Here is a 60948-nt window from a genome sequence, read left to right as displayed (position 1 = left end):
AAATAATTGGAGAGAGATAAAAAAAATGTCTTGAAAAATGTTTCATATTTTCAAAAACTGTAAAATCGATCAAGGGAATGTTTGATTGCAGTTTTTGTTTTCTAAAAAAATAAAATAAATTACTAAAAAGAAAATATTTGTGGAACACAAATGAAATATTAAATAAATATTTTTCTTTATTTTAAATTCAGTCCTAAGAATTAATATTAATAAATTATGTTTCTACTAGAGCAATAACTTATTTTTTTATATATACTTATATGCTCTCTTTTTTCACAATATTCTTTCACTCAAAACTCCTGTACAATTGTACTTCTATCTCAGAATGTGATCTATACACACCTCCCCACCCTCACTAGTGAAGAGAAATAAGAAGAGAACTCCCAAGTTAGCATCGTTCTTTAAGAGGTGTAGGTTACCAGCTGACATAACTCTTGTTCATGACCAATTATACCACATTTAAAACAAAACTCTTGTAGTTTCACATGTTTTATCATCATAATTTATGCCTTGAGTAGATTCTTCTTGGGACCTAGAACCTAGTTGGTAAAGGCTTTATTGATATTAATATTGATCCTTACCCTCAAAAAAGGTATCATGAGCAGACCATCCACTTTAGGGTTTTCTATCATATTTGCTATTTTAATAACATTCTTTGTAGACATTTGATCAATAGGTAGTCCGTTAAATTGCCAAGAAAGCTAACAAATCCAAGTTAACTTCAAAAGTAGATACATATGGTGCTCAATTGTTAGCTCGTCAAGTGGCCCATTATTTGCCAAAACTCCCGGTTGTTTCCTCCTTTTTTTTTTTTTTTGGTCAAAGGTGTGTTTGAATTAAATACCCAAAGGATAACCCAACGACACTTCATCATGTAAGAATAAATCTCAAAGGAGGAAATGCAAATACATAAGGAAATAAAGAGTTTACCCAGAGCAATAATACTTTATATAGCATTCTTGTCCAGATCTATAGCATATTATCTAACCTATAATGGTTCTTTTAGCAATATCATTTTTATTTATCTTCCCCTGTTTGCAGGTGCAAAGGTCGAACCATCTAGTTCCTAGAATGTATGTCTACTTCCTCAGTTGGGTCTATATAGGCTATGAAAAGGGTTTCACTATCTACTGATACTGCACTATGTGTTTTTCATTTGACAGTTTCTTGCTAAAGAGTATTTCGAAATCCAATTCGCAAACTCTCAACCAAGCATGTAGTTAAGAGCATCTACATTTATCCATACGAATTTCACTCGACCATTATTGCTTCCCAGTGAAAATATGATCAAGCCATTGCATTGCAGGAGAATATATGATCTAAAGCAGAATCAAGATATTTTTGGTAACAAATGTGAATGCCCATACTGGGTTTATACTTTATACACATTACAATGTTCTACAGAATACCTACTTTTAATCAAATACATTACAGCACAAGAAGTTGGGGTTTGTAATGCTTGCTTGAGTGAAATTATCATATATAATTATTAAGATTTGAAAACCAAACAAGAAGCGATTATGTGGATACATAGCTAGCTAGGTCGAAAGGAAAACACGAAGCAACATAAGTAAAACAAAAAACCAGAGAATCAGAAGCGAAACCCATAAATCATGAACTATCGAGTAATGCAGAGCCCACCGCACGGTGTTCACCTTGTGCAGATCCGGTGGCACACAAGTCAACAGACAAGGACGAAGACAGCGACACCGCAGGTGAGACTAGTTTGTAAAACTGAAACCCTCAGTGTCTAAATTTAAAAGGAAAATATTCTTATCTTTTTTTTAAGAGAGAAAATATTTATCTTTTTTTAACATAGGTCATAAATAATAGGCTAAAAAACACTTTTGGCCCATGATGTTTCAAGTTTGTGCAAATTCTGCCCCTACTCTATTTTTTTCGATATTTCTATCCCTCATGTTTTCAAACAGTGCACCGTCTACCCCTCCGTCAGTCAGACGTTAAAAAACTAACGGAATGAGCTGATTTGGTTTTTTTTATTTATATTTTTTTGACCTGCCACGTGGAAATTACAAGTGAAATTGAAAAAAGAGGACATTGGAGAGTCAAACTCAAGACCTGTAAGGAGCAAAACATGCATTTAGCCAGTTCAGTTACATACATAATTGATATATACATTAAGCAAATTTAATTTATATAAATCCTTGCTCATCATTAACTTCATATACTCTTCTTCATCTCTCTAATCCACTCAGGAACCTCTCCTGAGAAAGCCTGACTGACGGAGGGGTAGACGGTGCACTGTTTGAAAACATGAGGGGTAGAAACGTCGACAAAAATAAAGTAGGGGCAGAATTTGCACAAACTTGAAACATCAGGGGCAAAAAATGCTTTTTAGCCTAAATAATAGTATTAATTCAAATCGGGCATAGAATTGTAATGAACTCGAAGGATTGGGTCCGGAGCCAGGCCAGAGGCAGCATGGCACGCTGTTCGTGGCAATTATTTGGGGGCTTTGGCGTTAGAGGAATATCACTATTCTAGGTGAGAATAATTGGAACGTGGATATTGCCCTTCGGTGGATCCACCAGGAGGCTTTGGATTATGATAAATTTTTTGCCTCGGGTTTGAGCTCATTGAGTGATGGAGCATCACCTACGTTGTGGAAAGCCCCTCCTCATGGTGTTTGCAAGCTGAATGTTGATGGTGCGTTCAGTAGTGAGAAAAAACGAATGGGAATGGGTGGTTTGGTTAGAGGTTTGTTGGGCAAGTGGCGCTTTGGATTCATGGCAGACAATCGTGATGGTGATCCCCTTTTGGCTGAGATTTGGGTTCTACAAGTGGGAATCAGGTTCATGTGGGATGCAAGTATTCGTGATGCAGTGTGTGAAGTGGACTGTCTGGAGATTGTGCATGTTCTTTGTCAAGGCAGGGAGAAGTTTCACGAGCTAGCTTGAGTTTTTGGAGGTTAAGAAGCTGTTGGAGAGGTCTTGGAGAATTCAGATTGTGCATGTTTCTAGGGATTCTAACATGGCTGTTGATTGTCTTGCGACCTTAGGCTCGGAGAATCTGTGTTTGGCTACTCGTTTGGAGGACCCTCCCCCTCAGCTTCAGCCTATCTTGGCTAGGGATATGTTAGGTTTGTAGTCTTTTTCTGCTTTTGTTTTAATTTTCTGATGTATCTTATGAGAAATGTAATCTTATGTGAGGAAATGAGAATAAATCACGACCGTTCGATATAACAATCAACGGTTAAGATTAAAAGAATTTAATGGTCATGTGATTGTCAGATGATCACTTAAAAAAGTCACATGACTTAATGTTTTAATCTTGACCGTTAATGGTTAGATCTAACGGTGGTGATTTATTCACATTTTCTCTCATAAGGTTACCTTTTTCATAAGATACATCCTTCTAATGAAAAATCCCAGTGGACCGCGTGGGCTTTAATTTTAGGATCCTTGCAAAAATGCTTTCTTACTTACAAACAGCAACAGCAAGTGACATGCATGAAAGTCAAAGCACAGCAAGGAAACCTGCATCTGCAACCCATAATAAATTCTGCAGCCTGCACCATTCTCCTTTGCTAGTAAAGGATTACATTCGAGTGCAGAGGATCTCAACATTTTAAGATGATTAAATTTATTTAGATCGATAACATATAAAAAGCACTTCTCCAACTTTAACCATGTCGATCAAAAAGTTGTACACGTGCATCAGGTCTTAATTTCACTCACCTCTCCATTGCTTTTATTGAGCTGGGCCTTGACTATGGGCATGTTTGTGTAGGGCATGCATGTGTATTTCTCCACCTTTGCATTGTTTTTACACGGTACCTTTAACATGAGATAATTGTTCGGGATCAAAAAGAACAATCAAACATATACTATTTTTTTATGACACATCGGAATGAGGAATTGTACCCGCCAGTAATCAATCCCTAAACCTCTCCCTACCCAACTCATATGTCTCCTAACTTCTACCACTTGAGTTATTCTACTGGGACAAACATATACTATTTGAATCAACATAAACGTGAAATCATCCATTTTTTATTTTAAAAAATTTATGGTAATGGAATAATATCTCAGTCCAAGACATAAAATTGTCAGGTTCAAAGAACACTTACAGAAAACTTAACTTACCTCACCACAATAAGACTAACAGAGTTTCAAACCTACGACATGTTAAGTACACGACTCGGTCATACTCCACTAAACCAACCTTAGGTAGTTAGGTTATTTCACCCATATTTTAATTGTGTTGAATATGACCAACAAATTAATGATGCGTAGCTACAACTAGCAAGCAGGTGGGTTAGGGTAATTATTGGGCTTTGTTGTATTGTAGTCCAAGCCTTTTGGGCTTTTGTGGATAAGTATACTTAATTTGGGTGTGTCCACTCCACATTGCAAATATCAAACCATGCCATAAAAAACAAACCCGGAAAAAAAGCTTTTAAAGAACCCCCACTTAATAAAATCTACAATAAAATACATAATCACTGTTTTGGTGAAATATTTTACATAAATAGATATCTAGAGTTCATATTTTATTTGAAAATATTGTCAAATGCTTGAACAATCTATGATAAAACAAGAAATTGAATCACGGGGTTTACTGGTGAAAGGGGTAATAATATTTCGTGTTCATTTCCTTGTTGCTCCTCACGTTACATTCCAAAAAGTACTGCGTCTCCACAAGATTTGAAACAATATTCTGTCACTTAATTAAGATACCATATCAAACTTTATTTGTACTCCCATACAAAAGTTTATTAGTGGGTCCATTTTGAAAATGATAATTCGAGGAAACGAAAAGCCAACTTTATTATTAATTTATTACTTATTTTATTACATTGCATGCAACAATCCCTTTTCACACAATTTTAATTTTTTCTACATATAAATATATACTGTTTGAAAAGTGGTAATCAAAAAAGAATCTCCCTTCTTTCTATGCTTTTGCATCCTCTGAAAAATTATCTCATTGCTAGGTACCTTTACACATAAGCTCATCTTTTTTCTTTTGTTAATCATTTCAAGGGGAACTTTTTGAACAAAAAAAAAAGGGAACTTGAAGTTCTAACCCTTGTTTCTCTAGCGACGACTAGCGGTCTAAGTCAATTTCATAGGGCTAATTCCTAAAGTATTGTTTGGTGTAGGAAAATAAGAGTGAAGAGAAAAAAAAACATGAGAAGAGAGAAATATAAATAAATTTTATAAGTTATTTAGTATGATAGAAAAAGAAGAGGAAATAAATTATGTTTAAAAATAATTACATTCAATATTTTTTTTCCTGGAGTTAAAGTAGTTAAATGCGCAAAACAAGAAAAAAAAACATGTACATATCTATTTCTCTCCAATTTGAGATGACCTAAAAGTAGTGGAGCCCACTCGCATTTTTCGTGACATTATTTCGCTAAGTGAAATCGACTATATAGAACACAAAATACTATTGAACTTAATTTAAAAACTAGATAATGAGGAATATTATTGAAAATAAGATCATTTTTAACAATATATTTTCAAGTTTTTCTTGTCTCCCTCTACACTTCTTCACATGACTAAAAATCATGTTATCAACTCACTAGTAACTCACAAGGCATTGTTTGTGGATATCTATGTACCATCTTAATCGACTTTCTGTCAGCTTCCTTATAATATGTGTTAGCCCAATATCTACTCTAGTATGCACATTAAGTATCTTATCATTTCTAGTGTGATCACTCTCCCATATTAACTCAAGACCGCCAACTCTTTTCGGTTTTCAAATCACATTCCAAATAACCCAATGAGTTTTCTTTCATCATTACTCATCCTCTCCCCAAACAAAAGAGCAACAAAACTTATCCATATATTATCATAAATCACTAAAGGTAGAGTGGAAGTTTACATGAAGTAAGACAAAATAGATTGTAAGACTTTGCTTTTCCACTTGCTTACTATCTACTTAGCTCTTTTAGTAACATAATTGTAGTTATCTCTCCTTGAACGATTATTACTAAGAGGAACCTAAAGTATTTTTCCAAGTCATCCGTTCGGAGGAAACCAAACTCATCACTAATTTGCTGACAAACCACATCATGAACGTTTTGGGGAAAAAAATTCATGTTTTATCTTTATTAACATTTTACCCAAAACTTGTGCAAAAGAGATCCAAGCAAGTGCTGATAACCTCAACTTGTTCTAGTTAGTTTCCACAAACAGAATCAAATCATCCGCAGAGGACAAGTGGGAGAGCTCAAGGCCATTACAACAAACCTTAATCGGTTTCCACAATCCAAAATCGATGGCAAATGAGGTCATCTGAGAGAACACTTCCATACAAGGCACAAAAAGGTAGAGGAAGATATGATTGCTTGTCTATGCCTCATTTTTTTAGCAATTGCATATTAATAGAAATATTATTATTTTTATCTACTCAACCAAACAAAATAATATAATACTAAGGCCCTCTTTTTTTTTTCACTTCTCTTTTTCTACTCTAGCAAAAATACATAAAATCTATTTATTTTTCCACGGCTTACTCCTTTTCTATCTTCTTTGCTCTCTCTTGAAATAAAAGACACATTAAGTACATTTTTTTTTGAAATGAAAAAAATATATAAAATATTAAAATTTTCGCAATAAACCTAATATGTAAGATACTTTTAATGAAAAATGATGATGTTCTTTTGATAATATTTTTTTCTATTTTTTATACATTTTTAAAAAAATCAAAACCAATACAATGATAAATTCACCTTTACTATTGATAAAGTCACTTTCCTTGTGCTTTTCCATCTCCATGAAAAATCAATAAATTGACAATAAAAGTAAAATTCCTTGAAAACCCCTTTTCTTTTCACATTGCATTCTCTTCTCCCTCTCCCTCTCCTTCGTCACCATCACCATTCACCACTACCATCTAACCCTGCAACTCACCTCTCATCTCTCTCTCCTCACACTCACATTCACATTGCTTCATTTCTTCACCCCATTTTCTCAAACACCCTTTTCCCCTTCTACCCTTTTTCCCACTTTAACCTTTCTTTCTGCTCCAAATCTATACCCTGAAAGCATCACAGTAGTAGCACCCTCAAGTCCACACCATTTTCACTTTCTTCCACTCACACCTTCCATTAACTCATACCCTTCATCTTCATGCCTTTCCCACTCATCCAAGCAGCATAGTAGCAGCATCCTTAAACCTGTGTTGTTAATTTCTATGTTTTCAAGTACCCTTTAGCCCATTACCCTTTGAGCTAAGTTGCTGGGTGCTAAGACAACAAGGGACAAAAAAAGGTACAAACTTTCCATCTGGGTCATGGGTTTTCATGCACTCAAGTTGAACATTTCCCTGTTCTGAGCTCTGGCTTTTTTTTCTATGCTTGATTTTCTCAGATCTCTCTTACCCTCTCTGAATCAGAAAATGCTAAGCTAACTCCTTTCAGCTACCAGCAATGTTATGCAAAATTGTCTCTTTTCATTCTGATTTTGTTGTTGGTCTCATCTTCTAGTTCTGTTTTTGAAATCAATCTGTGACATTCGAGGGTTCGTTTAGGGATTGCACTCTACAAAATGTGCTTCTTGTTGGTCTAATTTCGGTCCTGTCTGTACCTAAAGTTCCAATTTTTAGCACTAGAATTCATCTTTTGCTGCTATTTTATACACAATTAAGAAAGGGTTCCACTTTGGAGTTTCCTTTCTTCATTTTGCTGCTATTAGTCCTACATGAGTCTCAAAACTTCCAATTTCAAGTTGCTTTGTTAAATTGGTTGTGCTGTGGTGGAAAGTTTGTTGAAGGTTTCAGTAATGGTTATGGTAGCAGTGTGTGGTGGTGGCTTGTGGACTTCTGAGCTTTGGACTATTCCATAAGGTACCTAACTTGCACATTTCTTCTCTATTTTGTTTCATTTTGAAAATTGACCCTGAGCCCTTAAAGTTTGACTTCATTCTTTACCTAATATTCCTAGAAATTATGTTTTTTTAAGCTGTTATTATTGCATTGCTTAACAACTCTTGGGGCTTGACAAAAACCTCTAACTTACCTAATTTATTCACAGGTGTTTGGTATAATTAAATTGCCAAGGAGGGATTCAACATCTTTTGCTTGTAAAAGTGACTTGGTCAATAGAACTCATCATTATATATCTGTGAATTTGCCCCTCTGAGGATATATAGGTATGCTTGAACAGGAGTGTCTTCTTAGATCAGCATTGTTGCTATGTATTTTTGTTGGCTTCTTGGTACATCCTGTTGTGGCAGCTGTGATACCGTTGGGTTCGAAACTTTCTGTGATTGACAACAATTGTTGGGTTTCCTCCAATGGGGATTTTGCATTTGGGTTCTTCAACATTTCAGATGAACCTAACCAGTTTAGTGCTGGCATTCGTTTCAATTCAAAGTCTATGCCATATAGCAAACAACCAGTGGTTTGGGTTGCTGGTGCTCATGTCACAGTAAGCAACAGGTCATATTTCCAACTCACTCCTGAAGGGGAACTTGTCCTGTTTGATTCCTTACAAGGAGTCACTGCATGGACCAGCGGAACGCGCAACCGATCCGTTGTTTCAGCGTCTCTTCATGATAATGGCAACCTTGTTCTTCTAGACACCAAGCAAAACATCATTTGGCAAAGTTTTGATACTCCATCTGATACACTTCTCCCAGGGCAGAGTTTATCTGTTTATCAGACACTTCGGGCTTCAACCAAGAATCCCACAGCTAGTTACTACACTCTTTTCATGAATGCTTCTGGTCAGATGCAGCTTCGCTGGGAGAGTAATGTTATATACTGGACTAGTGAAAGCCCCTCCTCAGCTTCAAATCTCACTGCATTCCTTACAACTGGTGGAGCTCTGCAACTTCGAGACCAAAGTTTGAAACCTATTTGGACAGTGTATGGAGAGGACCATAATGATTCCGTGAACTACCGGTTTCTTAGGCTAGATTTGGATGGCAATCTCCGCTTATACTCGTGGACTGAAACTTCACAGTCATGGAGATCAGTCTGGCAAGCTGTTGAGAACCAGTGCAAGGTCTTTGCAACATGTGGTCAGCGCGGTGTCTGTGTCTTCACTGCTTCCGGTTCTGCTGATTGCAGGTGCCCTTTTGAGGTTACCGAGACTAACAAGTGTTTCGTCCCATATGAACAGGATTGTGAATCTGGCTCCAGTATGATGTCGTATAAGAACACTTATCTATATGGAATTTACCCTCCTGATGATCCAGTATTCATAAGTAATTTGCAGGAATGTGAGAAGTTGTGCTTGAATGACACACAGTGTACAGTTGCAACCTTTTCCAACAATGGTAGTCCCCAATGCTCCATTAAGAGAACTAAGTATATTACTGGCTATGCAGATCCATCTATAAGCTCAATTTCATTTGTTAAGAAGTGCTCAGGTCCATTTGCTGTGAATCCTAACATCATGAAGTCACCTCCACTAAAACTGCCTCGTAGGCTATGTGTTACTTGTCTAATGGAAGCATTCTCCGGAACACTTTTCATCTTTGCGATCCTCCAGCTGGGAATTGTTTTCTGCATCTGCCGAAGAAAGAAAAACTCTACTATGAGAAATGTCACTTTGGCTTTGACACGCCCGAATTCGAAGGCTTTAGTCGTGTTAACCTTCTCAGAAATCAAAAGCCTCACTCGGGATCTCCAGAATCAAATTGGGCCAAACATGTTCAAGGGCGTGCTACCAAGCAATCGCCCTATTGCAGTGAAAGACCTGGACGCATCCATAGAAGAAAGGAAGTTCAGGAGTGCGGTTTTAAAGCTAGGGAGCATCCACCACAAGAACCTTGTGAAGCTGGAGGGTTATTGCTGCGAGTTTAACCATAGGTTTTTGATGTATGAATATGCTGATAATGGTTCACTGGATAAGTACTTGGATGATTCCACTCTGTGCAAGAGGCTAACTTGGAGAAAGAGGGTTGAAATATGCTCAAGTGTGGCAAAGGCCATCTGTTATTTGCATTCTGGGTGCGTCGAGTTTGTAAGCCATGGAAATTTGCGATGTGAGAATGTGATATTGGATGAGGATGCAGTGGCCAAGGTGTCTGAATATGGGTTTGCAATAGTGGATGGTGTGGCCACATATTGTGGCTTTTCAGCTGAAAAAGATGTAGAGGATTTTGGCAAGCTAGTGTTAGCCTTGTTGACGGGACGCCTCCGAGATCGTCGACAACTTTGTGAGTGGGCATATGAAGAATGGATCGAAGGTAATGCAGCAACTAATGTGGTTGATAAAAGGATTGAAGGCGGTGCTGATTCAGAGGAACTGGAGCGTGCTTTAAGAATTGCATTCTGGTGCGTTCAAAGGGATGAGCGTAGAAGACCTTCTATGGAGGAGGTAGTGAGAGTGCTGGATGGTACTTTGAATGTTGATCCGCCACCGCCTCCATTTGCCTTTCAGGGGTCATCATTACATGAAGATGATGCACCAGAAAATGGTTCAGAATCAGTGCTTCAGTAGTGTTTATGCCAGCTCAAATTTTAAGAGCTTCTTTTCATTTACTTTTCATGTTTAGTTGTTACCTTCATTTGAAAAGTGTATAGTAGGACTAACATCTAGGTGAAAAGTAGCCATGCCTTTTATTTTGTCTCTCAAGCTAGCTATATGTGGCAGTGACTGTAAACTCTGAATTCTAAGTTGTTCATTTGAGTTTTGCGGTTTCTGCCTGAAATTAAGCGTTGTATTTTTATTTATTTTTTGGCTAGCTTGTTGTTGAAGGATAACAAACTTGGCTAAGATCAAAGTTCACTTTTTTTTGGTACATCGGAAAAATGATCAAAGTTCACTTTACCAACAACGAAAGGGCACAAATTCTAATCTAATCCCAAAAAAGTCATCTGTTAGGAGAAATTACCACAATAAAAATAAAAAAGAATTGAAGTTTAGTATCATTTTGTCTGGGGAGTTCCTGTGCCAGTTAGTGTTTATATTGAGTAATGAAACCTTAAAAACACCACAATTACATATTTAGTAGGTGAATACTGTTCACTATCGGGTGTCTTTGTTCACTAGATTGGTTTTGGTTGGGGAAACAAGGAATGACTAAAATAGGTAATTTAAGTAAAACTTTCAACTTGCCCGTCTAGCTCAGTTTGTAGAGCCCAAGGCTCTTAACCTTGTGGTCGTGGGTTCAAGCCCCACGGTGGGCGTTTCTATTTTAGGCGTTTTAATTTTATTTAACTTTCACATTTTTTAGTCTGGTTAGCATGAGCCTAAATTGAATTCAGTTACTAATTTACCAGTCCAACCCTCAATGAGAGGGATGAGAGACAGTGAGAGAGGCAGAGATAAAGATAGAGTGTAAATAAAATTTAATTTTTGAATTTGTTTATTGTAGAAATTTATATAAAGTAGAAAGTAGTGGAGAGTGGTTGGCACTAGGGCTAGCCTGTCCGATCATAATGAATGAATGAGTTGTGTTTGTTAGGGCTAAAAAATCTCTCACTTAAAAATGGATTGTAAGAGTGTGGGCAATGATAGGATGCTTGGGGCATGACCCTGGCCATGAGCCAATTTGACACCTCTAATTATGTTGGAGTCATTTTACTTACATAGCATTTAACTTTAATCAATGATTAGTGATTTTTTTTTCTTCACTCTGATTTCAGGTGGAAAAGAGTTGAAGCTATCTGACAATCATTTTACTATGATAACATTTAACTTTCATCAATGAGTTATGAAACAAAATTCTCTACACCTGATTTTAGGTGTAAGAGGTGTAGGACCGAGAGAGATTAAAAACAAGAACGGGAGTGGTAAAAGGAATAAAGATAAAAAGAGATAAGAAGGGAGGGAATGGAAACAAAAAATCATTAAAAAATGTAGTTATTGACATATGTATTATATAAGTATAGATATACTGTTACATTTTTATTTATATTACGGGGACTAAAGTTAATCAATTTATTACAATGTGTAGTGATGTTTGAATTATTAATATATCACTTATTGAAATTGATATTAATTACAACTCGAAGCCACTTGAGGAATATTGTAACTGGGCTTTTGTTATGGACTTGTAATGGATTGAGTCATTCACTTATAGCCCGTTAAGAGGTCTTTGTCCTTATCTGATCAGTTATAAAAATGCTTCCACATTGGGCAGTTTATTATACTGTATACTCTGAAAAGAGGATAGTTATTCTCAAACTAGCATTTCTCTAAATCTTTGTTTGTTTGTTTTTATAAGCTAGATCTTTGTTCGTGATTGCTCTTCAGGATTACTAACAAGTCTCCTTCTTCATCCTTAGCAAGAACAAGGTACGCACAATATTTATCTACAGTTTTCTATTACTTGTAATAAGACATGTATTGTGCATCTACATCCTTGATCTTGTACAAGATACTCTTATAATTTCAGCAATGTCGTATCAGAGTCAGAGTCTTGCAGATGCATACCATTGTTGATCTGTTGTTTTTATCATAATTTAGAATCTAAAATTTATGAACCCTAATTTATCAAAATAGGCCCTAATTTCAATTATGATTTGTATTCTCTTCCTTTAGGTACTTTTGATTCGATTGTTATTTTGAAAAAACTGTTGTGTTTTGGGGTTGCTTGTGTCTCATTGTGTTGAATCGGTGAATCCCGATATGGTTTTTGGTATATGCACGCCGAAATAGGAATTTGGAAATTGATAAAAGTCGTGATTTCCATGGAGAAATATCTTACCTGATAAACCATTGGCTTTTGATGAAGAAGGGTCCATTTTGAATTCCGACGTGTAGTCAAATAGGATAATAAACCTAACAACACAACATTGGTGGGGACGAGGCGGCTATCCACAGCTTGGCACAGGAAATGGAGGAGTGGTGGCCGCCTATAGTGTTGATCCTACTCTTGGTGTTGTCTTAGGTTTTGGTTTAGGTCTTCAATTTTCTTTTGGTTCTTTTAGTTTGCTCTTTTGTTTAGGGAGGCTCTTGTTATTTAAATCTTTTTAGAGTGGTTAAGTGGTTGTGTAAATATGTGGATGATTGAGGACTTTTGTTTTTATATCCTCATTGTTATATTCCTGAGCTTAGCCTCTTCCATTTTTATTATATTTAATATATATATTTGGATTTAAAAAAAAAATTAAACCTAACAACACAACATTGAAGATATTTCTTCTAAAAATCTATTTGTCTAAAATGTTACTCAAGACTCAAGAGGCGTCAATACACTGTATTTCTTTTTAGTTTTAGTTTAGATCCGAAATATTCAGTGACAAGTACACAATAGATAATTTCTTTAAAGAATGTTGTAATCCCAAAATAAAATTACAGGTCTTAATATGAAACAAAACATATATCTTTAGTTGAAGTTTATGGTGACTTTTGACATTGTATGTTTTTCTATGTGATGATTTGGGATTAAATTTTATTTAGCCTCATTGTAAAGTATAAATAATTATGATGTACTCATTTGTGAAAATATTATTAAACCATAATGTTGGAAAATCTTTAAGGTAAATATTTTTTTATCCGAGAGGACTAAAATTTACATGTCTTAAATTGATAGTATCACTTCTCTATCAAATTTGATTTCTTGCATTCTTAAGTTACTTCTAATCTTAGTTTATACCAGTTGTCATAAGTTCTTGCTCATTATTGATATTTTGTGTTATATTAATTTAAGATATTTTTTTTTATCTAAATAACTGTTCATTGTCAATGTTATTAAATTCTCGTTTCACATGAATTTATAGACAATCACTTGTTTATTTAATCTTAGATTAATTATGTGACAAACTTTATTGAGTAGTTTGTTTAGCCCACAAAGAATTATTTTTATTGGACTATTAAGTACACTTAGGCCTATATGAATCTTGTTTGTGGCTTTCATGTTAGTTAAAGCACTGTAAGACTCCTAGTGATATATTTTCTCTCAAAACAACATAATTTCTATGCATTCAAAACACTTGTTTACTAGAGAGAAAATTTTAAAAATCATGACTCAAATTAAATATATTATTAATGATCATATTTTCATTTACCAAACACTTTATTTTTGTGGCCTATCTAAATCATATGACTTCTATTGATATGATTAAAGTCTTTTGATATTTAGGATTAATGGGAGTTTGAAACCATAATTTTAAGAGATATGTTTGAGATGACACCATTTTTATCATATCTCTTATAGCATTTTAAAGATGTTTGAGTCATTCTTTAAAATTGTTTTTTTTTATCTTAAATCCTATTGTGCTTCCCCACATCTATCCTTCTTTATTTGTATGAAATATGAGCATGTTAACATATATGATATATCCCCATCGAATACTATCTTTTGCGGTGTAAAACTTATATCTTCTGATATGTCTTTTGCTTATTATTGATATTCTAGCTAGTTTTAATAATTCTCATATTTCTATTAATTGATTAATGGTATCCGAGTGGGAGATTGTTATATTTTTATTTATATTATGAGATTAACATTAATCAATTAATTAGAATGTGTGATGTTTGAATAATTAATATATCAGTTAATGAAAATGAATATTCTAGATTACTTGATGGATATTGTAATTGAGCTTTAGATAATGACTTGTGATGAGTTGAATCATTCATTGGTAACCTATTGAGAGATTTCTACCCTCATTTAATCAGTTATAAAAGTGATGTTTCATTAACATTTTGTTATTGTTATACTTTATACTAAATAAAAGTAGTTTCTCTATCTGGTTTCTTCACAATATCTTTGTTTGTGAGCGCTCTTTAGGATTAGTAAATAGTCATTCTTCATACGTTTCATATTTATTTATGGTTGTTTATTATTACTTGTGACAAGACATACTATGTTGTGTGTCGTCGATCCTTATATAATTTCAGCATATATCAGGAAAAAAATTCAATATAAACATTGATTTACGAATTTTTTTTCTCAAGAAATTTACGTAGCTTGATAAATATGTTTTTTCAACTAATAACAACCGATGGTGCTTCTTACAAAACACTTACAGTCATATAGTAATATTTGTAGTACATGGGTATGTTTTCATTTTCACAAAGTCTTATAATCATCGAACCTTTAACAGAATAAACAGATAAAGTCATGATCATTACACTATACCCACTTACAACTCGAGAGATTCCTGTAAAAATGTGTACTAATTCAACAAAGGTACACTTTATCATATCAATATTTGTTAGATAAAGTTGATTTTTTTCCCCAATGTATTCAACTTTTATGCATTCTGTTTACATAAAAATTTAAGTAAGTTAACCCTGCAATTTTTATATACAATTTTATGGGGGAAACATTAATTTCTTAACGTGAAAAAACCTTAGCTTTAATATACATGGTTTCCTGTGTTTTTCAAATATTAGGATATAGTTTTAAATTTTTCATGTTATCAAACTCTAGTGTGATCTACTAATAGATGGTTGGTTCAAATGTATATGTCTCGGTTTGAGTCTCTGATTTGAATCTTTTTTACCGCGGGAGAACTAGTTCCATCAGAATGTAGATGTTTTTTACTTGAACATGATTGACTTATGTGAAAGATAAATCTTTTTCTTGTATATTATGGCATGACAGGAACTTTTCAACCTCTCAAGTAGTTCTTTCTGCTTTGAAATTTCTTTGATGCTTCAGAATCAGAGGATGCATATGAGCATGCTACTAATTCTTTAAAATTTCTTTTTGGTTTCAGCAGTAACCAAACAAAGCAAGGGTGTTTTCAATGACAAGGCCCTGTGAGGATGCTGCTAGTACTTCAGGCCCCCAAGAACTGTGTATTAAGATTAATGTTGTTGAGGAGGGTGATGAGGAAGATATTTGTTCAAGTGGGTGCACTACACCAAAGGCTAAGGAGTTCAGAATTCCAGAGGTATTAACTTGTCCACCAGCTCCAAAAAAAAGAAGAGTAATGCTCAATTGGTCATCAAAGAAACCCCCAAGAGAATGTTTTACTTCACCAGAAATGGAGTTGGTCTTATCTGCTGCACTAAAAAATGTTCCAATTTGATGCTGCTTCAAGTTTAATTCACAGAGAACATGTATGAGGTTCAGTTTATTTACTTTCACTTGTTTAGAGGTGACTACTGATTTAGATCTGAATTTCTAATCCTTTGAAGAGATAGAGTTTATGACTATTTTGTAGTGCACAATTTAGTACTCTGATTGTTAGGCATGACTTTCCTTTTTATCTTGAAACTTTCTCTGGTTTTGGTTCTGGTTTTACTGGCTGATTAATCTAAATTTCTAAACCATGAAAAAACTATTTATATTTTGGAGTATGTAAATCAAGTCTCCAAGCACATGCATTGCAATTTGTATCATGTCTTGGACATCAATCTGGGAATATGCATTGCTTGCCCAAGAACTTTGATTGTATTTGGTTTCATGAATATTTCTTGGCCTTTGACCGGATGTCTCAATCCATTTGAAAAATTGTAGCTGCTTGGCCTGCTCCTCCCAATAAATGACTTTTTCGGGACTCAAATTTATGTCATCACCTTTACGGAGCTAACTTACACTAGAGTGTTGGGATATGAAATTTTGTCCTCACCATGTTGGTATTTGGCTTAATGATTACAATTTGCATTATTATCATAAGTTGAGTAGTTAGTTATATCTATTTTGCTTGCTTGATGAATATTGATATATATGTTTCAAAATCTCTCTACAATTGATTATAAAATTAGAACTGATTCTGGGGCATAGTCCATGTGTTTATAAATAAATCAGAATTAATTATGAGAAGAAGTTTTTGTTAGTCGGCCGTAATTGATTCTGAGGTATATATCACCTTTCAAAAGTTAAACTTGTCTCCCATTACTTTTCTTGTGCTAGCTCTCTTTGTTGAATGTAACCGGGATAGTGTTATCTCCTCACAACATTTGTAAAAAGGGAGGGAAATAAAAACAACTTTTGAATGTGGAAGTGAATGCTTTTGAATTATATTCCTAATTCTTCTGCTCCTTTTATCTCTTTTCCTCCTTCTTGTGACACTGATCAAATGCACTCCACACATAATGCAGCTATAATCTCTTTATCATACATTCTTTATGCCCTGCATGTACTCAGAAGTGTCCAGAGTACTTTATAGGATTAAAGTTGGTTCTATCACAAAGATCATGCCTCAGCGATAGATTAAAATGCTGGCTATCATTATCATTGTTACCCTTACCTTTGACAGTAACAAAAAAAGAATAGAAAATTGGAAATTAAAGTACAGCACAAAATGAGAATCCAAAGATAGGTAGCTTTGTGATGGAGTATCAAACAAAAAGTGATATAGTGCAAAAATGATGCTACTTTTGGATTTATTGTATGATGACTTGATGACCAAAGTGGTGTCCTACTCCTACCAGAGGAACCACACAAAGAGAGAGGGAGAAAGGGGTCGGTTTTTATTTATACTCTCAATGGTTTAACAAAGAAGTGTTACAGTTACTGTCAAAAAAAAGAAGTGTTACAGTTAATGCTGATTTTCTTCTTCTCTCAACTCAATTTAATTCTAACAAGTCGACGCATAATTTATGTACCAAAAAAAAAGTCGACTCATAATATAGGATATTGAGATTCTGGAATTGAACTATTTTTTACTCTACAAATTGAAATTCCTAACTACAAAATTACTTTTAAACGTAAATAGGGAAAAAAAAAACAAAATTTTATCATTACATAATTTCTTCTAGAATTATTGCTTTTTTATTTCACAATTGCAAAATGAGTTAGGGTATAAATAGAAGAAAAAAAATGTGTTGAGAAAAAAGGAAAGGCCAAACATATTTTCTTTTTTAGTTGAAGAAATATCAATCAATTATCAATTCAATATAGGGTGTGGAATGTCAATCCGATTCTCTGCCTGTTGTGGAGTTGGTGTTGTTCGTGTGCTTACTTGTTGACACGTGTATGCTTTTCTTATATGGAATATTAAATATTTGATGGGTTGGTCTTGGAGTGTGGAGTTTGTCCATACACTTCATGAAAGGAATGCTTGTGCAATTTTTTTTGGCCAAGCTTTGGGCTAATCAGGATGTGGAGTTGGTTTCAGTCGCGCTCCCATTGAGGGGTTGGGTAGCCTGCTTCGTTGCGGATGCGCTTGGTATCTCCTTCATGAGGCAATAGTGTCTGTGTCTGTTTGCTGTTTTCACTCTTTGTTTTTGCTTTCTTTACCTCTTGTACGAAAAAAAAGTTATCATTTAATAGTTATGGACTTCTGGTAGTCTTTATGGGCATCTCAAATAATCTGGGCGTTGGGGATTTGATATTGTTTTAGTTTGGTGGACATATATATGGGCTATTGGGCTAAAGGAAAGGGACAAATAGATTTTTTCCCATGTACACCAGTCGATAGTTGCAAAATATTCTTTTTATTATTCCAAAAAATAATTTTCCAAAGATATGTTAATTTCTATAATTTTAGAACTTGATTTCCGAATAAGTGAACACACATTTTTTTTGAAACTGGGCAATTGATTAATAAAATCAAGTTGCCATAGAGGCTAGTACATTTGCATGAACCAAAGATTTTAACTTCGACGGAACCTCTTCAAATCCAAATCGAATTGTGAAATTTTGAAGATTTCTTGTCCAAATAATCAACCACAGAATAAGTGAACATATAATTTGAAGATATAGAAAATCTGAAAATGAATTCCAAAAAGTCATAAATATATTTTAAGAAATAATTTTGGAAGATATGTATTAGGGGTGTAATTGAGTTGGGTTGAGTCAGATTTGAGGTGCCTATAAATTCAAACCAATAAAAGAGTCTCAGGTTGAGTTGATTCACATTTCTCATCTTTTGTCTCTGGACCCAAACCGAACCAGTCTGATGTAGAATGGATTGATTTGGATTGGGTGATCAAATTTGAATAAAATAATGTATTTTTTACAAACTCTGCACTAAATTTGAAAAAAAAAATCAAAAAGATGGACTAGGCGAGCCCCTCGACAGGATAAGGGACCCGCCCATGAGGCTTATGCATCCTTTAGGGCCGCTGAGTTAGGGCGAAGGCAAGGGGCTGTCAAGGAACGTGTGTAAGACCCAAGATTTTAGAATTAAATAAATAATTAATTTCCTGTTCACAATTAGGATTTAATACAACGTGAAAGGAATTTACATAAGTGGTTGCTGTTTAAAAATAATTTAATGAAGAAGAAAATTCATGGATCAATTAATTCTATCCCTGTAGTCAATTTAGTCGATAACTTAACTTATTTACATGACTGTCTTAGAACGAGAGCGTTTATAGAGAGCCAAAGTACTCTTAAAACACTGTAGAAATTAAGTCATAAGAATTCTGGGGATATACAGAATTGCTCGTATACCTTCCTACGACAAGCAGATTAATACGAAACCCTGGAATTTACAAACACTCATTTCCGATACCGGGAGGTTTGCCGAAACTGAATCCCTGGTTTTTCTAGAGCTATTAAATTAACCTACGATGAAGACTTTTCCTGTTCGGAGGTTCAGATAAAGATTTCATCCGCGTACGCCCACTCTAATCGACGTTCCAAATCTTTCTTCAGAAGGAAGTTTCTGCATCCGAGGTCAAAACCATAAAGTGCATTTTAAGCCGGTAAACATTAAAAACAAGCCTCGAAAACTAAAAATCATACTGATATTTCTTTGAAGAATTAGAAGATTCAGCGGGAAGAATATCGTGTCTAAAATACGTTGGAATCAGTAGGAAAAATCGGAATCGCGAAATAATCATTTTCTCACGTTTTCAATTTCCTATAAATAGGACTTCAAAACATCAAAAAAAAAAATCACAAAACACACATACACGGCCGTGGCTTTGGAGAGGAAGAGGAGGAAAAGTGATTTTTGCCAATTCTTGACCGATCGTCGTTCTGTTCGTTGCTACGCGTAGGCCTCGAGGTACTGATGTTTTTCCTTACTCCTGATCGTAAATTCTGTCGCTTTTCTCTATGTCTTTATGTGCTCAAAGTTTTGAGCTTTTTGTAAAACTGTCCAAATAACTTGATTTTAATGTCTAAAAAGTTTTTGGAATGTTAGGGAATAAGTTTAGACACTAAAATCAAGTTATTTGGACAGTTTTACAAAAAGCTTAAAACTTTGAGCACAGAAAGACATAGAGAAAAGCGACAGAATTTACGATCAGGGGTAAGGAAAAGCATCAGTACCTCGAGGCCTACGCGTAGCAACGAACAGAACGACGATCGGTCAAGAATTGGCAAAAAATCACTTTTCCTCCACTTCCTCTCCAAAGCCACGGCTGTGTGTGTGTTTTGTGATTTTTTTTTTTTTTTTGAAGTCCTATTTATAGGAAATTGAAAACGTGAGAAAATGATTATTTCGCGATTCCGATTTTTCCTACTGATTCCAACGTATTTTAGACACGATATTCTTCCCGCTGAATCTTCTAATTCTTCAAAGAAATATCAGTATGATTTTTGGTTTTCGAGGCTTGTTTTTAATGTTTACCGACTTAAAATGCACTTTATGGTTTTGACCTCGGATGCAGAAACTTCCTTCTGAAGAAAGATTTGGAACGTCGATTAGAGTGGGCGTACGCGGATGAAATCTTTATCTGAAGCTCCGAACAGGAAAAGTCTTCATCGTAGGTTAATTTAATAGCTCTAGAAAAACCAGGGATTCAGTTTCGGCAAACCTCCCGGTATCGAAAATGAGTGTTCGTAAATTCCAGGATTTCGTATTAATCTGCTTGTCGTAGGAAGGTATACGAGCAATTCTGTATATCCCCAGAATTCTTATGACTTAATTTCTACAGTGTTTTAAGAGTACTTTGGCTCTCTATAAACGCTCTCGTTCTAAGACAGTCATGTAAATAAGTCAAATTATCGACTAAATTGACTACAGGGATAGAATTAATTAATCCATGAATTTTCTTCTTCATTAAATTATTTTTAAACAGCAACCACTTATGTAAATTCCTTTCACGTTGTATTAAATCCTAATTGTGAACAGGAAATTAATTATTTATTTAATTCTAAAATCTTGGGTCTTACAACGTGTAAGCTTGATAGAGATAGGACTTAACGAGATGATCGCCTATGGGCGAGCACCATTCATGTACAGACTCTTTGACCAAGAAATTATAAGGCTCAAGAGTCCATTAAAGTTAGCTTAGGATTTTTAGTACCCCAATAAAAAGGAAATGTTTGTACCTTGAGAAGGGCTCTTGGACCATGATACATTAGGCGGCTAGGTTAGACCTTGCTTCTGCTAGGGTTTTGGGCTTAGTCCGACCTTTCTCTATACATGAACAAAAGTTTAGGATAAATCAGACAAAATTGCAAACAACAAAAAAGGGAGCAAGGCATGAAGAGGAAATGTCGAGATTACGAACTGCTCACTAAAAAGAGAGCTTGAATCACAATCCGGAAAGAGAAATCATAAAATAATGTGAAGAATTGGTCATTGGAATCATTCATTATTTGGCAAATGTTAGTGATATTCCATGATAATAGCAGTAAAGTAGGAGAGATTAATTATTTGTTTGGATTTTGTCGTGAGAGAGTGACGGTTTGAGGTAAAAATCAACCAAAGGCTAAGAGTAGAAATAGACTCACTTATTATTTATATATTTATGTTATTTGGTTTGGTTCAGGTTGATCAGGTGTGTGAGTTAAGTTGGTCGTTCGAGTCTACAATATCCAAACCCTATATCTAAACTGATGTTGATCGGATGCAATGAAAAAGTCTGAACTGGTCCAATAATTCAACCCAACCCACCAAAATATAATTGAATTTGTTCAAGTTGATCAAATTTGCAAATTAAGTCATACCTAATTACACCCTTAATATGTATGATATGACTATGTGGAAGAGGACAACAATAGTGGTGTGTGCCCCAACTTGCTCTCTTTCACTTTCAGGGTCCCCCCACACGTAAAAGTTCGCTAGGAGATGGCAAGTTGCTCTCCTGTGCTGTCTCTTACCAAGCTTCTCGATCCATTATTCACTCCCACCATTCTTTCCACACGTAACACTTCTTTCCACACACACCTAGAACAAAATGGAACACGTATTGGTGAAACTGAGATACATTAACTTTTTCCAATTTTTTGTTCTGTTACATTTTTATTTTAAAATATGCATAAAATTATTCTGGTTGCTCAAATTTCTTGCTTCTGGTGGTGCACAACCTTAATTAACTTAGCTTGCACGATGGAGCTGAGTTGACACAATGACAATATACTTGCAGAAGACACTCACACGTTCAAGTCAAAGATAGAGAGTAAAAATAAAATCTCAAAATCTAAAAATAACTCAAGTTTTGCATAATGAACAATGTGTGTACATAAACAACTACACATGTATTTATAGGTTTGTAGTTCATCGTATCTGTTTTTGCAAATCATTAGGAATCATTGTGGAAAGATTCTTGTGAGATCATGACTGCTTCTAGACAACCTTGTGTAATCATTAGTAAATATGACGATTAGTAAATATGTCGTCATGAGGCTGACTAGCTTTAGTTGAGATGAGATGTGTGTCTCTTCTTTAAGTCATCTCATTTGCCTTTATAATGCTTATTTAGTTATAAGACATTTGGGCCGACTGAAATGCTATTGAGCATTTTGACTTTTTGGGCGCCGGCTAAAATATAAAATTCATATATTATGTTTTGCTCCATTAAAATTTGCCATTTCTGTAAAAAAAAAAATTGCCATTTCAACATGGGAACATTACCATGTGGAGAGAAATACAGACCTAACACAAGCTGTAAGTAATAGCATGTTTCTCTACCCCCACATGAAGGTGTTGCTATGCCAACTTTTAAATGTGACAGCAAGAAGACACGAACACAATATTACAAGGAACCTACCTTATGTGATGTCGGTATCATGATTCATGACCCACTTACAGTGCCCGATCATAGCCATAACTAGTCGATGTGACACGACTTGAATTTCCTTGTTGGTTCACAACTGAAAACTGCATTAACGGCTTTGTCTAGTTGCAGTCTTCTCCCCGGAAATCGAAGATGAATTAATTTTCACTCACATTCAACTATTATATAAGTTTTTTTTTTTAAAAATTGATTTCATTCAATTAAGAAGAAGCCATGGAGGCAACAACATCATCCTGGATTTTCGAGGAAACCTCCAAAGGAGCCTCTTCAATCCAAATCTTAGTACCAAAACGAAAAGCAAGGTTAGCTGAACCGAAGATATAAGTATAAATGAGTGGGGAAATGAGAAATATGAAGAAAAAAGAAAGAAAATAAGTAATGTGAAGAATAATATAATTGAAAGTGAAGATGAACAAGTAGAAAATAAAAAGAGTAAATGAAATGAGAGTGTGAAAGATTCATATCTCATGGAAGATTCACGATCCATTAGAGTTAAATCCTATGTTCATGCTGGTTTCAACACTTTTGCAAACATGCCCAATAAGGTTGTTGTCTCTTCAATTCGGTCTTGATCTCTAACATTGTCATAACTGGAAGGAATGCTTTATATGTGGAAAAGAAAGAGTACTAACACATCTAAAGACTCCATTTTCATGCCTGCTTTTGAGGCATGATTAATTTTGCAGTTGTGAGTTTGTGTGCTCTTCTGTTTTCATATTGGAGACCGTCTTATAAATTAGCCTTGTCACAGACTCTTTTTCCTGTGCTGTAATAATTTATGAACACTATTTATATGGCCAATATACAACTCCTCATCCCTTCTGCATTATTTTGTATTTTTACACCAAATTTTCTAACTTTTTTATTTTAAAACTCTTGATTATTTGGTTTTATCATAGAACTTCTGTGTCCGTTTCGGCAAGACCCTTTATTAGTAGCCGTTGGTAAATAGGTTCAGGACCACCAAAACGCTAATCAAGTGGCAAGACTATTTAAATGTAGGCCAACCCTCCCCGACCAACATGTTCTTACCAAAAAGAATAATTGATGTATAGTATACTTACATGTTTATGTGCTTTAGAAAAAAATTACAGAGTGTAACTTATAAAATTATTGTGCTTTGAATTGTGTGTCTACCGCCAATCCGAATCTAGAAACGCTAGTAAACAAGCAACCTCATATAGTTAGAATCTCAAGAAGCATTAACATGGCATAAAGAACATATATAATTGGTTAAACGAATGACTTGAAACGCCATATAGAGTATAACACCCAAGTGTTTGACATACATATCTTAGAATTGTTCAAATTGTAGGCCTTCTAGGGCAAAAGAATTAAAGAACTTCAACTACTAGAGAAACAAAAGTCACAAACCATCTCATTGTCTATGTAGGGAATAACAAATGTGCGATCACCAATACTTCTCAAGTCAATTCAATTGCCATAACAGTCGAAGAACGCTAAGGGGAAAATATGTTAAACACATGAATGTAATTCCTTAATTCTGTGTCCCATTTTCTCAAGTTGCATACGAGTGGGAAAAACCAAGTTAGCTGGCCAAGTCCATAGAATGTTAGCTGAGCTCAAGCCCTCTTGTCCGTCCAGGTGCGCCCCCTTTTAGCGAGGAAATATCCAATGTGATCCTGCTAAACCAAGTACAAAGTCAGCTTCTTATTCATCAGCATCAAGGGTGCGTTTGGGTAAACAGCTTAAATAAGCACTTATGGCAATAAGTGCTTATCACATAAACGTTTTTTCATAAGCTAATTTGAGAAACTTATTGGAATAAGCTGAAAATAAGACATAGGCAGCTAAGCATAAGCTCTTATTCATAAGCTAATTTGAACAACTTACGAAAATAAGCTCAAAACAGCTTATAGGTAGGACATAAGCTATTTGCATAAGGTCTCACAAATACTTGCCTAAGCTCTTATCCTATAAGTTAAGAAGCTCTTCCAAACAGGGACCAAATCTGAAGTCTAGAAGCTACCCAATTCCAAACATGCACTATATAAGTAATGTGTTCAGAAGGCTTACAAGTTATTTGATTCCTTCTCCAATCCTGAAGAGATGCAGTTTATGATGATTTTGTCATCAGTTTTAGACACTGAAAAATCCATTGGTAGATTAATCTCTCTGGGTGCTGCTGCATTGATAAATGAAGTCAATATAATTAAATGGCCTTAAAAAAAGGAACTGCATACCAACGCTGATCCGCTTTAAAAGTTTCTTACCTGATTTGAGTGGAGCAGTGATAAAACTATCAAGTCCCAATAATTTCTGCACCAATGGATACTTTATATCAGGATGATAAAAAAAAACTTCAAGATTCAGGAAGTTTTTGCTTTAGCAGCAGTTACCTTAAGTTTCTCATAACACTCCTCAAGGTTGTCATTGTACAGGATGAAATCAAATATCTGAGAAGACTTCCCTTGCTCAATCTCAGCCTCAGCATTACGCAGTCGCTTCAAGATTTGTTCCTCTTTCTCTGTCCCTCTGGTTTTAAAGCAATAGTTTAGCCTACAATTCCGGGTCATTTAGAAGTAAAAATGCATTACTAAATAATGACTACTCACCGGTCACGAAGACGCTTCTCCAGCTCTTTCATTGATGGGGGGCAGATAAAGATGAATATGGCTTCAAGAGAACTAGCCCTCACGGATCTTGCCCCTTGAACATCAATATCAAGAATACACCTCTGAAACAGGGACCAAAAAATTTATCAGGAGAGGTCATAATAATATAATACCTGAATGAGGGTAATTTAACAAAGCTGAAATAATATTGCAACCATAGTAATCAAACAGTAACTTAAGTTTCTTGACCAGCATGAGACGAGACCACAACATATTGCATTGCATATATTTTAAAGGCTTAATTTTGATTGTGACAAGAGCCAATCAGCCCTAATATATGCCATTGAGATTTAAAGAGAAAGAAACGTGACAAAAGGCATTATAGTTATAAGGTGTGTTATATAATAATAACTTTGTATGCTTTTGTAAATTGATGGCCTAAGACTTATTGAGTTAAGAACAAACCAATGTAATATGATATTCTGCTATGCTTCTGAGAAGGCTATAACCGCACTTCTGCAGGGTTCAGCGAATAACAACTCTACAAGTTAAGACAATCCTTACATCCCAAATCTTATAGCCTATGCTTGGATGCCCATTGGCATATATGCAAACAGGCATTAGCACTCACTTAGAGACAAAAAGTTAACAGAACTCTTGTTATCAATTGGGATATAAGTCCATTCACATTGCACTCATCTGGGATCCAAATCCACACATAATAGTTTGTAAAAAGTCAATCCAATCATAAGAGCTTCCAGAAATTTGGTTAATATCTGAACGAATAAAAAGCAAGGCTCCTTTAAGGAGAGTTTGATTTGGATAGTGTGAAAAGTGCATGCATGCCTGCAATTTAATGTTATAATGCCCAAGCTTCCAATAAAATGAGTTCCAAAAATATTTCAGTAGAAAGAACTTACTTTCCCTGCATCTGCTACCATTTCAACAGCCTCAACACTGGTTCCATACAAATTACCATGGACAGAAGCAAACTCAAGAAACTTTCCATTTTTAATCTCTTTCTCCATTACACTTTTCTCAGTGAAATGGTAATGGACCCCATCTTCCTCAATATTTCTTGGAGCTCGGGTGGTGTGGCTCACAGAAAAACCAAACATAGATGGGAACTCCTGCATGAGCATTGTTATCAGTGTTCCTTTACCAACTCCAGAAGGACCACTAATAACAACAGGCTTCTCAGCATTGCCTATCACACCCTTACTCCACGCAACAACCTCAGACCCCGAAATTTTTCGTTGCTGCCTAACATATGGCGTGTCAACCTATCAAACACGAGAAATTTAGTATGTCTTAGGCAATTATAGAAATCTACTGTAGTTTTAGAGTTTCCTATCATTAATAGCCCTTTGTTATAAGATTAAGCACCAACCTCCAGGAACCATATTTGATCATTTGGTTTAGAACCCTTCTTAAGAATTAGTATTCTGTCTTCCAAAAGCACTGTTGAGTGGCCTTTGCATGACATGGGTTTGATGCCTAGCACAGTGGGGTGAACCCTGCAATTTAAAATGGATATGAGAAACAAAAGCTTGAGAAAACCAGCTATGAAGCTAAGAATCCTAAAACTAACCATTCTCCAAGATTACGGTCAAAAATTTGAACTTCAATGGACAAAGTGCCATCATCAGCTCCAGTAATGACATACTGTCAAACAAATGGAGGCCCACTTTTTGTTTTAGGCAGAAATCAGCTAGGTAACTAATCTAATCAATGAATATGAACATGTATTGAGATCATCTTCAAAGCATAATGCGTAATCTTACCGTTTTATCACCAATGGTAGTAGTTGTTTTGCAAGATCCGTTTTTCAATTCATAGCCATTAACAGGCCCGTCCTGCAGTTCATCAACAAGGAATGCCGGTGCTTCTCCCTAGTGATCAAAAACCAAAGAGAGATGGACACATTAAAGCAAAAACAATCCACATTTGAAAATCATAATCTACTTGCATTCACAAATTTATAAACTGTAACAATTCCAATCCTTAATGAAATAGTAGGGAAAAGGGATACTCACCATTTCAAAATTTGTGCCTGCTATCCTGGTTTAAACCCTGACCAAAAAGCATAAAAAGAGATGAATAATTGAATACAATACCAATTATCAAGGGATCTAGCAAAATATTCAAACTTCCATCAAATTAACAAACCTTACAAGCATATAAAAAAACAGCCAATATATATCAATGAGACTTAAATAGAGACATGCCCAGATTCCATAAACATCAAGGAATTTACATGCTTGAAGATTAAATTTTTAAAATTAAAAACAGAAAAATGCAGGGTTTTCAGCCAGGCTAACAAAACCAACTTGAAAAATCAAACAAATGGAGAAAAAAAAGAGAAATTTTGATTTAGCAGCACGCATGCAATCAAAAGAAGCGGATCAAACAGAATAAAACCCAGATCGCAATGCACAAAAAGATGAAAACTTTGAACAGACAAAGACCAAAGGATTGAAGATACCTTAGCAAAAACAAAGCAAGGAGACAAGCTTTGTTTTTGAAAGATGAACTTGTTTGTTAACAAATCATAAAAGGGTGTTGCAGAGAATGAGAGAAACTTGGAGAAAATGCGAAGAAGATTTTCATATTTGTAGCAAAACCAGAAGAAAAAGGGGGCGGCTTTCGTTTGCAAAACCAAGCAAGCAGGCAACAAAAACCTGTTTTCGTTTTCTTCTTGTGCGGTGCTTATGAAGCTTCTTCTTTTTGTTTCTTTGTTTTGTTTTGGAAAATCTTGCATTTTTTAATTTTATTTTTTATTTAAATTAATAATTTTAGGTATCCTTTTTTAGTCATGGTAAATAGGGTATCCTATTCCTAGTTTCCTTGTGGGACTAGAAGTTCCAAGAGAATTCAAATGGTGGGTGGTGGTGCAGGTTGACAAGTGTGGCATACCTATTATTAAAATAAATTTCATTTTGGAAAATATAAAGGGAGATTAAAGTAAACTATGAATTTGTGAAAGCTTGGACTTTGGACCAAAGAATATACCTATAAGGTTGGACCAAAGTTTGTGAAATTTAATTTTCTTTACCTAATATAGAACAGCCGTAGATCAGATTCAAATAATGTAAGTGTTTTCCAACTTGACGGAATCGGCTACATATGTTAATAGGATTCATGCTATGCAATTTGTGACCCAACAAGTGAAACTCATTCAAATCAGTCCCAAAGGGAGTTTAGCAATGTATAGATATTGATCTTCTTTTGTGTATCTTCGGCGTGTTTCTACCTTGATAGATAGTTGTAGAATTATAAACCTTACTTCTCCCTTCTTCTTCTTCTTCAAGTTTCCTTCTCTCCAATGCAAGTTATGATCTCTTTAAAATATGATTGTTATTAAAAAATTGTGTTCTCACCGCTCAGCAATTTTTATGGGGTTCTGCATCTCATTTCTTTTAGAAGGGGGTTTGCTTTTCACATTCCAGGAGTTGAGCACCCCTGAAATATCGTTGAGCCATTTTCCAACCAAATCTTTCATTCTCCATTGAATCGTCATTCTTATTACAGCACAATTGAAATCATACTTTAAACACATTCTAACTAGAATTTCGAATCTATATAAGTTTTAATCGAAAGAGAGTGAATTTGATGATGATTTCTCAAGAATCACAAAAATAAGTGTCTAAATTGCTATTGAAACTAGGTAAATATGACACTTATCAGATGTGCTAAAACATTCCTCTAATCTCCTGATAAGATCATCGCGAAGTTCGATTGCCATCTTAGTGGCCTCGACGACTTGTACTTGTTGGGGCAGTGGAGGTGACTGGTTCATCCCTATCCCTGCATGATCGTCATTATGTTTATTGCTTCTTTCATGTAGCGTTGTTGAGACTCCTTCCAGTGTCGGGGTACAGTTTTCGTGTTGGCTAAAAAATGAATCGTTATATCCAAAAAAAAAAAAAAAGGTCATTACAACAATCTGAAGCAGGGATGTGAGTTCAGGGGTCCTCAGTAAAAAAAAAAAAATTAATACTTTTAGTTCTGAGGAATTGTTATATTCCGAAATCCGAAATAGTACTCTTAAGAATTAAACTTAAATGCAATACTATCTGTATTTCTCGGGTGATCCATGTGCGACCTCATGAGATGTTGTTGCCTGATCAAAAGTTCTATTACCATCTTTCTTAATGTTTTAATAATTTGTATGTAATAATTCCTTTAATTTTCACTTTTTATGTGTCATATTGTGATTACATCAAAGTAAAAACTGCTCTTATGAACCTGCATCTAAATTTCATCTTAACTTAAAATTTAAATTAATTTAGAAAAGCTACACACACAAGGCACCACAGGGGTCTTAATTTTTAACACTTGGCAGAAAGTGAGCATCTGCAGCGAAACTTCATTTTGTGCCACTGTATTGTGCTTGATAACAGACGGTGAGGTGAGGGCCCTTTTGATAAATTTCCCTTTCAATTGACCAAAGTTTATAATATTAGCTACTAAGCATCTTTTGTTTGTCTGAAGGGAGAGACAAAGAACCATTCAATTTCTTCTTCAATTCTGGTGGTAGGTGAGTCGGCAGAGACTTAGTCAGCTGAAATATATGTGAGTGTGTGACCAAATTCTTGGATTTTTTGGGTATGTGCTGACCCACAAAGAAAGCAACCCAAGCTCTTAAGTCTTTCAATGCTGTGGAAGGACTAAGCTATTTTCTCTCTTTTTCTTTCTTCTCGCTAGCTTGATTAATTAATGTTTGTTTTGTTGCTTTGATTTTCCATCATTTTGTAAGAAAAACCTTAGTCATGCACATGCTTTGTAACTTCGTGCACAATTTTCTCGAATGCATGTGTTTCCTAAAAATAAGCTCCTTTAATTACTTGTCCGATATTTCAAGTATTTGAAAAATGAATGACCATCGATCACATGATTCTTTGACTTTTTTACCAATCTTGATACTTCACAGCTCACTTAATGCAGCAATCTTCTCTACTTTGTTGTTCTAGCAAGCAAACAGCTTCAGTTTGTCAATGGTCACCTCATTTGTTAGCACATCTTCTAGATTCTTGCTTCTTGCAATTTTCTTTAGTGTTAGCACCTCATCTTCAAGCAAAGATCTGATGCAGCGATAACATACATTAATGTGTTTTGGCTTAGAGTGAAATATTGAATTCTTTTTTATAATATTACATTTTGATTATCATTGTTTAAAACACTATTCTCCTGGATGAGTCTCATCTCTATTAAAAATTCTTGAAGCCATATCAATTCTATATTGGCTTCTGCTAATGCTACATGCTCAGCTTCTATAGTGGATAAATAAACAATCCTTTATATTTGCGACATCCAACTAATATTTTAGTATCGATGGTGAAAATGTAACTAGTGGTGCTTCTTCGACAATCAACTTCATCTCCAAAGACTACAGTTACGTTATTTGGTATTCTTCATACTCATTTTCCAAAGTATAAACACTTATTTACGGTGTCTCGTAGATATCTCAGAATCCACTTGACTACCCAATATATTTTTCTTGGTTTTTGATAAACTTAATTATGACTCTGTGTGTATGACTAATGTTAGTACAAACCATTGTGTACATTAAACTTATGGTGGTTGAAGCATACCAAATCGTAGCCATAAAGTCTCTTTCTTTCTCTGTCTGAAAGAAATGATCATTGGATAGATGAAAATTAGGGTCCACCTAATATGCATCACTTTTTAGTGGTGTAACTTTGCACCACTATGTTAATTGTCTATTTTAGCCTTGTTCAAAAAATTAATTCCATCAAAATCCACCCGGTAATACCAATATTTTTTTCTTTTTATAAAATAATTTTTTTTAATAGGAGTAAAATGGACAATTGGTATAGTGGTGCAACTTTGCACCACTAAAAAGTGGTGCATATTAGGTGGCACCTGAAAATTAACCAAAGATGTGTTAACCGACATGACTAGGTTGAATTTTTATAATACAACTATACAAGATTGAAATACTTGCTTGACATAATTACGAGCTTGTTTGATTATAGTTTTCAACAACAATTTTTAGGATGTGTCTACCGTGCCTCATTTTCTAACTGAGGCAAGGTAGTGCACTTACTGTTTGACCTCAAATTACAAAAATACCCACTTTTCTTTTTTACTTTCCATTCTTCTCCTTTTTCTCTCACTATTTCCATGGCAATAAACCCAGAAAATGAATCTGACCTAGCCACAAAATTCCTTGCTCAGTGACCCAAAAATCGATTCTCTCAACTTCTCATTTTCCTTCTATGCTATTAATTTTTTTTTTTATAAACCAGAAAGGCACCAGATCCATTTGTTTCTACTCATTAGCATGACATAGTGCCATCCCTGCGTATGGCTGCCATGGCCACGCCGCCACCATCACCACCTCTGAAGGACACTGCAATGAATCCGTTTTTTTCAATGCTTGAGTAATGGATGAATGTTGGGAAACTTTCGTACTCTTTAGCTTTCTGGGTTTACTGACCTGTTTTACTGAGTTTGCTATTTGAATTCAGACAAACAATAATTATAATTTTGTCTTTAAGAATATACAGTCATAAACTAGTTCACATATTTCTTGATAAAATTTATTGGTCCAAACCCCACACATACAATATTGTAATTGGACTGTACTGAGTTTGGTGTTACAGTGGCTATGTTCTCCGGCGGAAGTGGGAGAAACAAGAAGAAAGAAAGTGAGTGAAGGGTAGTTTAGTTATTGCGATTATTCCTAACATTACATCTGGACCACTTATTATTTAAGTATTAAATCCAATGGTGGAAATTAAACTGGACCACCGTGCCTCAGTTAGAAAATGAGGCACGGTAGACAAAACCCAATTTTTAATGTTAAAGAATAAATAATTCAAACAGATTTTTTCTTTCAAAAACATTTTTCAAAAACATTTTTTAAAAACCGCAATCAAAGATGCCGTAGTTATCTCTCATGCATTTCAAGAATCTTCCTAATTTGACCAAGTCCTTCATATCTGTATTTTTACAACTGCACCTTCGAGTTGTAGGAAAATGATGTCTAAACAAATCATTCAGCAAATTGCAGAACAGTAGTAGTATTTTAACTTTTAGCATCCGAGCCTCCATATCCGTGATTGGTGGAGCAAAAGCAAAGCACTTGAACTTTGAACTATTTGTTTATTGTAATATCTAAACAAATCTTTCAGCAAAAATTGCAGCACTTTAGCAATTTGGATGACCCAAACAGAGATCCTCTTTTATTCTGTTGCTTTCGTCCAACAATATCCCTTCACGGCTTCGCCTTTTAAAAGTTCCATCATTCAAATCAATATAGTTGCTCCTTTTCTTTCTCCTATCTATTCAATCAACTTGGGTTTTCTACTTTCTAGTCACAGTTCAACTATAGGACCCACAAAGATAGTTCAAAGTTTCAAATGTAATCTGCGAAGAGGAAGAGTTTTCTTTTTTATTTGGTGTCCCTTACTATGTCTCGTTGATAAAATTGTATTATGTAAATATGAATATAACAATTATAATTTTATAATGATAATATTTAAATAATATAATTTAATTGGTAGATTAAGTAATGCGACATCAAATAAGAATGGAGACTAAGAATTTCGATCCGTTTTGAATAAAGCTAAGTTATTTTCAAGGTAGTGAGTATCATTCATCATTCATCTTTCTAAAAAAGACAACAAATAAAACGTCAAATGACATTACACTCAACAATATATAAACAAAAGGATCCTACAAAATTGAATTGTGTTCAGCCATGCTCCATGCGTAGTTCTCTCTCATTTGCAAGTTAGTTAGCATCATTCATCTCTATGTTCAGCCATGCTCCATGCGTTACTTTGCATTGTGTAACAATGATTAAACCCTTATTTGTTTGAACCATTAAATGAATTAGTGTTGCAATTGTTTACATAAAAGTTTCTCCACAAAATTATTATGTCTTTAGAATCAGTTTTATAAAGATTTTCAAACATGAATGTGTTGGGGTTGATTGTCAAGTCCCACATTGCCCAAGTTTCTAAAATAAAGAAGGAGGTTAAAAATTAGCTATTAGAGAAGTCTCACATCGCTTAGTGTTGTGAAGGAAGGGGGAGACCAAGGCTATATATTGGACCTAGGTTCTTTGTTTTTAGATGCACCAGTCAGTAGCACTTTAAGCTTATATCTGACTTAGTTTAATATTTGCTTTGTGAGAGTGTGGTTGTACTGGGGCATTGGGGTGAGAGTGAGAGAAGTCTATGTGTTGTAACAATTTTCACATAGTGATATTTCTCTGGTTGTCGGTTTAGACAACGGTCGTGGTTTTTCTCCGGTTTTGGAGTTTCCACGTAATTTTCTTGTGTTGTGATTGTGTTTTATTTTTCTTCAGCTCTGTTGTTTCCCAACAGTGGTATCAGAGCTTCGGTTCGATGAGATATCACAATTCTTAGTATGCTCTGTGGTTGCAGAATTATCTGATCTTCCACACCAGAAAAGAAGTGTGATATTGTGGAGGTGCTGAAGAAGAAGTTTGCAGCTGCTATGTCTTACTCGAGCGCTATGAAGTTTGACATAGAGAAGTTTGATGGAAGAATCAACTTTGGCTTGTGGAAAGTACAAGTCAAGGATGTGCTGATACAATCAGGAGTACACAAGATGCTGAAAGGAAACACTTCTAACATGGAGGCCGACAAGTGGGAGGAACTAGATTTGAGGGTTGCAAGTGCAGTTCGGCTGTGCTTGCAAAAGAATGTTCTCGCAAATGTGCAGAATTTGTCATCAGCCAAGGAGCTCTGGGAGAAGCTTGAAGGGTTATATCAGGCAAAGGGCATCTCAAATCGGTTGTTGCTGAAAGAGCAATTCCACAATCTACGCATGGATGAAGGTACGAAAATATCTGATCATCTGAGTACTTTGAATAATATTATCTCCGAGCTGGAATCTATCAAAGTAGAGATTGATGATGAAGATAAAGCGTTAAGGCTCATTTTGTCCCTTCCATCTTCTTATGTTCATCTGAAACCTGTTTTGATGTATGGGAAGGAAAGTTTGAGTTTTGAAGAAGTTGCAACTAAAATTATTTCGGAATAAAGGAGAATGAAAAATGATGAAAGCACTTCAACAAGCTCAATATTGCTAACTGGAGGTGAGGCTAATGGGAAGAAGATCCTTGCAAAGAATCTGGCGTGCTGGAAGTGTGGAAAGTCTGGGCATGTGAAGAGAAATTGTCTAGGTGGAGTAGTATCTGAAAAAGACTCTGAGGTAAGTGCTAGCACTGTCTCCCTTGTTTTGGGAGATGATGGTGATCTTCTCATCTAGAAGATAAAGTTTGTCCTTATGGTATTTTCCGCTATACCATGGAAAAGGACAAGTTATTGCTAGCGGATTCAGAAACAGCACACGGGCATTGGTTGGCATTGATGCAGGGTGTGTGGTGAAAGATGTCGATGGCTGAAGAACTTCCTGGAAGCCAACATGGGAGTTGCACCATAAAATTTCAGCAAGGTTTCGACATGTGGAAATTCTTGGAATGGTTTAGTTTCAAGTGAAGAAAATTCTTGGGATGGTTTATTTCCAAGTGAAGTGTACTCTTTTATGGTGGAGTATGATTGTCGGTATAGACAATGTAAGCGGAAGATGTGTAACTCTTACAATCAAGGTGGAGATTGTTGGGGTTGATTGTCAAGTCTCACATTGCCCAAGTTTCTAAAATAAAGAAGGAGGTTAAAAATTAGCTATTAGAGAAGTCCCACATCGCTTAGTGTTGTGAAGCAAGGGGGAGACCAAGGCTATATATTGGACCTAGGTTCTTTGTTTTTAGATGCACCAGTCAGTAGCACTTTAAGCTTATATCTGACTTAGTTTAATATTTGCTTTGTGAGAGTGTGGTTGTACTGGGGCATTGGGGTGAGAGTGAGAGAAGTCTATGTGTTGTAACAATTTTCACATAGTGATATTTCTCTGGTTGTCGGTTTAGACAACGGTCGTTGTTTTTTCTCCAGTTTTGGAGTTTCCACGTAATTTTCTTGTGTTGTGATTGTGTTTTATTTTTCTTCAGCTCTGTTGTTTCCCAACAGTGGTATCAGAGCTTCGGTTCGATGAGATATCACAATTCTTAGTATGCTCTGTGGTTGCAGAATTATCTGATCTTCCACACCATAAAAGAAGTGTGATATTGTGGAGGTGCTGAAGAAGAAGTTTGCAGCTGCTATGTCTTACTCGAGCGCTATGAAGTTTGACATAGAGAAGTTTGATGGAAGAATCAACTTTGGCTTGTGGAAAGTACAAGTCAAGGATGTGCTGATACAATCAGGAGTACACAAGATGCTGAAAGGAAACACTTCTAACATGGAGGCCGACAAGTGGGAGGAACTAGATTTGAGGGTTGCAAGTGCAGTTCGGCTGTGCTTGCAAAAGAATGTTCTCGCAAATGTGCAGAATTTGTCATCAGCCAAGGAGCTCTGGGAGAAGCTTGAAGGGTTATATCAGGCAAAGGGCATCTCAAATCGGTTGTTGCTGAAAGAGCAATTCCACAATCTACGCATGGATGAAGGTACGAAAATATCTGATCATCTGAGTACTTTGAATAATATTATCTCCGAGCTGGAATCTATCAAAGTAGAGATTGATGATGAAGATAAAGCGTTAAGGCTCATTTTGTCCCTTCCATCTTCTTATGTTCATCTGAAACCTGTTTTGATGTATGGGAAGGAAAGTTTGAGTTTTGAAGAAGTTGCAACTAAAATTATTTCGGAATAAAGGAGAATGAAAAATGATGAAAGCACTTCAACAAGCTCAATATTGCTAACTGGAGGTGAGGCTAATGGGAAGAAGATCCTTGCAAAGAATCTGGCGTGCTGGAAGTGTGGAAAGTCTGGGCATGTGAAGAGAAATTGTCTAGGTGGAGTAGTATCTGAAAAAGACTCTGAGGTAAGTGCTAGCACTGTCTCCCTTGTTTTGGGAGATGATGGTGATCTTCTCATCTAGAAGATAAAGTTTGTCCTTATGGTATTTTCCGCTATACCATGGAAAAGGACAAGTTATTGCTAGCGGATTCAGAAACAGCACACGGGCATTGGTTGGCATTGATGCAGGGTGTGTGGTGAAAGATGTCGATGGCTGAAGAACTTCCTGGAAGCCAACATGGGAGTTGCACCATAAAATTTCAGCAAGGTTTCGACATGTGGAAATTCTTGGAATGGTTTAGTTTCAAGTGAAGAAAATTCTTGGGATGGTTTATTTCCAAGTGAAGTGTACTCTTTTATGGTGGAGTATGATTGTCGGTATAGACAATGTAAGCGGAAGATGTGTAACTCTTACAATCAAGGTGGAGATTGTTGGGGTTGATTGTCAAGTCTCACATTGCCCAAGTTTCTAAAATAAAGAAGGAGGTTAAAAATTAGCTATTAGAGAAGTCCCACATCGCTTAGTGTTGTGAAGCAAGGGGGAGACCAAGGCTATATATTGGACCTAGGTTCTTTGTTTTTAGATGCACCAGTCAGTAGCACTTTAAGCTTATATCTGACTTAGTTTAATATTTGCTTTGTGAGAGTGTGGTTGTACTGGGGCATTGGGGTGAGAGTGAGAGAAGTCTATGTGTTGTAACAATTTTCACATAGTGATATTTCTCTGGTTGTCGGTTTAGACAACGGTCGTTGTTTTTTCTCCAGTTTTGGAGTTTCCACGTAATTTTCTTGTGTTGTGATTGTGTTTTATTTTTCTTCAGCTCTGTTGTTTCCCAACAGTGGTATCAGAGCTTCGGTTCGATGAGATATCACAATTCTTAGTATGCTCTGTGGTTGCAGAATTATCTGATCTTCCACACCATAAAAGAAGTGTGATATTGTGGAGGTGCTGAAGAAGAAGTTTGCAGCTGCTATGTCTTACTCGAGCGCTATGAAGTTTGACATAGAGAAGTTTGATGGAAGAATCAACTTTGGCTTGTGGAAAGTACAAGTCAAGGATGTGCTGATACAATCAGGAGTACACAAGGCGCTGAAAGGAAACACTTCTAACATGGAGGCCGACAAGTGGGAGGAACTAGATTTGAGGGCTGCAAGTGCAATTCGTCTGTGCTTGCAAAAGAATGTTCTCGCAAATGTGCAGAATTTGTCATCAGCCAAGGAGCTCTGGGAGAAGCTTGAAGGGTTATATCAGGCAAAGGGCATCTCAAATCGGTTGTTGCTGAAAGAGCAATTCCACAATCTACGCATGGATGAAGGTACGAAAATATCTGATCATCTGAGTACTTTGAATAATATTATCTCCGAGCTGGAATCTATCAAAGTAGAGATTGATGATGAAGATAAAGCGTTAAGGCTCATTTTGTCCCTTCCATCTTCTTATGTTCATCTGAAACCTGTTTTGATGTATGGGAAGGAAAGTTTGAGTTTTGAAGAAGTTGCAACTAAAATTATTTCAGAAGAAAGGAGAATGAAAAATGATGAAAGCACTTCAACAAGCTCAATATTGCTAACTGGAGGTGAGGCTAATGGGAAGAAGATCCTTGCAAAGAATCTGGCGTGCTGGAAGTGTGGAAAGTCTGGGCATGTGAAGAGAAATTGTCCAGGTGGAGTAGTATCTGAAAAAGACTCTGAGGTAAGTGCTAGCACTGTCTCCCTTGTTTTGGGAGATGATGGTGATCTTCTCATCTAGAAGATAAAGTTTGTCCTTATGGTATTTTCCGCTATACCATGGAAAATGACAAGTTATTGCTAGCGGATTCAGAAACAGCACACGGGCATTGGTTGGCATTGATGCAGGGTGTGTGGTGAAAGATGTCGATGGCTGAAGAACTTCCTGGAAGCCAACATGGGAGTTGCACCATAAAATTTCAGCAAGGTTTCGACATGTGGAAATTCTTGGAATGATTTAGTTTCAAGTGAAGAAAATTCTTGTGATGGTTTATTTCCAAGTGAAGTGTACTCTTTTATGGTGGAGTATGATTGTCGGTATAGACAATGTAAGCGGAAGATGTGTAACTCTTACAATCAAGGTGGAGATTGTTGGGGTTGATTGTCAAGTCTCACATTGCCCAAGTTTCTAAAATAAAGAAGGAGGTTAAAAATTAGCTATTAGAGAAGTCCCACATCGCTTAGTGTTGTGAAGCAAGGGGGAGACCAAGGCTATATATTGGACCTAGGTTCTTTGTTTTTAGATGCACCAGTCAGTAGCACTTTAAGCTTATATCTGACTTAGTTTAATATTTGCTTTGTGAGAGTGTGGTTGTACTGGGGCATTGGGGTGAGAGTGAGAGAAGTCTATGTGTTGTAACAATTTTCACATAGTGATATTTATCTGGTTGTCGGTTTAGACAACGGTCGTGATTTTTTCTCCGGTTTTGGAGTTTCCACGTAATTTTCTTGTGTTGTGATTGTGTTTTATTTTTCTTCAGCTCTGTTGTTTCCCAACAGAATGCACTGAGAATGTGATTATATGATAAAAGTTAGCATCTATATATTTTGTGTAGGAATAATGATTCTCAAACATACAGATCCCGCTATCTAAGTAAATTGTGGTAGTTTCTAATTGTCACAATTTGAAGAGTTTTTTTCTTAGACTATCTTTAATGGTGTTGAAAGAGGGGTGTTTAATGTTGAAAGGGGTAAATAATGGTGTTGAATTGAAGTGTTGAAAGTTGAAAGGGGGAGAGAGGAGTTGAAAAAATTCAACATAGTTGAAAGTTGAAACCTGCGTGTGGGACCCAGTGGAGAGAGAGAGGGGCTGCAGATCAACACGTGGTTCCGTTTGATTGGTCCGAGCGATTTTCGTTTATCCTAATCTTTCCAACTCAATTATTTCATTCAAATTTTTTTTTTAAAAATATAATTTTTTTACCAAAATTCATGATTTTTTTTTTCTCTATAAATAGAGACTTGGTTCGTTTGATTTGGACACAGAAAAAAAAAACCAAGTTTTTCATCATCTTATTCATCTTATTATCTTTCTATTATCCCCTTTGCTTTGAAATAAAATATATTATTGTGTGCTTAGTTTCTTTTCTTCCGTTTGAAGTTAATAAAATAAAATAAATTATTGTGTATATTTTTTTAAAAAAATATTAAATTGTTAAGTGTTTTAATTTAATTTACGTTAAAAAAATATTACGTTAATTTAATTTAATTTAAAAAAATAAAAAAAAACATTAAATTAAATTAAATCGATAATAGTTTATTTAATTTAATTTTTATCGAAAATTTTAATTTTATGAAATCATAAAAAGAAAAATATAAAATTAAATCAAAATATGAAATAAAAAAAGTGGTGGGGTAGGGTGTTGAATGAAAAACCATTGGAGTGGGTAAAAGTTGAATTAAGTGTTGGACTGGAGAGAGAAGGTGATATGAAGTGTTGGGAAGAGAAAAAGTGGAGTGTTGAGGGTGTTGAATGTTGAAACCATTGGAGATGGTCTTACAAAAGATTTGGTTTTGACGGTTTTGGCTTAATTGCACATTTGGTCCCCTACTTATACAAAAATCACGATTTTGGTCCCTGACAAAATTTAATTGCATTTTAAGACCCCAACGTTGTTCTCCGTTAGCAACTTTGGTCTTCCGTCCCAATTCCGTCAAATTTCTAACGGAAATGCTGACGTGACATTTGTAAATAATATTTTAATTTTAAAAAATAATTTTCTTTAATTATCATCTTTCTCTCTCTCTCTTATTCTCCTTCATCATCCTTTCTGGGCTTTTGTTAGTTGAACAAAAATATCATATACCCAAAAACCACAATTTAATCACCATTCTGCAAGTGTAACATCAAAATAATACAATGATCCATGCCACCAGCAAGTTTCTTCATCATGCCCAACGATGGGGCTTTATTTGTGGGTGGTACTGATGCTTTCTCTTCCAAGATCAAAGCTTTCCCACTTAGTTTTCGCCCCTCATCACTTCCTTTAGAAATCCAAAGCAAAATCTTCTTCTCAGAACATTTAACATGAACAGGGTCATTATCTGCTGAACTGTTTTGCAATTCTGGGTATTCTTGCCCTGAATTTGACCCCACAACTTCCATCGCCCCACCCCCAAATTGCAATCCACAATCTCCACCTCCCTCATCCCCAAATCGAAACCCACAACCTCCACCGCCCCACCCCCAAATCGCAACCCAGCCAAACCACAATGACCCAAAATAAAAATAGGCCCCCACCGCCCTCAACATCAAGAGAAGGTTGTGAATTGCAGATCGGAGAAGGGCACCATATCGAGGAAGGTGCAACAAATCATCCATCGATTCAACGTCAACCATGAAGGCTAACGTTGTTGGTCCTCCTCCCCTTCGAATCTGAGTATTGAGAGGAAGATAAAGTTACAAATCTGGGCATGAGAAAGGGAGATAAAGATCGGGAAAGAGAGAGGGAGGGAGTGTGGTGGTGACTGGATGAGGGTGTGGGTATGGTTTCTTCTCTCCTTCTGGTTCCAACCCATTTCTCCAAGGTTGAGAATTGTAAGATTGAGCAAGTGTCTCCCCTGGTTCCTAAACTTATGATGAGGGAGAAGAAGGGAGAGGAATAAAGATGAAGGTTTAATAAAAGAAAATAGTTTAATTTAAAAAAAGAAAATTTTTCAATTAAAATATTTATTTACAAATGCCACGTCTGCATTTCAGTTAGAAATTGGACGGAATTGGGACAGAAGACCAAAGTTGCCAACGGAGAACAACGTTGGGGGTCCTAAAATGCAATTAAATTTTGTTAGGGACCAAAATCGTGGCTTTTGTATAAGTGGGGGTCCAAATTTGCAATTAAGCCGACGTTTTTTAAGTGCTACAATAACCACTACAAAATTTGAATGTTTTATTGATGGAGGTCAAAAGTTTCGGTAAATGTTTTCAACCCTTCGAATTTTGCAGCGATTTTCGCCCCACTAATCACATATGTCAATAGCAATATACATATTTTTTTTTTGCATGGGTGGGAATGGTAACTCACTTGATTAAGCTAAGGGTAGAAATTGGTGTTGGAGATGAAGGTACATGGTTCGAACCCTGAATATGAGCATTTGTAATTACTAAAAAAAACATATTTTTTGCATAAAAGGGAGAAACTTACGTCAAGTTTCTTAAATCCATTTCATCAAGTTTACCAATTATGTGATGACACATGTGCAACTATTTCTAAAAATAAATGTTATTTATTAAGAATTTATTGTCAAAATTTCAAAAGTTACACATAAACTTGATGAAATAGAGGTAAAGAACTTGATCTAAGTTTTACCCTTACACATTTATCTATGTATTAATATCAGTGGTGAAGAAAACACCATAAGTATTTTTGCTTACTCTCTATGTATTTTTGTGAAATTGTTAAAAATGTTAAATCATATGATATTATAAAAAAGGCTTAAATACTCTGTAGGTCCCTGAAATTGTACCCCGTATCAAAATAAGTCCCTGAAATTTTTTTTTCCGATTCCGGGTCCCTAGAAAAATTTGTTTGATCAAAATAAGTCCCTACGCCGGAGAAGACAGTGGTTGCCTCCTCATTGTTTCCACAAACCATGAAATAACATGTTTAAAGCACTCCTAGACCTTCATATATCTGATCTGGGCGAAGAAATCGCAAGAAACAAAGCTAAAACGAAGAAACCGAGAAGCTCCATAAATTCCGGCGAGAAGAAATCAACTTGCGACTGGCCTTTTCTCTTCAACTGTGACGACCCAACCCACGAGACCACCACCACTGAGTTCCTGAGGACGAGACGAAGCCGGCCCAACACCCTGGTCGTAGCGCCGCCATGACCGCCGTTGTCAACCACCGTCTTCTCCGGCGTAGGGACTTATTCTGATTAAAAAAACAATTCCAGGGATCCGGAATCGGAAAAAAAATTTTCAGAGACTTATTTTGATACGGGGTACAATTTCAGGGACCCCTAGAGTATTTAAGCCTATAAAAAAAGGTGAGGATTCTCTTTACATACATACATAAGGTTATTTTTTGTCATATTTTTAGTCAATGTAAGACTTCTCAACACACAATCTCACACTCAGAGCTAGACAATTGAAGTGTGGAATATGCACGAACGAAAATATAAGGTGACTCATATACAAGTGATCTCCACTTTTTAATATCGACACAAATGGTATCAACTTAATTAATCTAGGATTTGCTCAGATACCCTATTAAAATTCAAGACGCTTAACTCAAACCAAAAGTGCTCAAGAGGTAGGTGAAGATTGTCCTCCCATGAAATCCATAACTAAAGAAATTAAGAGAATTTTAATTTTATTACTAAATAACTAACTAATTGAAATTAATTTACATAAATATTTACTATATTTGTTATTATAAAAAAAAAAAAAAAAAATGAGCTTAGCTTAAAAAAGGCCAGTTCTTGCGAAACAGAAATACATATACTGTGATTTTCCCACATTGTAGTTTGAGTTCCATCTGATTTATCAATTTCTTGGCACACAAAAATGGAGGAAGCGAAAGCATTGCAAAATCAGCAGCAACATCAACAGCAGCAGCATCAGCAACACCAGCAACAACTGATGCTTCAGCAACAACAACAGCAGCAACAGCATTTCCTGCTGTTACAGCAATTGCAGAAGCAGCAGCAGCAACAACAGCAGCAAGCCGCCGCAATTTCTCGCTTCCCTTCCAACATTGACGCTCACTTGCGCCCCATTAGACCCATCAATCTCCAACAAAACCCTAACCCTAATAATCCCATTCTCAATTTGCACCAGAACCCTAATTCCAACCACCTTCAGCAACAGCAGCAGCAACAACAACCCCAGCAATCGCAGCAGGCACAGCAGCAGCAGCAAAAGATGGTTCGACCCGGGAACCCAATGGAGCTTCAGATGGCGTACCAGGACGCTTGGCGGGTCTGCCATCCGGATTTCAAGCGACCCTTTTCTTCTCTTGAAGATGCCTGCGAGAGGTTCATTCACTAACCCTTTATGTTTTTCTCTCAATTTATACCGCACTCATACTTTACATATATATAGCTTGTGGATTTGGTGCTAGATTGATTGATTCATGGAGCATTCCTATCATGTTTTATGCTTGCTTTATTATTAAATGATATTAGTTCTCATAAAAGTGGGAGAAACATTATCTTGCAAGCCGGCTTGATTTTACAGGTGGCGAGTGGTTGTTGAAGAGACTTGTTTGATCATTTAATGTCTTTTCCAGAAAATAGGAAAGATCACTTGTATGCTAATGAGTAATGACAAATAACTTGGGAGTTATCGGACATTTCATGAAACCCTTCTCCTTTTGTAGTTTATGCGAATGAGAATGTCATTGACTGTATTTGCATGTGGATACTGGATACCTGAAAATACTTTGCAAACAGTTAAGTAGATGAGCCCTCCATCTAAACAATAGATGCAGAGGCTCACTATAATGTGTATAAGAGATTAGGAAACAGGAAAGAATAAATTTTGCTACTTTTCACAGATATAGTGTTTATTGGGTGGTATACTTTAGTAATTATGTTTATAGCCTGGCAGTTACTTGTTCATTGCAGCTTATTCTTTAGTTCTTTTTGAAACTGAATTCATAGTTTTTAGTTCTCTCTAGCCTTCCTGTTTTTGTTGTTTTGTTTGTGCTTTTACCATTAGTCAATACTTATTCGACAAGTATAAGTTTAATACTTATTTGTTACAACAAAATAAGTCCTTTGCATAAAATATTTTTTCCTTTTACCTAAATAAGATAATTCTAGTGATGTTACTGTTTCATACTTTAATAGTGCGAAAGTTGGATGTAGAAGCTACAGTATTGTTGTTGATCAACCTCCCTTTTCCTATACTTTTAAATTTTTCTTTGAGAGAAGGAGGGGGTGCATGTGATTATGATGCCTAGTCCAGTGAAGATTAAATTGTAGAATTTCTGGAGTAACATCAGGAGAATCAGATGGAATATGCTTGTGAGAAAGGGAATAGTCAGACTACATGGGGCAGTCAAATCAAATATTCATTTAATTTGCATATGATTTGATTCCATTTATTTGGCATACCTGTTTTTTTTCCCCTGTCATTGAACTGTTTAAGAGATTCACATTACTGTGTATTTTAAAAATGCCTTCAATTATTTCATTATAACAAACAACCTTTTCAAATTACAACTAAATTTTGTATTTATATTTCTTCTTTTTTTGGGGGGTTTTCCTTTGTTCAGTAGGAAATGGCTTTCGTTTCTTGAAGTTAAAAGGAAAAAGTAAAACAGTCAGTTGTATTTCATTAGTGTTTGGGCTACCTTTATCTGTCAGTCTTCATCTGCTGGTGGTGGCCATTGTCTCACACTTGTCACTGGGTAGCTACCGCTTGTTCATGATTCCCAACCATCCTTTGTGAGTTGTCAGATGCCTGTTTCCGAATAGATTTCATTGTTGCACTGCCCAATAAGTAGAAAAATTAATTGAGAATTGTTTTTTTGTGAATTGATTTCCAATTGGCAAACTCTTTCTTGATCATGGTTAATGCTGCTGATTTTCCTTTCTTTCTTTCATTTATTTTAGCTGATGCAACCTAAAAACCAAGTCAAGGTTTTTGTTATAGGCTTATATCCCGATATGCCATGCATTTAGTATTATCCGGCATTAGATTAATGGGCTGAACAGTATTCTATCTATTCACTTTCAGCTTCTCTCACTACAACCTGCTCCTTATGTCGGATTTGCTATGTAGCGGCAGAATTCTCTTGTGTTGCATTCCCCATATTATTTGTAATTGAAGTTAAATCGTAATCTGTCCTTTTGGTGTTATATATATTGGGTTTTCATTCTTCAAGCTTTGATCTTCTGTGATGTTTGTCACAATGTTATATTTAGCTGCTCTGCTTTTAGAATTGTTTAGCACATGTCATCTAGTATTCCGAAGTTCTCTATTTATTTATGTTTGTAACCATAGCATTTAATTATTACCTATTTCCTGTGTTCTTGTCTGTAATTTATTATATGCTTTATATTATTTATACAGATATAATTCTTCAGAACCTATAAAATTTTATTCTTTACTCTGCTATATGGCTAGTTAGAAAGCACAGATACAATACAATATGGATAGATATACAATTTTCTTAAAAAATAATAGGACACAAGCCAGCTATAATACAAACATAAAATTAATGTAAAAACACAAACTTTAAATGAAAAGTGAGGATTAAAATTTTAAAAGTTTGCACGAATCATTGTAAGAACTGTAAAATAGAAGAAGTATTTGAAGTATCCAACACGATTATGCATCCGACACAGTTATGACAGACATGGCTACTCTGTTGAAGTGTTCATACTTACATGGCAATTGATGTGCTAATTTACTTCAGTCAACGGAATTGGGACTGACAGTTTATTTACTCATTTACTGTAACAGAAATCATCATCTCATCCTTGAAGGCTTGAACTCTAATAGCTTATTACTATGTTGCAAATGCGTGATGTTTTACCTTGTGGTAATTTTGGCCACATGCTTTCAGTGGGTGCCTTGAATTGCTTGATAATGACGTGCATGTTGAGCTTAGCAACACACACACACACACTCACATTAATGGTTTGATATGATAAATTGATAGGCCCTCAAGTCAGGAATGGGCTGACATAACTAGGCCCAAGGTGTGGCGCGTGTATGTTAGAAGGGGAAAGAAAGGAAGCACCTAGAAGGAGAGTGAGCTGGCAGAGTGAGGAAAAGATGCTAGGGAGAGTTAGTTACGGGAATCAGGGGAATAGGTGTATAAAGGGGAATCCTGTTAGCTAGTGAGAGGTGCCTGAGAAATAGCTAATTGTAATAGAGAATAGAGAAGCATGATTTTCTATAGGAGCTTAGCTCTGAAGTAGTAGTGACTACCGTATCTTCTTCTTATTTCCATTAATCAAATCAGTCCATTTTCCCTCATCTCTTTACTTTCCCTGTTTACTGTTTTATTGGTTTGCATCATAAATTAAAACAACAATCATTGCTTTATGTAATTTTCCATTACTTGCTATGTATGTATTTTTCTTTTAGCTTTAAATGCTTTTTGATCTTGATTGCATTTTGCTTTCAAATATTCTATAATCTATTACTAATCTAAGCATATCATTTGAGAACAAGTAAACATTTACTGAAATTTAAGTCCAATGCAACTGAATTTTGCTCTTAGATGGATTTCTTATGTCTCAGAATTTTCCTAAATTTCCCTTCTGCAGATTATTGCCATATCATGTTGTGGCAGACTATGAAGCAGAAGAGGATGATAGGATCCTTGACTCTGACACCACTGGCCAAGTGCTTTCAAGGTCCCAGCAGTGGGATAATAATATTGCTGCTAAAATTGCTGAGTTTACAGCAACTTTTGAGAAACAAGCACTTGCCTTCAACATAATATCCCAAAAGAGAAACTTGGGTGAATTCCGGTCTGAGGAGAGATTGATGATTGAACAGGCACTTCTCCAAGAAGAAAAACGAGCTCTGTTGGAATCAAGAGCAGAAATTGAGTCCAGGGAAAAGGCTGGTCGTGAAGCCCATGAGGCTAAACTCCGGATGGCGGCAATGTATCAAGCTGAGCAGGCCCGGGCAGAATCACACTCTCATGCTGAAATGATGTCGCGAGCCCCCATAAGAGGGAGTGCACTTGGGTCCCAAGGCAGTGGTGACATGATGGGCCATGACATGGGAGAGCAGGATCAGGGAGGTAACCCAGGTGATATGATGAATGGATGGGGAAACAATGCACAGAGAGAAGAAAAGGAGCCATCTGAGGATTTCTTGAATGATGAAGCTGAGAATGGAGACACAGGCACACAGGATGGTTGGCGTGAAGTTGGTGAATTTGATTTGAATGCTAGGTGATTCTCCATAGTGACTGTATAAAACTTTTAAGGGAGAGTTTGAATTATGTTAAGAGATCAATATCCAGTTTAAAAGAATCATTGTCCTTGGTATCTTCAAGTTACCTATCTTAAGATTACTTTCTCGATCAATATCCATTCACAATCGCGGAAGGAAAACTATTGAACCATCAAATGTTGAATTGGATGAATGTTCAGTTTATGCTCCTAGATTAGTGTAGTGCACATGATTGGATTATTAGCTCCAATGGAGTGTTATATAAGCATACAAATTATGTCCAATATGTCTAGGAAACTCTGGTTTCATCATTTTGTCATTTGATTTTGCAAGACGCCGTCATATATGTGGGTTTTGAACTTGGCATTAATTTTATTTGACTTTTTTTCATTAAATTAAAAAAAAAAAGACTGATTCATGGGCATATCTTCATTTGTAGTAGCTTTTAACCGATTCAACAAGTTCTCTTGGTTCTCATTAAGCTAAAATCAATGTTTGAAGTTATTGAATATATTGAACATATCACCAATTTTTCGATCGCACAGTGCAATCTAGTTTTTGGTTGAATATATTGTTTCATACTCCACCCACATAAGTTATTTGAATATATTGAACATATTACTGTATGTTATTTGTATTTACTTAAATAAACGAAGTGCCTAGAAGTTATCTATCTATTGTTCCTTTTCCTGGTAGAAATCTTGGAGCCTCAATCTCCATGCAAGCAAGCGGTAGCCAGGTCGTGAGCATCTTTCTCGGCTGATTTCGGAATCCATTGGAAGGAAAAAATTGTAGGAAAATAAGGAAGTATATGATCTGTTTTTTTTTTCTTTTCTTCAATAGCAATGTACTTAATTGAAGGACAAGGGCCAGTACAGGCCCTAAAAATGCCCAGCCTATTCAAAGCCAGAAATCAAACAGGCCAGGAGGATGCTTTTGTTTTCTTTATTTGTTTTGGTTTGTTTGAGCAAGCATTGTATGCATTGTACTATTTTATTTTGAAGCATTGTAGTATTGTTTTGGTGTACAAGGTTTATCTTTTCCTATTTAGTTGATGTAAGTGTCATTTTGCTACTCTCGTGTCATTAATATAATATTCCTTTGAACAAAAATATGTGGCAGTTTTAAAAAGTATGAAAATAAGATATTTTTAGGTTTGAGAACATACAAGCCCAAGATTATTAATAATTTAATATGATCCTTTTTTTTTTGAAAGAATAATTTAATATGATCCTAGGTCCAATAAGACAAGACAAGAGCAAATTACTTACAAAGATAGTTATAAAATAAGAAAATAAAGTATAAATAAGTGAGTATTTTTTAATAGTTAAAAGTGAAAAAAGAAAATAAACACAAAATACTTTAAGAAAACTGACGTTCTTACCATTACGAAAACTTTCTGACAAAAATATAGTACGAAAACAATATTAAATGCTCACTAGATAATTATTTTCAGGTCAATCACTAAAGCTTTTTATTATAAATTGATAGAGCTTTCAAAAAAGAAATTGAGAGAACTTTAATAAAGTGGGCTGGGTCCAATAAGATTTTTTATGATCTACTACTAGAAAGCCTGGTCCATCTTAAAGTCATAGTTTTTTTATGGAAAAGTCATAGTTTTTTTTTTTTGATGGAACGGAAAAGTCATAGTTATTATTTTTTTTGGTTACAACGGAATCATAGTTATTATGGTGTCACATGAGAAATATGGGGCAATTTAAATTCCAATGAAAAATAACTAAAATCTAGCTATCAAAGGCAGAGGGAGGGGGACTCACCCATGCTTCCCCTCAAATTTGGGGGATTATATGGGTTGTCGGGATAAGTTTGGTCATGCCTGTCAAAACATGAGTTGAGCAAGTTATAGTCTATTTTTGATATTTTTATTAAAAATCTCTCCCAACTCATATTTTGACAGGTTCACTCACTTAATTATAAAAGGTAATGAAATAAAAAATAAGAAAATAATAACACATACATTTAATTTTTTTTTCTTATTAGGTCACTAAGATAAAGTGCAACTTTTTTTTGAAAGGTTAAGATAAAGTCTAATTGAATTCTAAAGTATTATAATTAAGATATCTTATTAACCATGTCTCAAAATGTCCAATTCAGGAAGAAAAATAAATAAATATAACTATTTTCTTTTGAAGGCGCCCAATTCTAGAAGCTCATTACCATGCCTAGATTGTTTAAACATGAAATACCAATTAAACCATTTTTCACAATTACTTAGTCAACTAGTATAAACTCTAGAGATTAAATAAATTTTAAGAATAAGGCTCATAAACGATATACAGGAATGAGGACTTTAGATTGAAATTGAAAAAATAAAAATAAAAGAGAACAACATTTCAATTGATATATACTAAAATTAAATAAATATTTTATTTTATTATCAATTTTTCTTACATGTAATGTAAATTCATGTGTGTGAGTGTGAGCTATATACATTATCGTGGAGCTTCTTCAGCATTATCTCAAAATATTAAAAGACAAAAAAATTGACCTGTAATAAAAGGGTACAAAATATCATAAATAATTACTAACATTACAATAATAAAGTTAAAATGACTTAAACTTGCAAACATGGTAAAGATAATACCAATGTCATTTGAAAAATAAAATTTAACTTATCATCTGCTGCTTAATAAGCTTAGTGTAGGATGATGTATTAATCTCAGAGTTGCTTTTAAGCGTAGGAATCTCTTCATGAAGAAAAGAAAAAAAACTAAAAGTTGCACATCATGATTAAAAGAGTTAAAGTTTTATTAATAAAAGTGACACTTTCACAATAATTTGATAATATATATATACTTTATTGATAGTGACAATGCCATTAAAATTAATTTTTCCAATACGATAACAACGTGGAGAGTAGGCAAATGGAACCGCACACGTGGCCTTTTCATTATCATATAAAACAACCTGTGATGTCAGCAATCGCGTGTACGTAGCAACCCTCTTCACCTATTAACTATTGCCACGTGTGAAACATCTACGTGGATTCAAGTTTTGTGCATTACACGTGTCATCTTTGAATTGTCCACTAGCTAATTCGTACTTCACTAAATATAAAGGTGGAACAACCACAATTTCTAGCCGACACCACAATTAAATTAACTTAACATAGAAAGAAAATTAATGGAAGATTAGTAAACTCAACTAAACTTGATTGGGTTAATGATAAAAAAATTCCCTTACCATATATATGATCTACCCAACTCAAATAAACTTGATTAGTAATTAATTGAGCTCATTTTTGTCAAAATTTACTCAATGTACTTATTGATCACCCCTAATCAATAAATGTAATGGAAGCACTCTAAGGTAGCGTTTGGTAGACAGGTGGGAAGGGAACAGAACATGACACATGGGTTCTGTTATGTGTTTGTCATGTTTTTAAGATGGAACGGAACGGGACAAAAGGCTCCAGGAACGGGACACTTTGATTCCCTGGAAAACGGTGGAACGGAACGGAACGAAACACTCTCTTAAAACTTTTGCAAGTTCAAAAATACCCGTAATTTATATTTGAAATTTTCTGTATATAAACAGTTTAAAATCACTTCTAAAATTGAAAACACTTATTATATTTGTAGACAAAGTTAAATGAAAATCTACTTTTTCAAAAAAATCACTTAAAATAAAATCAATTATTTTTTCAAAAGTAAAACCACTTTTTGTAAGCAATGATAAATGAGCCAATTAGAGTATGTTTGATTCAACTTATTTTGAAAAAAAACCACCTTTTAATCAAAAAATCACTTTTAAAATCAAAAAATCACTTTTTTAATCAAAATATCACTTTTTGTGTTTGTTTCGGCTGAAGCTGAAAACAGATTATTTGAAACAGTCACTTTAGCTTATCATGAAAATCTATGATGATAGATGAGATGAGATAAAAAAAAATGATTTTAATTAGAGCAGTCAAACACGAATCAACTTAATTAAAATAAAATTAATTATTTTTTCAAAAGTAAAATCATTTTTTGTAAGCAATGATAAACGAGCCAATTGGAGTGCGTTTGATTCAACTTATTTTAGAAAAATCACTTTTTAATGGAAAAATCACTTTTGAAATCAAAAAATCACTTTTTGTGTTTGTTTCGGCTGAAGCTGAAAACAGATTATTTGAAACAGTTACTTTAACTTATAATGAAAATCTATGATGATAGATGAGTGATGAAAAAAAAGTGATTTTAATTAGAGTTGTCAAACACGAATTAACTTATGCTTTTCTCAAAATCTCTAAAAATAACAAAAAAAAATTATAGTTAAAAATCAATATTTTTTAATCTAAACAAACGCACTTAAAATAATTTAAATAAATAATTAGGTTTCTGCTTTTTACAATATTATATTGAAACAACTTAAACAATATAGGCTTAAATGCATTTGTTGCCCCTGATGTATCGCCAATGTGTAAAAGACAACCCGACTCTTTTTTTGTCGACGTTTGTACCCTCAATGTTTTGAGAAAGTATAGCGAATGCCCCTCCGTCAGATTGACGTTAAAAAAGTAACGGAGGGGCTGACGTGGATTTTCTATTTTTATTTTTCTTTTATTTCCTCAGATGCCACGTCATTAAATGAAAATAAAAACCTTGAAAATTTGTTGGAGAGGTTCGAACCCAGGACCTCATAGTGGCAAAACACACACATTACCAATTGAGCTACATGGACAATTGATATATTTGACAACAGAATTTTATTTATTTCATATATCTTCTTCATCTTCTTCCTCATCATTCATCTTCTTCCCTTACCAATCCTTAACCCCAACGGCCCAACCCAGATTGAACCTCCTTCCTCCGCAGCCCCACCAGCCACCGTCGTCGCCACTATCACGGCACGGCGACACCATGGTGGCGAACACCCTTCATGCCCCAGCGATTTCCCTAACATCAAACAACAACAACACCACCACTTCTCCCCAATTTTCCAGAACACCCAATTTTCCCAACAACAACACCCAAGAACATCATCCACACCATCATCATCATCCAGAACCCAGAACACGAATTTGAACTGCGAAATTGAAGGGGGAAGAACAAAAATTGATGGATTTGTGGTTTTCCTTCATATCTGCATGTTTATCCCTTTCTTCCCCCTTCAAATTTGGGTTTCTTAGTGTTGGATTTGTGGGTTGTGGGTTTTGGGGTTATGGTGGGTCGTGGGTGGCTGGGTTTGATGGTCGTGGGTGGCTGGGTTTGATGGTGGGTTGTGGTGGTCATGGGTGGCTGGGTTTGATGGTCGTGGGTAGCTGGGTTTGATGGTGGGTCGTGGGTAGCTGGGATTTATGATCGTGGCGGTGGTATTGGGTGAGAGGGGGATTTGGTGGTGGTGGTGGTGGGTTTCAATGGTGATGATGAGAAGATGGTTTGGTCCATGAATTATTATTTTCTTTAGTTTGTTTGGTCCGTGAAATAAATAAAATTCGGTTGTTAAATTAAACAATTATCCATGTAGCTCAACTGGTAATATGTGTGTTTTGCCACTATGAGGTCTTGGGCTCGAACCTCTCCAACCAATTTTCAAGGTTTTTATTTTCATTTAATGACGTGGCATCTGAAGAAATAAAAGAAAAATAAAAAAAGAAAATCCACGTCAGCCCCTCCGTTAGTTTTTTAACGTCAATCTAACGGAGGGGCATTCGTTATACTTTCTCAAAACATTGAGGGTACAAACGTCGACAAAAAAAGAGTCGGGTTGTCATTTGCACATTGGCGATACATCAGGGGCAACAATGGTATATTGATATGGACCCAAGAAAAAGGGAAGAAGATGATAATGTTACATTTAGATGGAATTAGTCAAGCAAATACCAAATTAGTTGGGTGTATGATAATATTGACTATTCATGCTACCTTAGCATCGGATTGATCATGCATATCATTTATTAGTGGGTTATTCATAGAAATCATTGTTATAATTAAATCAGCATGTTTGTGACATGTCCTCACACTGAAAAAAAAGTAACATTTCCTTTTCTAAAGTTCTCACCGATAAAAATTAGTTTTGCAAAAAACTTTCTCCAGTTCAAGATAACATTATTGTTTCAAAAAATAAACATGAATTTTATATCCTCAATTATATATACACTCTTATATATAGTCACTTACTGATATTTAAGTATAATAAATTCCCAAATGCTAAGTTGTTTAAATGCTTAAGGTAAAAGAGATTTTTTTAAAATCTTTCAAAAGAAAAATAAGAATACTGAATATAGTTTTTAAACTATATTTCTTTTAATCATTTTTTACCGGGGGATTGACTAAATGTCCATGAGGATTACTTAACCCCACTCTAATGAGCCAATAGAACCATTTATAAATGGTTGGTCTACCTAGGATATATCATGAGTTATTTAACTACTCAATCTTTTTTCATGGATCATTTATACAACCCTCCAGAGCTCCGCCATGTTCATCGCACGAATGCATCAACGGCTAAGGACATGGATTTGTTGCCTGTTTCCATCGGTTGTTTCATCAAGTTGGTATCGTTAATCAACAATCTCCCCCTAACCAGTGGGTGAAACTAAATACTAACATCGATAACTACTATACTTACTCTCCTCGGGGGTGTCCTCGACCGGTGAGATAGTCAGGAATTCTGATGGTGCTTGGTTGTTTGGATTCGTTCTAAGTTGGATGTCGGAGATGCTTTCCTAGCCGAGTTAATGGGTTAATGGCCATTAAGCAAGGGTTGACCCATTGCTGACAAAAAGGGTTTAAACTGATCCAACGTGAATTAGATTGCTCAAAGGCTATTGATATGCTTTGTAATGGTGGCTTAGACTCAGCTTTATTACAATGTTGAGATTGTTGCGAATCTTGCGATCATCTAGCTCCTCATCTTGACGTGGAGGTTTCACTCCTCCATGTTCCTAGAGGTTGTTAAGTAGTGGTTGATAAACAAGCGGTGTTGGCTCAAAGACCTCGTAATCAATTTTTGTTTTGGGAGACCCACGCCTCTAGTTATTAGTACTATTCTTGTCTTGTTATTTGTTTAAATTCCTTTTCGCAAAAAAGACTGGAAATAATATTTATTAATGAATTAATGTCTGGCTAAGTGATATTTTAGGTGAGCTGGTTATACAAGCAAAATATAAAACGTTATCATCAAAATAAAATGGAAAGATAAAGACCTAACCGAAGAAAATGATTATAGTCATTTGAGTATTCTATTCATATTGAATGAACAACTTTCAAAAAAAAATATTGAAACAATACAACAAATATTTATCATTATTATCTGAAATATCTAATGCTTGAATCATTTTCATTAGCTGAAAGCTTGACACAAACATCCCTATTAACCATATCATAATCGCCTTAGTTTAATACACATTTTTCATAATAGTGATAAAGAAAGTACATAAAAATTATAAGATTTAAGAGGAATCTAGCAATATACGTTTTTGAACATACTCTTTTCCATACTTTCTATGATTCATCTATTTTTTAAAAAGTCAATACAGCCTTCACATATTTTTGAAACTCAATCACATAAACTCATAAAGTGTATGGAATTGTATTTAAAAGAGCTGTGCATTTGTGTGGATTAAAATTTTACAAAACAGAGCAAATGAAATGAATACGATAATGTTCTGCCGACAAAAAATTGATCAATTCTGCAGTAATTTTATTCTGAACTGATCATCAGGTGTCCTCTAATGGATGACTGCAAAAACATAATTAGTTCCCTTTCTGAGCTTAAGGATATATAGAAATACATGAAAGGCCAAGGACTCAACAAGCAAGGAAAATGTATTCCCCAAAATAGAGAAAAAAATAGTAGTTGCTTTCTAAAGATTTTCATCCACAAATACACATGTCCACTCAATTAAATAGGACAAGTCACTTCTCCTTAAAAAATTGTATGTTCGATTCTCATTGCAGATGTGAGGAATGTGCTAATGTGCGAGATATATGACTACTCTTACGGTCTTACCCATGATAGTGATTGGAGCTCATTTCAATTAAATTTTGATTCATAAAAAATAAGATTTTCATCTCAAACCTACTATCTCCTTATTTCACTGTCATTCCTTTAAGTCAGTCTAGGATTTTTATTTGTTTGGATTCAAGTTTTCCATTTCTATGTGTGTGGTCTAGACTTCTCTTTCATTTCCATTCATTAACAACCTCATGACAAGAAAAGCACATACACACACTCCTACTATGCTTGAATGAAACCCCTTCACTCTGTTGTCTCATACACACTTTCCCTTCACTTCACTGACCTCTGTTCCACTACATAGTGTTGTCATAAAACCCCCATAAAACAAACAACACAACCTTGCTATGTTGAGTGATCATCTAATTGCCTCCACCAGTCATGAAGCAGAGGATCATGACCAAGAAGAATACCAAGAAATCAGGGAAATACATGCCTTGACACCGCCGCGTCCTCCGCCACCACCAACACACAACCACCGTTCATCTTCTCTGTCCGTGGCTAGCACCACTTCGAGCGAGAACTTCACAAGCATGAGCAGAGAGTTCAGTGCTCTGGTTATAGCAGGGTCAAGTGTTGACCACAACAACATGAGTATTAGTCCTATGATGAACAACCAGGACAATTATGAAGGTGGAGGCAGCAACAACAACAATAACAACTTCAACAATAACAACAACTTGGGGAGGATTAGAGAAGAGGACTTGTTGGAAGAAACCAACCCTTTGGCGATCGTGGCAGATAACTACCCACTAGACCCGGTTCCATCACCACCGCCACCACCAGGAATGACCGGTGGTGGTAGTGGTGGTGGTGGTGCCCGTGCTAGTGGTGGTGAACAAGTGTCGGTGGAGAGGGTGAAGAAGGAAGAGGTTGAGGCAAAGATATTAGCATGGCAGAACGCTAAAGTTGCTAAGCTTAATAACAGGTTCAAGAGGGAAGATGCTGTGATCAAAGGGTGGGAGAGTGAGCAGGTTCAGAAAGCAAATTCATGGATGAAGAAAATTGAGGTAAACAGTTTTTTCTCAAGGTGTTATTTGCATGTTCCTAGCACTTCCTAGTTTGGTTTTTCTCCCCTTCTTTGTTTCTTAGTGGGTTGGTTATTAGATTTCTTTGAGTTTATGATTACTCTAAAGACCAAACACAAAGCAGAGGTTCCTTATTTGCAGCCATCTTAGATTGATGGAAAAAGTTTGGTTGAAAACTTAGATACACTGAGATCCAGAAATAGATAGAAATAGAAGAGAAAGGAAATAGAAATATGATGAATGATCAGATAAGGAAAGAAGAGAGAAATTAAAAAAAGTAAATAAGTGAAAATAAGAGAAAATGAAAAGTAAGGTGTCAAGAAATAAATAAACATAGATTGATTCACCTTTGATCCAATCAACACACATAACCAATGTTAAATATGAAATTATACAATGACCGAATATGGTTGCCTAAGTGAGTGTTGCAATGATTGTTTCATTATTAGTAATATTCTTAAAGATGGATTTACATGTGTGAGAAATTATGAGGATTTTTTGTTCTCTCTCTTAGTAAGTGGATGTTCGGTGAAGACAAATGTTTCACGTTCGAGTACTTATAAATACAATTGCGCGCGTTAAATATTTAGTAAGAAGAGTTTTACCTCTCATATTGGGAGTTGTGGGGTTTAATTTTCATTTGTTGTATTTCGTATCATTTCCATATATGAGAAAGTATAGATTCATCTTCAATTTTCATTTCCCTATATTATTTCCCAAACAACTGTGTCAACTGTGACAGTTATCTTTGTCCTATGTATGGGAATTTTGCATGCATTCCTTGGACTTGACCATAGGATACCACAGTTACACTGTCAAAATCATCATAGCCTGGAAATAATGTGAGGACATCACGGGAAACATGTCATCTTTTACCCCCTCTTTCCTTTTCTTGCATTGGCAATTTGAAGCTAAAGCTTCATCCACCAGCAATCAATTTCTGTGAACAAATTTTCTTCTAGTGAATATAACATGGTGATGTTAAAAACAACTCCTATGATCTGCATTTTTAGCCTTGCTATTGAAGCTACTTTTCATTGACTACTAAAGAAAAGGTGGGAATGTATTACCTGCCAACAAGTGCATGTTTGGAAATCCTTCTACACTTAATTCTAAAATCTAAATCAATTATCAAAAGAAAATTATGTGAATAACTTTTAAGTATCAAAATTGATTATGAGGAAAAGTACATTAATCCAAACATGCTACAAGCAGGCGAAGTTGTCCAACGATTTGATTTCATGTTGATTCAACTTACATTAGATGACCATGGTAGTAAAACAAAACATGGACATTGATTATAGCTTTTGCTCATCATGAACCAAAAATTTCATGTACTGTGCAGAGGAAGCTGGAGGAGAAAAGAGCAAGAGCAATGGAGAAAACACAAAACAAGATAGCAAAAGCTAGAAGAAAATCAGAGGAGAAAAGGGCATCAGCAGAGGCAAAAAGGGGAACCAAAGTGGCCAGGGTTCTTGAGATTGCTAATCTTATGAAAGCAGTTGGAAGGCCTCCTGCTAAAAAATCCTTCTTTTAAGCTGTTTTAGTATTTTACTTTTTGAGACATTTTCAGGCAAACCAAAAGGGAAAAAAAAAGAACAACAAAGAGAGAATATTGTGTGTATATAATTGATGCCATAGTCTATAAGAGCCCCCCCCCCCCTTTTTTTTTCTATAACTAAGGGGTTCAGGATAGAGAGTAGCAAAGGAAGATAAGGAGATATGTATCATATTATGTGAAAACCAATTGGAGTGTTTTGAAGTGATTGGTTAGTGTTTGAATGTGTGGTGAGTGGTAACATGCATAATTGATTGAGCAGGTTAAACACTTTGTTGTTTTGTACATTATTTAGTATGTTGCTTCTTGGAAAATAATTGCCTCTATCACTTCATTCACTTGCAAATGCTCAAACGGACCTTACCTAACTGGGTCATGACTCCGACATGATAGTCAGTGGGATTCTCTCTAAGAACCTACACACACTACAGGAAAAATCCTTTTCAGCGACACTTCTTTTGCGGCAAAAACATTATTGCCGCTCGCTAACTTAATCACAAAATTAAGAAAATTGTGTTATGTTGTGAGTAGTCGGTAATAATTCCATCTTCACCGGTAATTAGAGGTTAAAGCCACTAAAGAAGACCCACTCTGACGAGGCCGCACACGACGCTTTTCCCCTCCTTTCCCTATGAAACCTGAACCTTTCCCTCTCTCACCGAAGCCATCACCATCCCCTGAAACCTGAAGCGTGAAGGTGAGAACAACAATGAGATCGTGTGAAGGTTTTCTCCCTTTCTCGATCCCAAATCTCCACTCCAAACTTCGTTTCTGGTTTCTCTATTGTGTGAAGGTTCTCTCCCTAATCGCAAGGTTAAGGGTTTTCACAGTCGCAACTTCCCTTTGTTACTTCGTGATGTGCATGCTCTGATTCTTGTGCTCTTTCGTTTCCGTTCGCGAAATCATCTGCAGTTAGGGTTATCCACCTTGAATCGGAGACCAAGGCAACTTCTCCATCTGTTGTGGTAGTTCTCTTTTCTTCTTCTCTAATTTAGGAGTGGAAATTTCTACCATAATTAACTTTGTTACTGATTTTGCTATTGAAATCCAAGCTTGATTCCATGTATAGTTGTGGCGTCTCTTTCTGGTGTTTAATCTCTTGTTTAAACTTTGTTCAAACAAAGTTTTGGCTTCATATTCCAATTTCAGAGTTCGGTTTCAATTTTAATGCTAGAAATAAAAGTAGTGATGGCTCTAACTTGGTAGTTTTGGTTTCATATTCCAGTTTCAATTCCAATGGTAATTTCTTTCAAGTTCTGCATTTGGAAACTTGATTCCAGAAGTGTCTAGACTGGTTGCTTCATAGTTGAAAGCACGTGTTTGATTTGAATTCTCTTTTTTCTGAAGCCACGTATCTTGTTGTTGTAGCATTACCACCATTCTGTACAGTGTAGTTACTTTTTGCACTAGTCTTCGATTCCTTCAATATGTAGAGTTGGTGAGCTTCCTCTTGGATTTCTTTTCTTAGATTTGATGTTTTCTTATTTGAATTCTACTTTTAGTTCATACGATTTCAAAGAAAACCTAACTTTCATATTTCTCGGTGCGCTTGAAGCTCGACAACGTTGCCTGATGCCTGATGCTTTGCAAGAGGCGAATGCCCCGAAGACAAAGCTCCATATTGACTTTGATACCTCTGTCTTCAAGAAGAAGAAGAAGATTAGCCTCGCCATACACATTGAGCTCTTCTCTAGCCACTCTTTAGGTATATTCTCTCTTATTTCTAAAGCAATTGGGAACATTGAACTTCTTTTCATCATTGTTTAGATGATTGAAATATATAGTAACAAAACAAAGCAGTTTATTCCATTTTTGCTGCAGATGCTTTCACCTTAGTTTTCTGCAAAACTTGGTTTCTAGATGATGCTATTGGCACTGAATTGAATGAGGTTCAATTCTTTATGGACTCATGATCTGGTTCCTAGTCTTGATTTATATATTTTTTACTATGCTTTTGCTATTATAGCCATTTCAATCTTGTTGTATGGAACTGTTAACTGGACTGAGATGCTCATTATGGAGAAAAGAAATAGTGTTATTCATGATGATAGTGTGGTTTCTTAAACTTAAAGACATTTTTGAATATATATGCGTACTGACTTGACTGCCTCTTCTTCTTCCTACTACCATCCTCTCTATTCTTAATGACTTGGCTCATTTGTTGTTATAGCTTGTTCCAAATGTAGTTGCTCAATTATTTGTCTTAACATTGGGTTTCATTAGCTGTCTTTTGTTTTTCATTACATCCCATTATACTTGAGAAAAACATGCTTGTCCTGAAATTAGCTTCTTATAACAGTAACCATGTTTTGGAAGCTATAACAGTAACCATGTAATAATCTGTTTCACGTACCTTTTTTCCTTTTGATGCTAACATTCTTTTTTTTCTAAAATTTGCTTGGCATTTATGACTTGTGATATACGAGATGATAATAGTGCAAGTGTTTGGAAGAGATCTGCATTTTTAGTTTATGGGTCCAACAGGTTCAGGTATGACTTTCATGACAACTACCCTTTTTTCCTTCTTACTCAAATTCAGAACTAATTGCGTCCACTTTGTTGTTTGTAGTTTTGTGTTGCTTTAACCCTAGGGGTTTAATTATCTTGGTGAGTTTCTCATCTTAGTTTTCCAACCACATGACAGTTTGCTGCTTTCCAACATTTCAAAATTGTTGTAGTGCGTGCATTTTCTTTAAATAACTCCTCTTTGAGTTTTAACAAGATGCTAAAGTATGTATGATATATTCCTTTAAAAGTAGAGGTAGTGGTAAAAATGACTTGTCATAACTGAGTTTTGTTGTATCCTTTTTTTCTTGATGATCATTTATTTATAGCTGAATATTACTTCACTATCTTTTTTCCGAATAAAAGTAGACCAAAAGTGTCAAATTAGATTCAGTACATTGATTTCTTTCCAACATTGATTTCTTTTCTCTGTTTCATGCAGCATCTATACTTTCTTGGAGTTTGATCTTTGGTTGATTCAATAGCATTCATTTTCACTTAGTATATAACTCTTGAAAAGGTATGTTGCTTGCACTTCCAAGGAACTTAATAAAATTAGCATTGAAATGTACCATTACTAATCAAAGTCAATATTTATTTGCTGCCAAAGTCAATTTTTATTGCCGCCAAAGTCAATATTTACTGCCGGTAAAAGAGACTTTTTATTGGCGGTCAATATTGACTTTGGCGGCAATAAAAATTTACTTTGGCGGCAAATAAAAATTGACTTTGATTAGCAATAGTACATTTCAATGCTAATTTTATTAAGTTCCTTGGAAGTGCAAGCAACATACCTTTCCAAGAGCTGTATACTGAGTGAAAATGAATGCTATT

The 60948-nt window shown here is 35.3% G+C and overlaps 4 protein-coding genes and 1 non-coding gene across 10 annotated transcripts; 4 read left to right on the top strand and 1 right to left on the bottom strand.

Moving 5' to 3' along the window:
* The first annotated feature begins 6804 nt into the window (after positions 1–6804).
* On the top strand, positions 6805–10637 carry LOC130730647 (G-type lectin S-receptor-like serine/threonine-protein kinase SD3-1). The gene is made up of 2 exons (XM_057582708.1): positions 6805–7821; positions 8009–10637. The coding sequence occupies exon 2, from the start codon at positions 8129–8131 to the stop codon at positions 10424–10426; it is 2298 nt and encodes a 765-aa protein (XP_057438691.1). The 5' UTR covers positions 6805–7821; positions 8009–8128; the 3' UTR covers positions 10427–10637.
* Positions 10638–11042: 405 nt separating this feature from the next.
* Positions 11043–11115, top strand: TRNAK-CUU (transfer RNA lysine (anticodon CUU)). The gene has a single exon. It is a non-coding gene; the product is annotated as a tRNA-Lys (tRNA).
* Positions 11116–23958: 12843 nt separating this feature from the next.
* Positions 23959–28044, bottom strand: LOC130730646 (guanylate kinase 2). 6 transcript variants are annotated; one of them, XM_057582701.1, is made up of 11 exons: positions 27812–28044; positions 27363–27399; positions 27111–27218; positions 26918–26991; positions 26717–26843; positions 26247–26609; positions 25327–25448; positions 25111–25246; positions 24985–25030; positions 24788–24896; positions 23959–24396 (listed from the first exon to the last, which is right to left on the bottom strand). In XM_057582701.1, exons 2-11 carry the CDS (start codon positions 27363–27365, stop codon positions 24324–24326), a joined length of 1161 nt encoding a protein of 386 aa, XP_057438684.1. In that variant the 5' UTR covers positions 27366–27399; positions 27812–28044; the 3' UTR covers positions 23959–24323. The 6 variants fall into 6 exon arrangements, with proteins under 6 accessions (XP_057438684.1, XP_057438686.1, XP_057438689.1 ...); XM_057582703.1 differs by having other exon boundaries at positions 24788–24893; XM_057582706.1 differs by having other exon boundaries at positions 26918–27013; positions 27812–28043.
* Positions 28045–42626: 14582 nt separating this feature from the next.
* On the top strand, positions 42627–47342 carry LOC130730645 (uncharacterized). Its single transcript, XM_057582700.1, has 2 exons — positions 42627–43169; positions 46419–47342. The coding sequence occupies exons 1-2, from the start codon at positions 42700–42702 to the stop codon at positions 47059–47061; spliced, it is 1113 nt and encodes a 370-aa protein (XP_057438683.1). The 5' UTR covers positions 42627–42699; the 3' UTR covers positions 47062–47342.
* Positions 47343–55132: 7790 nt separating this feature from the next.
* LOC130730643 (remorin 4.2-like) lies at positions 55133–57879 on the top strand. The gene is made up of 2 exons (XM_057582699.1): positions 55133–56033; positions 57397–57879. Exons 1-2 carry the CDS (start codon positions 55371–55373, stop codon positions 57586–57588), a joined length of 855 nt encoding a protein of 284 aa, XP_057438682.1. The 5' UTR covers positions 55133–55370; the 3' UTR covers positions 57589–57879.
* The last annotated feature ends 3069 nt before the right edge of the window (positions 57880–60948 follow it).

The sequence above is a fragment of the Lotus japonicus genome, chromosome 1 (assembly GCF_012489685.1).
Source record: "Lotus japonicus ecotype B-129 chromosome 1, LjGifu_v1.2".
NCBI classification, from domain to species: domain Eukaryota; kingdom Viridiplantae; phylum Streptophyta; class Magnoliopsida; order Fabales; family Fabaceae; genus Lotus; species Lotus japonicus.
The sequence above is the reverse complement of the archived record's forward strand: the minus strand, read 5'-3'. Positions and strand labels throughout refer to the sequence as shown.

What these genes read in the sequence shown, in the direction of transcription:
- LOC130730646 (XM_057582701.1), bottom strand. An exon ending in TGGTAGCAGATGCAGGGAAA is followed by an intron (nt 25,449 to 26,246) that starts GTAAGTTCTTTC and finishes TCCCTGTTTCAG; the next exon opens with AGGTGTATTCTTGATATTGA. An exon ending in GAGAAGCGTCTTCGTGACCG is followed by an intron (nt 25,247 to 25,326) that starts GTGAGTAGTCAT and finishes CTTTAAAACCAG; the next exon opens with AGGGACAGAGAAAGAGGAAC.
- LOC130730645 (XM_057582700.1), top strand. Translation starts at nt 42,700, where the DNA reads ATGGAGGAAGCGAAAGCATTGCAAAATCAGCAGCAACATCAACAGCAG. An exon ending in CTTGAAGATGCCTGCGAGAG is followed by an intron (nt 43,170 to 46,418) that starts GTTCATTCACTA and finishes TCCCTTCTGCAG; the next exon opens with ATTATTGCCATATCATGTTG.
- LOC130730647 (XM_057582708.1), top strand. Translation starts at nt 8,129, where the DNA reads ATGCTTGAACAGGAGTGTCTTCTTAGATCAGCATTGTTGCTATGTATT.
- LOC130730643 (XM_057582699.1), top strand. Translation starts at nt 55,371, where the DNA reads ATGTTGAGTGATCATCTAATTGCCTCCACCAGTCATGAAGCAGAGGAT. An exon ending in CATGGATGAAGAAAATTGAG is followed by an intron (nt 56,034 to 57,396) that starts GTAAACAGTTTT and finishes TGTACTGTGCAG; the next exon opens with AGGAAGCTGGAGGAGAAAAG.